Raw genomic sequence first — 72,089 nt, 5'->3', positions numbered from 1 at the left:
TCTCTATTCTGATTTCCATAGAGGTTGTACTAATTTACACTCCTACCAACAGTGTATAAGCGTTCCCTTTTCTCTGCATCTGTGCTAGCACCTATCATTTTACTATTTTAAGGTGGTATCTCATTGTGGATTTGCATTCCACTGATGATTAGTGGCGTTGAGCATTTTCTGTGAAAAGTGTTATCAATCTATTACAGTACAGCACTATATAGCCAACTGTGTTGGGTCCTTAGTCTAACTTTGTTGGACTTAATGAACAAATTGGACTTAAGAATGTGCTCTCGGAATGGAACTCCTTAGTATGTAAGGGATTTATTGCACCATGCTTTTTTTGGTTACTACAGCCTTGTAGTATAACTTGAAAACAGGTAATGTGATGCTTCCAGCTTTGTTCTTTTTGTTTAGGATTGCTTTTAGGGTTCCATATGAATTTTAGGATTTTTTTTCCTGATTCTGTGAAAAATAACATTGGCAGTTTGATAGGGATTGCGTTGAATCTGTAGATTGCTTTAGATAATATAGTCATTTTAACAATGCTGATTTTTCCAATCCATGACGAGCATGGGATGCTTCTCCATTTGTTTGTGACCTCTACAAGTTCTTTCATCAGTGTTTTTGTAATTCTTCTTGTAGAGATCTTTCACCTCTTTGGTTAAATATATTCCTATATTTTTGACTGCTGCCATGTATGAAATTGAGTTTTCAATTTGATTCTCAGCTTGATCACCATTGGTGTATACCACTGCTACTGATTTGTGTGTGTCTATTTTGTATTCTGAAACTTTACTGAATTCATTTATAAAGTCCAGGAGTCTTTTGGGAATCTTTAGAATTTTCTAAGTATAAGATCATATCATTGGCATACAGAGATAGTTTGATTTCTTCTTCTTTTCCAATTTGGATATGGTTTATTTCTTTTTCTTGCCTGGTTGCTCTAGTTATGACTTCCAGTATTATGTTGAATAGGAGTAGTGAAAGTGGCCATCCTTGCCTTGTTCCAGTTCTAAGGGGAAATGCATTCGACTTTTCTCTATTCAGGATGACATTGGCTGTGGGTTTGTCTTGTATGACTTTTATTATTTTAATTAATGTTTCTTCTATGCCTATTTTACTGAGAGTTTTTATCACAAAGGGTGCTTTTTCTACATCTATTGAAATAATCATATGATTTTTGTTTTTAATTCTATTTATGTAATGGATTATGTTTATTGACGTGCATATGTTGAGCCACCCTTGCACCTGGCTGTGTTTTTTTAAAATATATTTTTATGTGTTTTTTTAAGTATTTGTTTTATATGTCGCTGAATTCAGTTTGCTAATATTTTGTTGAGGATTTTCATGACTGTGTTCATAAAGGATATTGGTCTGTAGTTTTCTTTTTGTTGTGTCTTTTCCTGGCTTTGGTATCAGAGTGATACTTTGTAGAATGAGTTAGGGAGGATTCCCTGCTCATCCATCTTATACAATAGCTTCCTGTGTCTTTTTTTAAATTTCAATTTTATTCAGTTCTCTGATTTTCATTATTTTCTTCTGCTAGCTTTGGGTTTGGTTATTTTGTGTTTTTCTGTTTCCTTGAAATGTGATGTTAGGTTGTTAATATGTGATCTTTCAATATTTTTAATGTAGACCTTAAGTACTATTCATTTTCCTCTGAGCACAACTTTGACTATGAACCAGAGGTTTTGATAACTTGTTTCACCATTGTCACTCATTTTGAGGAATTATAAAATTTCCATCTTGATTTCACTGTTGACCCAAGGATCATTCAGGAGCAGACTGTTTAACTTCCATGTTTTTGTTTGGTTTCACGATTTTCTGGAGCTAATTTCTAGTTTTATTTCACTGTAGTCTGAGAAAGTGCTTGATATGATTTTGATTTCTTTGAATTTGTTGAGACTTGATTTGTGGTCTATCATATGGTCTGTCTTGGAGAATGTTCTATGTGCTGATGAGAAAAATGGGTACTTTTGGGGTGGAATGCTCTGTAGATGTCTGTTAGTTCCATTTGCTCTAGGATCTTGTTTAACTCCAATATTCCTTTGTTGACCTTCTGCCTTGGTGATCTGTCTATTGCTGTCAGTCCAGTGTTGAAGTCTCCTACATTATTGTATTGCTGTCCACCCCTGGCCATCCTCCCTCTCCTTTTTAAAAAAAGTCTAGTAGAATTTGTTTTTTAAAGCTGGGAGCTCTGTTGTTAAATTTAAAATTTTTATTTCTCCTTGTTGGATTAATCCCATTCATATTATATAACAATCATCTTTGTCTTTTTTTAACTGTTGTTAATTTAAAGTCAGTTTTATCTGATGTGAAAATGGCTATTCCTGCTCCTTTTTGGTTACCATTTGCATAGAATATTTTTTTCTCATCCATTTACCTTGAGTCTGTAAGAGTCTTTATGTGTTAAGTGGGTTTCTTGAAGGCAGCAGATATTTGGTTTGTGGTTTTTTTAATCCATTCAGCCAGTCTATATCTTTTTAGCAGGGCATTAAAACCATTTTCATTCAGAGTTAATGATATGTAAGGTATTATTTTATTCATCATATTGGTTGTTATCTGGTCACTTTATTATTTTTCTCTATTGTGTTGGTATTCCATAAACTGTGTGAACTTTATGATTTCCAGCATTTTTCTACTGGTGTATTTGACATTTTATTTCAGTATTTAGAACTCCTTTGAGTACTTCTTGTAGAGCCAGTTTAGTGGTGACAAATTCCTTCAGTGTTTGCCTGAGAAATACTTAATTTCTCCTTCATTTATGAAACTTAGTTTTGCAGGATACAAAATCCTTGGCTGACAGTTATTCTGTTTGAGAAGGTGAAGATGGAGCCCCAATTCCCTCTTGTTGGGATCCAGCCTTGGAGGTCTGCCTGATTGACAAAGTTCAGGTGCGCTGATGACCCCCAGCTGCAAAGCGAGTCCAGGCAGCTGAGGCCCTTCTGTCTTCTGTCTTTGCTGTTGGTATGGCTGAAGAATTCTGTACAGTCGAGCATGAAGAAAACAACATGTTTATGTGAAGTACTCACAGCTAACCTGGGAATGTCATGGTTCACTTTTTCCATTTCCCACTATGCCGTTTGGCCTTTTCTAACATATGCAAGGGTTAAACTCTGAAGCACATCAAGAATGCTTTCTTTCACTTGGTTATAAGTTACTAGATATTGCTTGAGTAAAAAATGATATAAGTATATTCACTCATTTGATTTTTAATTATGTAGTTTAGTGTTTAGACATAAGGTTTTTTTAGAAGCACAAGTTTATAGTAAGTTCATTATGAATTCATTATAAGTTCTAACACTTATCTAGGAGTTATGTAGGTAATTTATAACACTGTTTTCACAGATTTAGGATGAAGATTAATCGTTAAGGTTTTTACTTTATTCAATAGTTAAAATTTTAAGTTAACATTTATAGAGTGGGTTTTCACTGAATTCATAATATACTAATTAGATACTTTTATGATAAATTAACTAAATACAGAGAAAACCTTGGGGGCCTGGAAAACATCACTAAAAGCTTCTTTTTGAGTTTTCTTTAGAAATAAACACTGCAGGATAAGAGAAAAGTAACAAAGACACCTGGACAAGAAAAGTGATTACGAAGCCTTGAAGGTCATAGAAGCCCCAGAGAGAAAACTCCTGATACATGGAGAAATGTGCACTTGGAAACTTTCTTGAGACATTTCAAGGACTGTAATTCGGGACTTTGCACTAAAACTATCATTTTTGGCTTTAAGAATAAGACTCATTGACTGAAAGTAGATAGTGTTCTTGGCTTGTTTGTTGCTTCTAAGACCACTAGATGGTGGTAACTTTTAAAGGATATGTATGTGAAGGAATTTTCTTTGTCTTGCCCCTTTACGAATGGTATAAAAACTTTCTGTTAACTAATTAAGAATGACATCTGTCCTGCAAGCAAGTGTTTAAGTATATCATTTTGTGGTAAGTTCCTTCTTTCGCCTATTCTATCTCTCCTTCAGTAAACCTCACACCCAGCGGGAGCAGGACTCTGGCACCCTCTGACCTATAGAGTTTCTTCTGAGAAGTCTGCTGTTAGTCTGATAAGTTTACCTTGGCAAGTTATTTGATGCCTTTGTATCACTGCTCTTAAAATTCTTTCCTTCACATTAACTTTGCATAACTGGATGTTTATATGCCTTGGGGATGACCTTTTTGAGATGAATCTTCTGGGGGTTCTTTGGGCTTCTTGTGTCTGGCTGTTTAGATCTCTGGCAAGGTCAGGAAGTTTTTCTCCATTACTCTCTCAAATAGGTATTCCAAACATGTTGCTTTCTCTTCTTCCTCAGAAACACCTATTATTCTTAGGTTTGGATGTTTTACATTAACCCCACTTTTCTTGGAGATTTTGGTTCATTCTCTTGATTCATTTTTATTATTATCTAATTGGATTAACTCAAAAGCCTTGTCTTCAAGTTTTGGGATCCTTTCTTCTGCTTGTTCTAGTCTACTGTTAAAACTTTCCACTACATTTTGTCCTTCACTAAATTATTCTTTCATTTGTATAATTTCAGCTTTTTTTTTTTTAGGTGTCTCTTTGGATAATTTTTCATTCGTGTCCCCAATAGTTTTAAAAAATGTCTTTGAATTTCAACTTTCTCCTGAAGTTCATTGAGCAATTTTATACTGAACCTTTTGAATTCTATGTTTGGAATTTCAAAGATTTCATTTTGGTTAGGGTCCATTGCTGAAGAGTGTAGACTTTTAGAGGTGTTGGAGAACTTTGGATTCCCCCCACCCACATTGTCAGGATTATTTTTCTGTTTCCTTCTCAATTGAGGAGGCTATTTCTTCTTATTTGAGGTTGGCAGGATGCTGATGTAGGCACTGTAGGGTTCCATTGGCTATACATAGCCTTTTGATGTGGTGAGTTTCTCAACTGCCAGCTGTGGAAGTCCTGTGCTGGTTACTTGCACTGGCTGATGGCATCCTGAGTAGTTGGAGTATCTTGGAGCTGGGGTCTGGGATCAGGCCTTCCCCAAAGCTTAGGTATTATATCAGATGTGGTGAACTGTGCTATGGACCTCTGTCAGGAGGTGGCACTTCTAAAAGAGAGCCAGCTGTGGTGGTGGCTGTTGGCCTTCTGCCTGGCCTGTGTTGCTTCAAGAAAATGCCAAGCCAAACTAGGCAGAGGGAGAAACTCTGGAGATTACCCAAATTCTGTTTTGAGCCTTTGAGGGGGTCATGGGGAGAAAGGAGCGCAAGCACTCCACTGGGGTGCACTCTTGGATATCCCAGTTGGGATAAGGAGTTGAGTCCCAGGCCATGGGGGTAATGCTGCTGCACAGAGCAGGCACAGAAAAGCTGAGAGTGAGAGGTTGCTATAATGTGTCCCATCCAGCTCCCTGTCTTAGCTTCAGGCAGTTTGCCTTCCAAATGTCAAAATTCAGCCAGCCTTGGGGCCTCAGGTATTCTCACGGCAGCCTGTCCCAGGCAAAACTATCTGTTGCTGTGAAGTTTGTTTTAGGAGCCCATCCTCCGCAAGCCCAGCCAGAAAGCAGACACTTGCAAGGGTTGAATTCTTAGTACATGGTGGCTGGAGCTGTTCTGGGCTTTCTTTTTCTCTATACCACTCCACATCAGCTTTAGCAGAGCACAGTTGTGGGTAAAGTCATCTTCCATGAGGGACTGGAGTCTCACAAGGCTCAGGGTGCTCTCCAAGTCTGCGGCAGGAGCACAGAACTCCTCAATTCCCCCCACTCACCTTCCCCAGTGTGTCTGGAGGCTGCTGGTGGTCTGAGGTGATCCAGGTGAGAGTCTGGCTAGTTGTAGCTCAGGTTGATGAACTTTTCTCTTCTTTGCTCTCTGAGGTTATCATCACTTCTTTGATGAGTTATGGGGCATGCTGCTGGTTCTGCTCCTCTCTGGGTGCTGAGGAAACTATCTTGGTTTACTCCGAAGGAGAAACACACTCCAGTGCCTCACGTCAGCCATCTTAATCTTCTCTTCAAGATAAATATTCTGAAGTCTACTTTACAAATGAAGAAACTGAACCCCAACAAGATTAAGTCTGCTATCCATCTCAGATTTCTCTCTCATCCTCCAAACTCACAGATCCAACTATCTACTAGACATCTCTTGGACACAATTTGTCCAGAATTGACATAGCTCCTACCCCAAAGCTATTTCTTTGTGTAAGTCTTAACTTTTTGAACAGCATTGCAACCAGACACCAGAGCCAGAAACTTGAGTCAGTATTCACTGCTTTTTCTTCAACATTTCCCATATCTAATTAATCCTCAAGTTTTTGCAGTCCTTCTTCTATAAAACTCTCCCTTAAATCTGTGTCCTTTTTACCTTCACAGCCCCACTATAGTCCAGGCTCTCCCAGTTTCTCACCAGGTCTGCTGTAATGACCCTTGTGGAAGACATCACTTTGGCCTGCTGTCATCTAGGCTCTTCTGTTGCCAGCAATAAACTTGGGGGAAGAAGAGTCCAATATGCTGAAATATTCCCATGGTAGACCCTCGTGTTGTTCCTGAGATTCCAACAGGACTGACTCACCAACCTGCAACCTAGAATTTGGTATGTGACCCAAGTCTGGCCTATCTGTGTATACCAGACTGCTGACCACAGGAATATCCACATGAACCAAGTTGACCCAGAAACCCAATCAATGGACATTTTTGTATGAATTACTAGGAAAAGTAATTTTCTTTGCACTGATATTGTCAGGTATAAGACCAATAGGCTTGGAGATTCTGAGTGTCATGATGGGGACAGGGTCCTCCAGAGGATAAAGCCAGTTTAGAGGAAAGCAAAGCTGAGAGATGGAAGGAGGACAAGGCAGGGAGGGATGAGGCGATAGAGAATCAGAGGGACAGAAAGTGCTGATGACATTGGTCTGTGATGTGAGCAGAAAGAAACCTTTATTAGGTTAAACTACTGAGATTTTGGAATTGTTACAGCAGTTAGTACACACTGATGAACACACCCAAAAAAGTATATGGTAACTTAATTATATGTATCCCTTTCCCTAATCTATGTTTCCACATTAGAAAGTAGTTAAGGACACACTTTTTTTGCAGGAAATTTATTAAATTAAAAAAACTACAAACTAGTAATTATTGTAAAATATAATTTAATTCCAGTCTTTTCATTATCTGCCACAAAATTTTAAAAATACCAATATACAGGACAAGAGCAAGTGAACTGGAAAAGAGCTAAAAACTGTATAAAAGACAAATCTAAACTCAAGAATGTATAAGCAGTGATATACACCATACACTCTTAGATGAGTCCAAAAAGCATATTCCACGTTGGATAGGTTTTCACTGGCACCACATCTGGAAATCTCCCTAAGCCAAAGTTCTTATATGAGAAGAACTTTCCTAGACTTCCCTTGGAAAGTATTTCTCACAAAACAATGCACACCAGATAGGCCAACTTATTCTAGACACAAAAGTCATAGATGCCTCTCAAACTCCATGGAACTTGGAAAAGTTAATCTACTAATAAAAACAAAACACTATAAAAATGGAAAAGTGGCACCCAGGGGCTACTTTGGCAGTTTTTCTTTATGGCTTCTGGATAATTTTAGATGTCAGCCCTTCTTGGCCCATAACACTGTGCTGGGCAAATCAGAGTCTTCAATTCCAGATTGAACTCCAGAGCCCAAGGATGACTTACCTGAGGTGCTACATACTTCTTTACAGCAGAATCTGAAACTGGACACCACTAAACAAGGTCTGGTAACTAGATATTGGCTATTTCATATATCTGTGCTCCAGATTCTTCAGAGATTCCTCAAAGACTATGACAACCCTTTTCTGTTGTGTCACTGTAAATAAACACTTCCCTTTAATTCCATTTATTTACTAAAAATCTCTATTCTGTATTTCCCAATTTGTCTTTCTGTTTTTCAATAGATTTCCAAATTTAGTGATGACCATATAACTCAAGTTTCATTTGATTTCAGGCTGCCATTGTTTAAGAAAATATCTGATAACATTTTAAAGTTTATTGTTTGCAAAAAAAAGTTTTAAATTTGGTATGTGGATAGAGTTATTTGATCACACTGAATCAAATATCAATAAATAATTGTTCTTTAACCTTGGTATTTAGAAAAAAATATCATCTGTATGATATAAGCTTTGGTCTTTTTCAATACTATCCACTTAACAAAATGTCCTAGACCAGCACCGTCCAATAGAAATGTAATGTGAGCCTGGCTCGGTGGCTCAGCCTGTAATCCTGCGCCTTTGGGAGGCTGAGGTGAGTGGATTGCCTGAGCTTGCGGGTTTGAGACCCGCCTGGGCAGCGAGACCTCATCTCTACAATAAATCAAAAAATCAGCCGGGCGTGGTAGCACATGCCTGTAATTCCGGCTACTTGGAAGGCTGAGGCGGAAGGATCGCCGGAGCCCAGCAGGCGAGGCTGCGGTGGCCGGGAGCGGCCACTGCACTCCAGTCTGGGCGACCGAGTGAGACTCCAACTCAAAAAAAAAAAAAAAAAAAAAGAAAGAAATGTAATGTGAGCCACATGTGTAATTTAAAGTTTTCTTGTAGCCACATTCAAAAAGCAAAAAGATACAAGTAGAATTAATTTTAACGTTTTATTTAATTCACAATATCCAAAATATCATTTGAACATGTAATTAATATAAAATTGTTAATATATTTTACATTCTTTCTGTAATACTAAGTCTTCCAAATCTGGTATGTATTTTACATTTACAACATTTCTCACTTTCTACTGGTCACATTTCAAGTGCTCGTAGACACATGTGACTAGTGGCTTCAGTACTGGACAGCACAGTTCTAGGGTTCACCCTAATGCTCAAGTCCTGTGGATTAGAAACACAGAATCAGAGCCGAAAGTAAACTTAGAGATCAAACCTCTTTTAAAAAATGAGGAAACTGAGGCATGCAGAGCTTAAATGGCTTGTTTGAGGTCACAGCTAAATTTGGGCTGAACAGGGTCTTCTTATTTTAGGCACTCTTCCCATCCCACTAATTATTATAGTGGTAATTCTTAGGGTTAAAACAAAACTATTCTTTTTGTGATACTGCAATTTTAAAGATATATTTTCCACCAAAATTCAAGAAATTAATTTGTAGGAGAAAAAAGTGGTATGGTGTATGCCATAAAAATATCTGTCACTTCTAAAAGCAATCAAATTGAGTTAATGGAATGAAGGCGTTTTGAAGAAAACACTCAGCTTGGGAGTGCTATGGTATCATACAATGCATGGACAGGATTTTGAATCCAGGACAAGAAGATGTACAGAAAAATATTACAAGAATCTAATAAAGTATCAAACCATGCACAGAGCATTCAATTGGTTATCTGCCCACTGGTCTGTTGAATAACCCCTCATCTTGCAAAGAGAAACAACTGCCTCTGTGCAAGGTGGCCTTGGTCTGCCTCTGGAAACTCTGCCTCTCAAATCTTTGCGTTGTGAAGGTTTGCCCACCTGCCTTTGAGGCCATCCAGCCACAATGACCTATCCTGCTACCACCAGCTTAGGTAGACTCTTTGGATGCCAAGCCCAACTGCAATGGTTCAGTCCCATAAAAAAATTATATTGATGTAATCTTTCATACTTCTTTAGTCTGAACTATAAAGCTAAGGCTACTGCACACCAATCCCTCCACCCTGTAGGGTTTCTTTGGCATATTCTAAACCTGGATGTCGTGCAAGCCAAAATGTGTCAGACCAGTATGTTGCTGACCCTTCAACAATGCTGGAACACCGTATCAGCTCAATAGAACAATGTTCTGGTATATCCTTGTCCACACAGTGACTGCAAATTTCACTTTTGAAGGCAATATTTGCTTTTGGTTATTGCCTGTTGGTATGTTTGTCATGAACGTGTCTGACAGAAGTTCTAACCCATCACCTACAGCTAAAGAAACAGCATGCAGGGTCTAAACAATGCGTTGTTTAGTGAGGGGCTCTTAGGGAAATTTGCTGGAAAGGTCTGGCACCAGATAGAGACAGAAGACTGGACTGAATTCCACAATGGAGTCTGAGGGCTTCCCATTAATTCCTAGCCTCTATTACTCTCATTTGTGAGGCACGAAAGAGGATATATGGGAACACACTTGGTAAACTAGAAAGAGCTATTAAAACAAAGTATGATAAAAGTACAATCCCCAAGAAGGTAGACATACTAGAGGGGACCCCCTCCCCAAATAAATATACTTTGGAGGGCAGACCCCTTGTAGTACAGGTTTCCCTTCTAGGTAAGTGTTCTAGGAACCCATTGACATCAGTGTACCAGTTAGCATTGTTGTGACAGGCTTCATTTGGCTTCAAAGAATTTTTTTTTTAGATTCTTTCAGTGTGTTTGCCCATTTCATAATGGGTGATTTGCAAGCACACCTGTCCACACCATGCTGAGTGTTCAGCAATTTTAGACCAAAACAATACGAACCCCATGCCCCAACCTCCCTATCTACCCGAACAACTTCTTTTGTTCCCTCAGATGAAAAAAGTCCTCAAAGGGAAACATTTTGTCAATGTGAACAAGATGAAAAAAAAAATGGCAGAAGTACTAAAAGGCATTAAAATCGACGAATCAAAAAACTGTTTTGAGCAGTGGAAAAAGCATCTCAATAGGTGTAATGCATCAAAGAGTACTTTGAAGAGGACTGAAGTTTAAATAGTATACACAACTTCTTATAAATTCTAGTTTTTTGGGGTCCCCCCTTATTCAATATTTAAGATAATCTTAATTCTTACACTCAATTTGAGCCACTTCTGGATTGATAACGATTTAAAAAATGCTCTCCAAATTTTTAATTATAACTAAAAAATTGGCTTTTAAATTATTCCTCATTGACTCATGATTTTAAAAATGTATCTGCAATTTATTTCACTATCTTTGGTTACAGGTAATGATAACTGTAATTGCTTTATCTAGAAGGCTACAATAAGTTCCTGGGTCAGATAATTAATCATTTAAGCAGTGAGACCATTGCTTTACCAAATGTAGGTAAAGACACTAGTTTATATACATTAAACATTAAGAAATATATTTATTTAATGTGTGACTTTACTCAAGACATTTAATCTGTCTGGGCCTATTTTTTTTGCTCTAGAACTGATCTACCACTAAGCATGTTTTCAATATCAAAAACCTGTTCTATCTATAATGAACATCTTGAGTGATTATACCGAGCAAATCATACATGCAAAGGTTAATCACCAAGATCCTTCCTTTTCTGTAAGCAAAGTTGAACTCTTGAGACTTTGAGTTTTAAGTAAGAAATCATCTAACTTAAAATCCAACTTAAAGAATTCAACTGAGTATAAATATTCTGGTTCTGTGCTTGCCTAAGTCTCCCAAGATCAAATACAGTATTCATTGTGATTGTGATTATAAATTGCACTGTCCCTTCAAATGTTCAAGTACTCTGTTTTTTCTTTTTTTTTGAGGTGGAGTCTCACTCTGTTGCCCAGGCTGGAGTACAGTGGCAAGGTCACAGCCACCCCAGTGTCGACCTGCTGGGCTCTAGTGATCCTTCCACCTCAGCCTTCCAAGTAGCCAGAACTACAGGCACGTGCTACCATGCCCGGTTCATTTTTGATTTATTGTAGAGACAGGGTCTCGCCAAGTTGCCCAGGCTGGTCTCGAACCCGCAACCTCAGGCAATCCACCTGTCTCGGCCTCCCAAAGTGCTGAGCCACCGAGCCTGAGTCACCAAGCCTGGCCTCACTGTTTTCTTAAAGTGTATAGCCCTATCCTCAATTAAGGAAATATACAAGAAATTGAAATGTTCCCAGTTACACAAACCTACTATTACAAATCTATTATAAATGAATCTTAGACACAAAGGAAAATGTCAATATATTATATTACCCAAACTCAAACTGCATAAAAAATAAAAACCAAAATAATATGTATGTGATATTCTTGGTTAGAAACATTTTAGCAAAAATATGGCAACTAGTGGATTTTAAGCCAGTTCACTGAGTAAAGGGGTCTGTAATAACCTCTGGTTTTCTTGGGAGAAAAACATCACATTTCCTCACATACTTGTGAGAGTAAGGTGCAAACCTATAAAAACTGGTAGACCATTAATAAAAAATAAAAACAGTATCAATACAGTACTGAAGAATTGGACTTTTTTTTTTTGTAAATGAAATGCTTCTCATTTTTAGAGTTAAAAATCAAATGCTAGAGTGTCCACTGGATGTCGCTGAAGTCCCCAGGGTCTCCTAGGCCCCCCTCTGCTTCTAAGTAATTCATGAATGCGGCCATAGCTGTGTCATCATTGTCACACAAGGCATCGAAATCCAGCTGTGCCCCATCACCTGTGAATGAAAATATTGACTTGTGTGAGCAAAGGTGATCAATATTCATACATTTCATACATTTGGAGGTTAAAAAATGATTATCATTAAAAATGGCAAAGTGAGACTAGAATACAATGTATTTTTCAATACACTGTAAAATTACATTGAAAAATACAATATATTTTTGAAAGTATATGTTTTAAATTGGAGAAGCCTGATATATTTTTAATGGCTTATCCATTTTTACAACAATCTGTTGTCAGATAAATTGCACTTAATTCATATGATGCACTGAAGTGAGGCTAATCTATAAGTTTTCTAATAGAAAATGGCTCTGCTAAAGGACATGAACTCCCAGAGAGCTGGAAGCTAGGGGATGGGGTGCATGTGTGTGTGGAGAGCCTGGAAAGAAAAATTTAACTTTAATCTTCCTTGTGAAAAACCTGTATTTGTTTAATCCTGAAATGAGAAGGCTGAAACAAAAGCATTACCTTCCAAAAATATGAAATTTTCTTTTAAAAGGGGAGTAACCAGAATTTTTTTTTTTTTTTGAGTTGGAGTCTCACTCTGTCACCCAGACTGGAGTGCAGTGGTGCACGCTACCGTGCCCAGCAAATATTTGATTTATTGTAGAGATGAGGTCTCGCCAAGTTGCCCAGGCGGGTCTCCAACCCGCGGGCTCAAGCAATCCACTCACCTCAGCCTCCCAAAGCACAGGATTACAGGCTGAGCAACCAAGCCTGGCTAGAATTTTTTTTATTAAAAAAGGAAATAAGAGGAACCAGAAATGAGATTTAAGTCAGACATAGAAAGAGGTTCTAGAAATTAAGGGTTAAGTGCAGATAAAAATTAACAAAAGATTTCCATATATCTTTCAAACTACAGTAGAATTTGAGATGATTAACATGTGGCTCTATGTGTATGTGAAACTGATATTCAAGTTCCTTTATTCTTTTTAACATACACTTTCAGCACAGCAATGTTAGTTGTAGGGGATATGAAATCAGGTACAATGGTTTGATTGTTTCCACCAAAGTTCATGTGTTGGGAATTTAATCTTCAATGCAATAGTGGTGAGAGATGATTAGGTCATGAGGATAATGTCATCATCAGGAGAGTGAGTTATCTTGAGAGTAGATTCATTATAAAAGTGAGTTTGGCCAATTTTTGCTTTCTTGCTCCCACCTACTCTTGCCCTCTTGCCTTCCACTACAGGATGACAAAGCATGAAGGTCCTCACCAGATGTCTGCACCATGCTCTTGGACTTCCCATCCTCCAGAACCATGAGTCAAACAAATTTCTGTTTGGTAAAAATTACCCAGTCTGAAGTGTTCTGGTATAGCAGCATACAACACCATTTAATTTCATCTTACTTGATTTGGACTTTGCATAAACATTGTTAAAATGAATGAATGCATCTTAAACTTTTCATGACTTGTGTACTTCAAAAATTCTTGGTAATTCTTGTGACTGGACCTTTTTTTCTGGATAAAAATTCTTTAGTTTTATTTAAATTGTGTACATTTGGTAATATTCATAGCTAACTTAGTTTACAACTGAATTCTTAATGGCAGGTCCATTGAGTAACACACATTTTAAAATCAAGAGTATGACTATTGTATTTAGAATTTTGAATGAAAAAAATCTTAGTTTTAAAACTATTTGCTTCTCTAGAAATCTCTTGGGCCTGAAAACACAGTGATTAAGAGGGAGTTTTTGGTAAACTAAAATGGTCACCAGCTCCCCAAGAAAACTTACTGAGGAGTGGTTCATGATTGTGGACAGCAACAGTGCTCTGGTTTTGCCTGGAAGCCTCTAGCTCTCCCATTTCTGAAGGACTTAGTGGGAACAACTCCTTATTTGACATCTGGAAAGAGAATAATAAACAGTGAGGTGTTCCTACTTTAATGAAATAGAGACTCTTAGCACTTATCACGTTGGGCTGCCTCCAGCTCCACCACTATGATAATCAATATGGCAATTTGCATTTCCTGATTTACTACATGCCAAGATCTCCACATGCCTCATCTCATTTTATTTTTCAAATGTTGTGAGGAGGTGGAATTACATAATCAATCTGCAACCTAAAAAGACTAATATCTTGCCCAAGGTGCTGAACTCATGATTCTAAACCAAGTCTACCTGACTCCAAAGCCTATATTTATATACATATATATATATATATATATTTTTTTTTTTTTTTTTTTAGTTGGAATCTCACTCTGTCACCCAATGGCACACTCACGGCCACCCCAGCATTGACCTACTGGGCTCCAGCAATCCTTCTACTTCAGCCTTCCAAGTAGCTGGAACTACAGGTGTACACTACCACACCCAGCTAATTTTTGATTGACTGTAGAGACGAGGTCTCGCCAAGTTGCCTGGGCTGGTCTTGAACCTACAGGCTCAGGCAATCCACTTGCCGTGGCCTCCCAAAGTGCTGGGATTACAGGCTGAGCCACCAAGCCTGATCACATTCTTAATTCCATAACTGAAGATAACTACTATAATAAAAAGGTTTGGATTAAGAAGAAATCTTCTTTGCTTGGGATCAAAGTTATTTATTTTTCAAAAAATAATGGCAAAACTATATCTCACATGAAACACTATGGGAAATACTGCTTTGGAGAGGGAAACAGATTAAGCCACATGCTATCAAAAAGTTTTTATACTGTTCCATAGTGATAGGCCAAACAATCTAATAATCAATGTAGCTCACAAAATAAGAAAGCAATTACCTATATTGTCTTATTAAGTTGATATACTTTGTCTATAGAATGCCTACATAATATATATAAGACATTTTTGTTTATTACAACTTAAATTTCTTTAGCATATTGTCTTGCACACGAGGGGCACCCAATAAACATTTGCTACATGTATGAATGAATGAATAAATAATAGCCCAGAAGATTTCTGCTATTTGTATTTTCAAGTTTTTGTTCATTTCTGGTCAGATAAAATTTCTCTTTTCTCCTATATTCTAATACGCTTAGTTTATATACCCACTTTAAAGCTTTTTATTGTTTATTGTCCATCCTATATTAGAATCATATTGTATTTTAGTCTTCCAGATAGCACTAGGTTTGGTCATTTTTTTTTTTTTTTTTGAGTCAGGGTCTCACTCTGTAGCCCAGGCTAACGTTCACAACTCAATGCAGCCTTCAACTTCCTGACTCAGGCGATCTTCCCACTTCAGTCTCCTGAGTAGATAGGACTACAGGTGCATGCCACCACGCCTGGCTAATTTTTGTATTTTTTGTAGCATCAAGGTCTTACTATGTTGCCCAGGCTGGCCTCAAACTCCTGGGCTCAAGCAATCATTCTACCTTAGTCTCCCAAAGTGCTGGGATTACAGGCATAAGCCACCACACCTGGCCCTGGTAATCTTTTTTATATGCAGCAATGTATTTCAAATAACTAGTATTTGTTCAATTGAATTAAACGTAGTATACGGTATTTTTCTTGTGGCTTATATTAAGTAAATGTTTCTTTCAAACTACAAGGAGTATATTTAATCCATTGAACTGGAACATATTTAAGTAACAATACTAGCTACCATTTATTGAACACTTACTATGTGCCACGCACTATTGTAAGATTTCGTTTGTTTTTGTTTTAAATCACTTAATTCTCATACTACTCCAGGAGATCAACGATATTACTACCTCTGCTTTATAGATGAGGAAATCGGGGCATAGTTTAAGTAACAAACCTGAGGTTATTAAGGCACAAAAAGATTAAGAAACAAACCCAAGGTTATGTAGCAGTATGAGTCAGATCCTATGCTTCCAGCAACTTCATACATTTTTTTTTTTTTTTTTTTGGAGACAGGGTCTCACTCCATCACCCAGATGCATGCCACCACCTAGAAATACGGTGGCACAATTATAGCTTACTGCAGCATCAAATTCCTAGGCTCAAGTGATCCTCCTGCCTTAGTCTCCAGGTAGTGCTCCATGCCCAGTCAATGTTTCGTGTTTTTTTTTTTTTTTTAGAGACAGTGCTTGCTATATATGTCTAGGCTTACTCTTAACCATTATGTAATACCACTACTTAAAAACAACTGAGTGGCCAGAAATAATTCATTTATTTTTTTACAGAATGACTTCTTTTCTTAAATAAGATAATCAACAAAGAGCAAATTTTATTGCTTATTTATTTCATAAATATTATCATGTACAAGTGTACTTACATTCCTGCAGTTTACAGTGTGAGTATCTTTCATTAAATCTGTTGGACTTGAATCATCAAGGGATGAAGAAGTCTGTAACCTTTAAAAAGTGAATCATAAAACATCTGTTGTTTTTTTACATATTTTAGGAGGAAATTTTCTCCTCTAAATACATAATAATGTACTGATAAAAATACAGTGAGGAACTTGAAACTGAATATCATAATAGCTTTCACAGTTAGACTGGCTTGCTAGGGGCCAGACTTATTTTTGACTATACAGTGCTTTAAAAAAGCATTCTATAGTAAATAGAAAAATAAAGCTCTCAGGTAAAAGCTCTTTTTTTTTTTTGAGTTGCAGTCTCACTCTGTCGCCCAGACTGGAGTGCAGTGGCTGCTCCCGGCCACCGCAGCCTCGACCTGCTGGGCTCCAGTGATCCTTCCGCCTCAGCCTTCCGAGTAGTCGGAATTACAGGCGTGTGCTACACGCCCGGCTAATTTTTTGATTTTATTGTAGAGATGAGGTCTCGCCTGCCCAGGCGGGTCTTGAAGCCACGGGCTCAGGCAATCCACTCACCTCAGCCTCCCAAAGGTGTGGGATTACAGGCTGAGCCACCGAGCCCGGCAGGTAAAAGCTCTTGAATAAATCATATCGCCTGTCAATACAGCACATAGAAAAATAACAGAATAACACAACACCATTTAAAATACAGACATCAAAAATCAGTTCCTCATCAAGATACTAAACAGCAGAACTGAGAGTAAAGCAAAATTTACTAACATTCTAGAATATTTTTAATGTGAAAAAATATCCTATTTGTACTGTAATAGGTCATCCCCAGTTAAAAAAATAAATGAAACACACACATAGAAAACAGAATGGGCAAATATAGCTTTATGTCTTTATGTATTTCCAAGGAGGTGACTGAGAAGGAATTATAGAGGAAGAAACTGAAACAGAGGAATGAAATGGCTTAGGAAGAAAAACAGAGAAGATTGGTGACCTGTCTTGGAGATCTTCCAAAGAACAAACAATGTAAATAGCTTGGCTGGATTTTTATTCTGTGGTTCATGTCCCCAGCATTATGAAAGTATAATCAATAAATACAACTGTGTACATTTGAGGTGTAAAACATGATCTGATATATGTAAACACTGAAATTAATAAATTATGCTCATTCACATATTCATCTCACACAATTACCATTTTTTGTGGTGAAAATGTTCAAGATCTACTCTTACCAATTTTTAAGTATACAGTACATTATAAGGAACTATTGTTACCATGCTATACAACAGAACTCCCAACTCAAACAATTAAATCAAATTAAATGGACTTCTAGATCCACTGCCATTGCTTTTTTTCATTACCTAGATCACTGAGTTGTAAAGTCTTAAAATCGGAAGGGACCTTGGATCCTGTGGTGAAAGTCAGTCTAGAATTAGACACTAAAAGTGTGCTAATCACACATTTCAGTTTTTAATAATGTACATGTTGGAGTCCATTTTACATAGTAAGTCTTGTGAAAAGACTTGTAATCAAAGCTTATGATAGATCACACACACACGCCTTTGTGCATATGCTTTATAATACTTAAAGTACACATATATCACATAGTAAGTATCCAATAAATATTCAGTAAAATAAACTAGGCAGACAGAAGGCGTATATACATATAAACTTCTTTTTTTCCAATTTCTGTACTTTTTTTCTTTTTCTGTTTATTTTTTGTGTACCTTTTCATTTTTACCATATATTTTAAAGGTCTTTCCATATTAGCATAAATAGAACCACTTCATTTTTAATAGTTGTAGTGCTCTCCACTGTATAGATATACCATAACAAGTTGTAATTATAAATATTTAAATCACGACTGTACACAATGCAGCAATGAACAGTCTTGTCATAGATCTTTGTTTAACTATGTAAGAATACATGCTTCTAAGATAGAATTTCTGAGTCCAAGATTACATACACTTACATTTTTTACGGGTATTATCTAACTGTCCTCCAAATGACTGCACCAATTTATTACATATTTTCACAGTTTGAGTGCCTGTTTTATCACACTCTCACGAGTACTGATTACCAAACTTTCAAATCTTTGACAATCTTCAGTTAAAAAAGTATCTCATTATTGCTGAATTTTGTGTATACATATTTTTTAACTATGAGTGGAGTTGAGCAATTTAAAAATTCTTGGCCATTCATATTTTATTTTCTGTTCATGTTCACTGTCTACCTTTTCAAATTGTATTATTTTAAAAGATCACTTAATAACTACTTTTTACGCTATAGAACTTAATATACATAAAGATATACAAAGTTTAATATATATATAAAGCTTAATAACTATTCCTCATACTATAAAACTCTTCATATATTAAGATATTTACTCTGTTTCATCATATGAAATGTGCATAATTTCCACAGTTTATCTTTTAACGTTGTTATAATAGTATAGTCATACATAAGTTTTGAATTTTTATATAATTAAATTTATCAAATTTTAAAAATACATTCTAGGTTTTGTGTGATGTTCAGAAAGAATTTTTTAAATTGAGGTTATAAAAATCCATACATGTGTTCTTGAAAGACTTTTATGGTGTTATAATTTCACTTTGAACTTGTTGATTTATCAGAAATTTATTTTTTATTTATTTTTTATTTTTTGAGTTGGAGTCTCACTCTGTTGCCCAGACTGGAGTGCAGTGGCTGCTCCTGGCCACCCCGGCCTCGACCTGCTGGGCTCCGGCGATCCTTCCACCTCAGCCTTCCAAGTAGCTGAAACTACAGGTGCGTGCTATCACACCCGGCTAAGTTTTTGATTTATTGAAGAGATGAGGTCTCACCAAGTTGCCCAGGCAGGTCTCGAACCTGTGGGTTCAGGCAATTCACTCACCTCAGCCTCCCAAGGTGCGGGATTACAGGCTGAGCCACAGAGCCCGGCTCAGAAATTTATTTTAATGTAAAGAATAAAGTTGGGATCTAACTTCATTTTATTTTTCCAAGTGGTTATACAATGATAATGCCCTTTAATGTTTAATTCATTTCCACTTAATATTTAAAACACCTTATACATTTCTATATGCATTTGAATCTACTCTATAGAGGGTTAGGGCTTGGGTTAGGAAATCTTTTATAATCTAATCTTTTATATTGATCTATTTTTTTATTTGCACGAAAATGTTTTAGTGATAGTAGCTTTATAACACATTTTAATATCTGATAGGGCTAGTCTTACTTTATTACTTTTATTTTTCATGAGTTTTCTGGATATTTAATATGGTTGAATAATCTGTTGCATTCCAAAAAACAAATGCATGGTGGAATGTTGACTACACTCACAATGAATTTATAGGCTGGTTTAAAGAACACTGACAGTCACAATACAGAGACTTCACACTGGAAAACAGCTTAAATCAAGAAAGGTATTTGAGTTATCTTTTATGTACTTTCACAAATTTTAAGGGTTTTTTAAAAATGTAGGTAGGTCTGAATACTTCTTGTAAAATTTGTTTCTTAAAATTTTTTCTTTTCTGCTAATACTGTAAAGGTGATCATCTCCTCCATTATATTAAACTAGTGGCATTTTCTTTCACCCATGTCAGCTCTGGCATGGCTCTCTATTTTTCCTTCTTCTTTCTCTAATAAACTTTGTTTTAAAACTTTGAAAACAAAAAACACTGGCTATTGTTTGCATATAAGAAAACTACTAATTGTTGTAAATTGGTTTTATAAACATGGTAATAATTTTACTTGTAAAAATATTTTTTACAACAATAAAACATTACCTTTGTAAATCCAGAACTTCATTTGCAATATCTGTTCCAATACTGCCAGCACCAAGGACTGTTCCAGTAGACATTCCAGGCACACTAATACAAGACTGTCTAGAGGATTCTAAATAAGAGCAAAAGGAAAAATTCAGTTGAGGCCTCTAAAAAATATAAAACTTTAGTTATTTTTCTTTCAGTTTAAATAATCTCCTACTTCTCTCCTTTAGAGAAACAAACTAGCTGCATCCTAAAATGTTAAAAATCATTCATTCCTGCTTTACAAACACAGCTCATGATATTCTAAGATACTTATGAAGAGTGAGATGCCTCGAGTGTGTAGAGTCACTGAGGGCACAATCATGACCTGGGATCCTTGAGTACAGTCCTTTCCCACTTTAATCTCCACACTAAAGCCAGAGCAATACTACTTTATTTTTAACATTACCATTTTTTATGTAAATAAAATACATAAATATATTCCTGTGATGAAAAACTAACACAGATAAGCAAAAAAAAAAAAAAAAGCCTACTCCCTTAATACTTATTAATTTGTCCAACAGATATTTAGTGAGTGTCCCAACGGACAAGGAACAACGCTAGCTGCTAGGCGTGGATAATGGATAAAACCCATTCCTCTTCTTGAAGAACGCACGGTCCAGTGGAAAGCCAGATGAGTGAACAATTAATTGTAGTACAATTAAGATTATAACACAAATGTGAACAAACTGCAGTAGAAATTTTGAGAGGGGACATGGTGGTACCCCTGGAAGTTTGAAATGGGATTTTTGTTTCCCTTTGGACCTTGTCTCTTACTTCTAAACCAAAGGTGGGATCCCTGTAACTCAACCCATAGAACGCTTTTCAACTGCATCTTGAAATTCCTTCCCAAGACATAAGAAGATAGTAACAATCTTAATAATACACCTTAGTCACAAGGCTTCCATCATCTAGAACCAAACTTACCTTCTGATGATCGAGAGCTACAAGGAAAAAGTGATGCTTCTCCAGTCTCACTATGCCCCCTAGAATTAAAAAACATAGAAGGTGATTTGTTTTCTATGGTGAAGAAAATTGTTACAGCAACTACAGTAAGCTCTGTATATTGCTCAATTATTTGCCCACTCATGTTTTATATACACATATTGTAAATATCACCACCAGAGATCAAGATATTGATGTGCTAAGCATGAGGGCATTTCCCAGAACATGTAGTATAAATTACACATAACAAACTATCCATTCATGTACTATAATGATCAAAAGGCAAGGATTATCAAGTGGGTGACAAGAAATACTAGAGGTAGTAAACCTTTTTCTTTTTTCACTCACCATTATAGATAAGCAAACAGAATTGGGTTGATAAAATCTTATAGCTAGTTTAAAGTAAAGCTTATAGAGAAACAATAAAACTTAGAACAAGGCCAGACCAGCCTATTGTGCAAATCAGGAAAAGATGGCTCTTCTTTTGGGCTGGCACAGCTGTAGATCAGGGCTTGGTAAGCAACATGTGAGCAGGATTTCTGCTCACCTCTGTGCTGGGCATGCCCTGTATAGTCACATGTAGCACCCAGCCTTAGAAGATGTATGCATAAAAATGATGGGAAGGACAAAACAATGTTGTACAATGATATGTAGCTTAAAGCCGCACCCACATCCCTTATTAGATATTCCTAGAGGGCAGGAAGGAAATGCTTGAATAAATGCCTTTGCTATCATATATTATACCAAGAAAGATGGAATATGTTACAAAAGAACAAACTTTTAGCTTAATTCACAGAACTAATGCCAATGAACAGTAAGTGAAGTACACAAATTATATATCTCAAGTTATAATAAAAGGCCAGAGTTTTAATGGTTAAGCAAAATGAGAAGAAAAAAGCAAGGATACTCATGTGAAATTAAAATAAAAAATTACTTACAAAACTAATGTGTTGACAGACACAATATATTCCAGTTCTTTGGTCCAAGGATTTGTGAAACTAAACCACTGGCTTTTTAAAGTTACAAATGAGCCATCTTTTGCTCTGAATTTGTATGAATCAGTAAATATTTTCTCCTTACTCTGTAGAACTTAACAAGAAAAGATAAATATCAGCATAATAGTCTACCACTATAAAAATCAATGCCATGAGGATTAATTCAAGTTTTGTATTTCACAGGAATGGGAAATTAAGAGTTAAAGCTGTAATTCAAAATTACCAGGCCAGGTGCAGTGGCTCAAGCCTGTAATCCCAGCACCTTGGGAGGTCAAGGCAAGAGGACTGCCTGAGCCCAGGGGTTTGAGACCAGCCCAGGCAACTTGGCATGACCTCATCTCTACAATAAATAAATAAATAAAATTTGTGGGATGTGGTAGTGTGCACCTGTAGTTCCAGCTACTTGGAAAGTTGAGGCAGAAGGAACACCTGAGCCCAGCAGGTCAACCCTGGGGTGGCCATGAGTGTGCCACTGCATTCCAGCATGGGCAACAGAGTGAGACTCTGACTCAAAGAAACCCCCCAAAAAACAAAAAGCAAAATTACCAAAAAAGCACCCCATTCAAAGCATACCCACCTGCTTTGTGCTTGTCAGTCAAATTACTATGGTCATCTTGATGAAAATATTCATAACAAGACGTTCCCAAAAGTTCCTGAGGCAGATATCCTAAAATTGCTGTTGTCCTGGTTTTCAAATGGAAAATAAACTTCAGAACTGGTAGTAAATGGAGCCCCTCCCAGAATACTGAAGGTCCATGTATGGTCAGGACAGCAGTGAAGTGGCCTGCGGGACGATTAACCCATGTGCATGACTGGACCCCCTTAGGGTGCCCTAGACACAGACCAAAGCAGTAAAACAGATCAGATACCCAGGCATGAGGTCCCCATCCAATCCAGGGTGTGCTCTAACTACTGTCTGCAGGACAACTGTGATCAGACATGCTCAGTTTCTGTACCACTGGCTAAGAAATATTATCCCAAGTTTACATTTCGGCCTGAACCAGTTTACTGACCTATCCATAACCTTATTTCATTTAAACTTTGTTTCCTATTCTGAAGCCTTAACATAAAAATCCGACAGCACTACTAAGCCACTTCTTTAACAGCTTCAAATATCCCATTGAACTCCAAGCATTATGGCACGTAAATGTTTACCTTTGATCCACGTAGACAAATTTTCCATTTATTGTAAACCGGGTTATAAATTCAGTTGGTTTCACTTTAATCTCTCCACTGTTCTGTGGAACAATATATGGGTGTAATCTTCCAACAGCAACAAGGCAGGTAAAATTGCTGCTGTCTTTCTTATTGTCCCTTTCTTCTTCCATCCCAACAGTATTTGGAGGCCAGCTTCTCAAGTAACCAGTGCAGTGGACAGTACAGAATTTCCTATGCTCTAATTCAAAAATTTTAAAAAAGGTAATTTGGATCACTGTTAATTAATTCTTAAATTTCTTACACTGACATTTATAACAGTTATAATTGTGCTACAAAATGTTCTTTAAATATACTAAAATATAACAGGGAAATAATACTATATCGAAAATAAATCATCAATCTTGTTGATTTAATGACTATTCTTAGTGGATTATTCTTCTCATGAACTAAATTATACATCAAAAATCTAAAAGATTGCTTTTAACTTAGGATTAACTGGATCTATGGCTTAATATATTTCTAAGTCAGTTTTTTAAATTACGAAGAGGTACCTCCAAAACAACCAGAATTGTCTTTTAGAGAGCAGGCCCCTTGTTGTACAATCAGAATTTGTTCTTCTGGATCAAACAATCAACTTAAGTTTTTATCTGGAAGTTTTGAGAAGGTTGCATCACAATTTGCAGAATAAATATCCTGTGTAGTGACAAACAGGTGACTGGTTCTTTCACCATACAACGCACCTGCCCACACTACACTGAGTGTTCAGCAGTTTTTGACTAAAATCAGCATGGGGACCCCCCCATGCACCACCCTCCCTATTCACCCAATCTCGCTAAGTGACTTTTTTTTCTCTGAATGAAAAAAGTCCTCAAAGGGAAATGTTTTGCCAATGTGGAAGAGGTGAAACAAAAAACAACAGAAGCACTAAAAGGCATCAAAATTGATGAGTTCAAAAACTGTTTTGAGCAGGAGATAAAGTGACTCGATAGGTGTATTGCATCAAACGGAGAGTACTTTGAAGGTGACTGAAGTTTAAACATGTAAGAATACACAATTTGTATAAATAAATTCTGGATTTTTTGGGGGGGGTCCTCCCTCATATAGTAACTTCTATCTGTTAGAAAAGTAAAACTTCATGCCCATTTGCAATACTGTTTGTTATTTTATTAAACTTTTGGTATGTTATAATTTATATTCAAAAGTTTTAAAAGATACTTAAATCATTATGCATAGATTCTTAAATTTTTAATGTCAGTGCTTATAATGGTTGATATGTATAATTATTATATTTATTTATTTATACTAGATTACAGAAGCATTTTAGAGAACATTTGAAGAATTTATTTATTTATTTATTTGAGGCAGAGTCTCACTCTGTAGTGGAATGACCACAGACACTGCAGCCTCAATCTGCTGGCTCAGGTGATCCTTCCCCCTCTGCCTTCCAAGTAGCTGGAACCACAAGTGCATGCCACCACTCCTGGCTAATTTTAAAAAATTTACTGTAGAGACAAGGTCTTGCTAAGTTGCCCAGGCTGATCTTGAACCCCTGGGCTCAGGCAATCCTCTCAGCTCTGCCTCCCCAAATTCTGGGATTACAGGCATGAGTCACTGCAACTGGCCTGAAAAAATTTATAACAAAAGATTTTATAAAAACAAAATCTGACTCAAAAATTTCACTTTTTAAAAAATCCCCAGCAATTAACTCACAGGAAAAAGCTTGTCAAGCAGGTCCAACTGGAATCATAAAAAATTGGAAATAATCTATATGCTCAAATATCAGAAAATGTTTAAGACAATAAAATACAAGCATAAAAGATAAGCAGTATACAGATTATGGCATTCCACACAAAAATGTAATTTAAAGGTTAGAAAACAGAGGGGGGAAGTCTGATAGAAATGATCTGAAGCATTTGTTTGTGATAAGATTCAGAAAAGACCAGAATAATATAGTTTAAAATTAGCCCTACTTGGTAAGACAGTTATCACAATAAATCTTTTAAAAAATGTTTTAAAATAGAAGATGATATGAACTATTTTATAAGCTAGTAGCTAATAATAATGGCAAAGATTTATGTGTCACGATTCGTTTTAAGTGCTTTAAAACATATATAGCTCATTTGGTCTTAATAGTCCTATGATATGTTCTAATGTTATCTCCATTGTCTTAAGAAACTGAGGGTTAATGTCAAGGTCACAGCAGGTACAGGGAGGAGCAGGTGTTAAAACCCAGACTGGTTGGCTCTGGACCCCCCTTTCTGAACCACGTGGCACGGTGGCATGAAACAGTAGAAAGAATATAGACCTCCTTCTTCTAAAAATCTTTAAATCTTGTAAGTAAAAAAAAATACCCTTTAAGAAACCACATGGAAGGATTAAAATTTAAACCTGTGACTAGACACATGTGTTTTGTTTAAAAAATTCGGTATTTATAAGACCACTTCAAAATACTACAGCAGGACTATGCAGTTCTCTAGAGGACATGCCACTGTCCGTTTTGTATCTTTGCAAAGGACTTAAAGAACAGTCATAGAAACTATTATACCTCCAAGATTATCATCAGGAACTTGGGCTTCCATATCTAAGAAAATTCCTCCACAAATATATAAATATATATATATTTTTTTCTCCGCAATCATGTGTTGTCCTGGAATTTCACAAAAAGATGAAAAAAATCTAAGGCAACAGAAAGAGGAGCCTAGACAGGTAAGAGTCCTGCCACTAATGTGTCATATAGTTCTACATTGCAAGCCAAATATTAAAATGTCAATGGAATAAACATACACTTATTTCAGCAAGGCCCCGATTCCTCTGGTTCTAACTTCAGAGCCTTTTCAGACTCACTTCTCATGAGAATTATGGTACAGAAAATGGTCCAAGTTGTTTGCTGTCTTAGCTAGGGCTGCCATAACAAAACAGCACAGAGCGGGGGGCTTGAACAACAGAAACCTATCTTCTCACAGCTCTGCAGGCTAGAAGTCCAAGCAGGGTGTCAGCAGGGCTGGGTTCTGGTATGGGCTCTCTTCCTGGCTTGCAGATAGCCACTGTTTTGTGTGTGCTCACAAGGCCTTTCCCTGTTCTATGTGTGCACACAGAGGGATAAGCTTCCTGGTGTCTTTTAAGGGCACTAATCCTTAGTAAGGATTATGAAGCCCCTACCCTTCATGACCTCATCCAAACCTAATTCTCTCTCAAAGGCCTGATCTCCAAATGCCATCATGTTTGGGGTTAAGGCTCCATCACATGAATTTTAAAGACACAATTCAGTCCATAGCATTTGCTTGGGATACAATCTTTAAAATTACTGAAATTGCTTCCCTGAATGAAACAAAAACACAATGATGTATATTCATTCACTGGACTCTTAATTGTTCTTGTAGATCTGAGAGTGGTTATGTGGTCAGTCAACCAACCCAGAACCAAAGGTGACAGGATGATCACTTATACCTTCAGTAAATGTTTGAGTGTCTACTGTGCCAGAGACCACAGAGAGAAATGAAGCACTCATTCTAGAGAAGGAGGCGAGTATATAAAAAAATAATTTCAAAACAGTGTGGAAAGGGCAACAAACATAAGAAAAGCTCAGGATTACTGATGGATTACCAAAGGTGGATACTTGGAACTCAAGTGAGAGGAAGGTATCAGGGAAAGAGGTGGGACTGTGCATTAGTGGTCCAGGGTCTACTGATTTGCATTCTCTACGGTTTCCAACTGACGGTCTGTGTGATTGTTATGTACACATGAGTCTAGTGAATTTTCGGAGCTATCTGGGTAGGTGCCCAAGTCACAGGCTTGTCGGGTTCAATCATGGCTTCCATACTGGGCACTTAACAATCCAGAATTAAACTTTCATTGCGGTAGAGAAGCACGTCATCAAGCTGCCTGCTTAACTCTTTCATGTCTCCATGGATCATCCTGAAGGGTCGGTCATATTGAGGAATAGAGCTTTTGAAATGTTTCTTGAGGTTTTCCCAGCTTGTCTACATGTCCTGACCCTCCTGCAGTATTAATATGAAGTCCTAAAGGGGGGTACACCCAGGGTGTTTGCTTTGGCATTTCATAATCAACTGCAGGGATGGCAATGGTCACTTCGCTCCCAGGGGCCTATACAACACGAAAACATTCTTCCATACTACCAGTCTAGAGGTCTACTAAAAGTTCAGGGATGTTCTCAGGGGCAACCCAGGCTCATCTGTTTTTTTCTCCATTCTCCAAAGGAATAATCTTCAAATATTATTTTCTTTGTATGCTATAAAAATGTATAAGCTACATACATACATCTACTACTGTACTGTTTACTGTAAAACCAAAAACTGAAATTAAAAATATAAAAACAAAAGATGAAAAACAATTTTTAAAGGATTTTTATTGTATTTATTAATAGTAAAATGCCTGAGCCCAGGGATTCAAGACCAGCCTGGGAAACATGGAAAGACCTCATCTCTACAATTAAAAAAAAATTAGCCAGGCGTGGTGGCACAGGTCTGTAGTTCCAGCTACTTGGAAAGCTGAGGCAGAAGGATCGCCTGAGCACAGCAGATTGGGCTGCAGTAGCCATGACCATGCCACTGTACTCCAGTCTAGGCGACAGAGACTTTGACTAAAAAATAAAAATAAAAAAGTAAAATGTTTTTGTTCTTTATAAATTATTATACATATTATTTAGTGAGGGCAATATTATTAACTACAAGGTGGGACCTCCCCCCCAAAAAAACAGAATTATTTTTTGGAGGGTCGGTCCCTTGTAGTACAGGCTTCCCCCTGGTACATAATTGTTCTAGAAAACCCATCAGCATCAGTGTACCAGCGCGCATTATTGTGAGAGGCTGCACTGAGGAAAAAACATCCTGAACTGTGGCAAACAGGCAACTGGTTCTTCCACCATGACAACACACCTGACCATACTGCACTGACAAAAAACAGTATGGTCCCAATGACTCACCCTCCCTATTCACCCCGAGTGACTTTTTTGTTTCCCCAGATGAAAAAATCCTCTAAGGGAAATGTTTTGCCCACGTGGAAGAGGTGAAACAAAAAAACAGCAGAACCATTAAAAGGTATCAAAGTTCACAAATTCAAAAACCATTTTAAGCAGTCCGAAAAGCATCTTGATAGGTGTATTGTATTAAACAGAGAGTACTTTGAAGTTTAAATTAGAAAGCATACACCATTTTTTATAAATTCCAGGATTTTGGGGTCCCCCTCATATGCTTATTTTAAAAATCTTGTTTAAACACTTTTGAAATAGTGATTTGAAGTTCTTTTTTTTTTGAGTTGGAGTCTCACTCAGACTAGAGTGCAGCGGCACACTCCCAGCCACTGCAGCCTCGACCTGCTGGGCTCTGGTGATCCTTCCACCTCCTCAGCATTCCAAGCATATAGAACAGTGTTTGGCACAGAGTGTGTATTTAATAAACATTTATTGAAAAAATATTCTTTCTTTTTGAACACAATACCATGAATGGTGAGTTATCTTGCATCCCTTCCCTACCCCGTGCTCAATGACCTCACGTGGGTAGCTTGTAATTAGCCACAGAAGGACTATTTACACCAAGAGTCAGTAAAGCTACAAATCAGGGTTTGACTTATTATTTGTTTTTTTAAAAAATTGTCTAGACTTAAGAAAGTGATGGACAAAATATTAATAATGCATATTAAACTTAAGTGTGTTATCTGTAGTTGTTACAAAGTGGATAGCACAAAAAACTGAGTAAATAATTTCCCAATATCCCAAAACTATGATCCTTTCAGCAAAGAAGTCACCCACATCATCCTTTCCACAAGCTAAAGTATTTACTGGAGTACGTGTTTATCAGCTGTCTCTATCATATAAGGGCTCTCTATGTAAGGTACACTAGAGCAATGACTCGCCTGCCTGTTCACCAGTGCATCCTTCACATTTCGTAGAGTGCCTGGCACACAGAGGCACTCAATAAATAATTTTTGATCAGCTAACATCTCTGCTTTAATTAGAGCCTATGATGTTAGATGATGATCTCAAGTTTATCTCTATTACTTTTACTTGAGCAGAGTCAATGTGCAGGACCCTTTTAGAAATACAACTGTGGGCCAGGGTTGGTGGCTCAGTCTGTAATCCCAGCACTCTGGGAGGCAGAGGCAAGCAGATTGCCTGAGCCCACAGGTTCAAGACCAGCCCGGGCAACTTGGTGAGACCTTGTCTCTACAATAATTCAAAAATTAGACAGGCCTGGTAGTGTGCACCTGTAGTTCCAGCTACTTGGAAGGCTGAGGCGAAAGGATCACTGGAGCCCAACAGGTCGACACTGGGATGGCCATGAGTGTGCCACTGCACTCCAGCCTGGGCGATGGAGTGAGACTCCAAAAAAAAGAAAAAAAGAAAAACAACTGTAATAGAAGTTGTGAGAAAATGCAAGTGGGGAAGGAATTTCCACCAACACAACTTCAGCCCCAGGCTTGAGCACTGCTGCTCATCCCTTCTTTCTCCACCCTCCTCTCTCTCCTCCTCTTGCATTCTGCAAGTAACAGAGGATCTGATACTTTAAAAGAGTTTCACTCTGCCACCCAGGCTGGAATGCAGTGGTGCCATCACGGTTGCAGGCCTTAACCCCTGGGCGCAAGTGATCCTCCAGCCTCAGCTTCCTGAGTAGCCAAAACTACAGGCATGCCCCACCACATACAGCTAATTTTTAAACTTTTTTTGTAGAGACAGGGTCTTACTATGTTACCCAGGTCTCGAACTCCTGGGATCAAGCAATCCTCCCACCTCAGCCTCCCAAGATGATGGGATTACAGGCATGAGCCACCCTGGCTATCAAGAATCCGACATTTAAAAGTCTAAAGCAGCAGTTCTCAAAGTGGATTTTCTGGATTGGCAGCATCAGCAACACTTGGAAACTTGTTACATATGCACATTCTGAGACCCCACACCTGACCTATTCAATCAGTGTTTTAAAAATCCTCTCAGGTGATTCCAAAGCAGGCTAGAGTTTGAGAACCACTGGTCTAAAAGGATAACTTAAAAATGTATTTCCCCAGTACATTCAAATTCTCCTGGATATTTGGGAAGAGTTCAAATGGTGACAGGTGGGTTTGGGTAGAGAAAAATGAGGTTTTACCAAGCAGTTTCTGAGAGAAGTTCAGCCTATGTAAGCAGCTTCAAGTTCAATAGAAATTAGTTCAAATGTATATATGTGTTCGGATGGAGAAGGCTGGATAAATTAAATTTATTCATGTTGGACGGGAGAATTAAGATAGGGTGGGGGGAAAAGAATAAGGAGGCTGAAAGTCAAGTCTGCAGGGTTGCAAGACTTAGCAGTAAAGAGTTAGATGATGGGGCAGAGGGAAAAATCAGGTTTTACAGAAGTAAAGGGTTACAATGGTCACTAGCCACGCACCAAGACAAATAGGACTAAAACACTCAGTAAGTCCACATGGAAAATTTCCTCCCAAGAGGAAAGACAAATCAATGTGGTAATCTTTAAAGCACTTAAAAAGCTTGACTATTCTTGCTTGTACTCAATTTATAACTTGCATCCAACACAACAGAAGTTTCAGCCACATTAGGGTAGCAGCACTGGCTTTCTGATACTAAACGGTCGAAAGCAGTGGTTCTCGCTGGCTGCCACGTTTTTCCCTCATATGGACTTTTGTGTAGATTTGGTTGGATCTGCTCAACACATTGTGGGTTCACCTCTAGTAAATCCTAGCAGTGAAAGGTACTATTTCTAGGGTCTATCTGGAGTATGACTCCTTGGATGATCCCCACGGATGTAATATTCCTGTCCTTGGAGACTGTCTCCACACTATATGGCCATGTCCCAGCTAGTTGCTAAGACTAAGATGACTGAGTGGGAAGGAGGGCACAGAGAGCAGGCACTCTGAAGCGGGGCAACAATGGCACTTACCACGTGCTCTGCACTGTCCTAGGAGTTCAGGTGCATTATTTCCAATAATATCCATGAGAGCTGCTAACATTATCGAGCGTCACTATGCCAGGAACCATGCTCAGCACGTGACATGTACTAACTCACATCATCCTAATAACCACCCGATGAGGGAGGTTCTATTATTCCCAGTTTATAGCTGAGGAGAATGAGGCCCAGAAGGATTTAGCAGTGTATCTTAAGCCACATAGTTAACACTGGTGGAGTTAGGATTCACACCTAACGTTTACGCACTCCACTAAACCACAGAGCCCCGTGAACATCCCTGTTTTACAGATATGGACACTGAAGCTCAGAGGAACTAAGAAACTCGCTTACAGTCACATAGCTAGCAGGGGGTAGAGCTAAAACTGGATCCCCATCAGCTGGGTTCCGCAGTCTCTTCACCTCCAGCTCAGCTGTGACGTCAATCCCCAGAAAGCCTCAGAGATGACTACACAGCTCTCTACCACTCAGAGCCAAGGGCCAGAGGAGAGCAACTGAGGGTTTACAAACAGATCCACACTTGGGACCGCTGATTCATTTCTGCTTTTGTTTCTTTACAGGAAGACACAGAGTAGGAGGTTCAAGTTTGAGTGTGAGTTTTGCCTATTTGACTTTCTGCAAGTCACTGAACCTCTCCAAGACTCCTCTCCTTGATTCTAAAACAGAAATAAGAAGAGTGTCTTCATAAGGATTAAAACACTTAGCACAGGATCTGGCACAGAGTATTAGCAATGATCATTTTAGGTAGTTGTCAAAAAAGAATCTGACCAAAACTTGTAAATAAACTGAATTTTGCAGCTCCACATAAGTATCCTTTTAAAGGACAGGAAAGCAAATCTCATGTTGAAATTTGCATAAGGAATCCTACACCTAGTAGATTAAAATGCTCTTAGGCAAAAAAAAGTCATGAGACATTTTGTAGTCCATGAAATCTCTCAATTAAGTCAAATAGATGAGTGTTTGGTCCATTCACAAAGTAAATATCTGCAAGACAAATCTAGGAGAGAATCACAAGAAAACCGAAATGAAATATTTAACACAGAATCACAATGTCATAAAAAATGAAAACCATGTGGACCATCTTAAGAAACTTTCACTAAAATTAATCAAGCCAGACTCCTGTACTATTGAATGTTTTTTAAAATCTAACTTTTATATTTTAAAAAGCATTTATGTGCCGGAGCCCAACAGGCGAGGCTGCGGTGGCTGGGAGCGGCCACTGCACTCCAGTCTGGGTGACAGAGTGAGACTCCAACTCAAAAAAAAAAGCAATTATGGAGTTTCATAGCACAAGTTTTATTTCCATCTCTAGTCATTTTTTCCCATTTGATAATTCCTAAACTGCAATTTCAAACAGCACCATTAAAATCTTGGGCAACAAAAAACCACATAATTATCTTATACATTTGAAAGATACGATGGCTCAATCTGAATAATTTGGGTTAAAAACAATCTCAATTTCTCAGGTGCTTTTGTTCTCTATTATCTGCCTTGACCATACATTTTTTCTGTACAGAAAAAATTTTAGGACATTAATTTTATATCCATGCTATAAACCACTTGACATTTCAAAATGATAGATACCTTTTTTCTTTGAATTGGGTAAACATTCATGCTCTTCTTTGACAGCAATTTTACAACTCCTTATCCGACAGAAAAAAGATCGTCTTGAGCCAGAATACACACGTGTCCTTCCAGTGTGGAAATGACTGTGAACTTGCAAACCAGCTTTTATAGCAGAATGGGCCAAGAGAATAGATAGAAAAGAATACTGTCAAATAATTTTGAAATTTATCTCCTAACATTTTCTGATCACTGATTATTGAAAAAAAGAAACAGTCATTTAAAGCAATGATATAACTGTATAGTAAGCTCTGAAGTGAAACATCCCAAAAAACGTATTTGTTGAGCAATCACATTTTAACAACTTATAAATACTTGCATTTATCTTTGTCTCCCCCCATAGGGTAGATAATAAAGTTAATTTAAATGAAATGAAATAAAAACTAAAAGAAAAACTGAGAAAACAGTCAATGGTGACAACAGTCAACAACATAGATCACTATTTTTATATTAAAAATAATTATTGGGCACTAACCATTTTAGAGGAAATAAGTATTTTCAAGGAAGATAAAGAATACTTATACTTCCCAAGCACAGTTATACAAAGTCTTTCATACTGGGAAGACCTAACCCACATAAGAAAAAGAGTAATTATCTCCCAGCATATAGCTAGGTAATGAAAACTTTTGCAATTTTTTAAATCCAAAATGATACTTTCTTTTAAAGATTTTATTTGCATGTGAAAAACAGCAAATATGAGGCAATCATATTTTCCCCAGATAAATTATCTTCATAGGAATATATTTGTTTTTACATGTCTGTATAAATATAGAATTTCTCTATATAACTTTTCTTTTTTAAACTCTGAGGCTGACGACTGTAAAGTTTACTAAATGATTCTCCTCTTGATAAAACTTTCATTAGCTAGCTGTTTTAAAAACATGTTTACTGTACTTGTAATAATTATATTTACATAAAATGATAAGCATGCTGAATTGAGCACTTACTTTTGGCATCTATGAGCTTTTCTCTTGGTGAAATATCTGAAGAAGACAGCTGTTCCTTTACTTTGGCAACATCTTTTGGATGTAAGAAGTCAAATAAGCTTTGTCCAGTCAAACTAGCCTATTCACAAGGCAGACATTCACTTCAAATCAATACCATAATTTTCTACATTTCCTGATACAGACATATGATAAATATCCTTTTTTTGTTGTTGTTAAAGGTTGATTTTTCTCAAGCTCAAAGATACATCCATTATACTGCATGATATTAACTTAGTGTTAGAAGCAGGGTGATACATATATTCAGAATCATTCCTGGATATACACAAACTATACATAAACACAAATTGCTAATATTCTGTTAAATCATGTTATTCTTGTTAACATCCCCAAAATTCACATATAAATTGTTCTGATTTACTTTCTTATACTTGGTAAATGGAAAGAGATTACATTATGGTATAATATGGAAGTCACAGAATATCTGTGATTTTATGGTATGACTCAAAGACACTGACTATATTGTTAAAAAAAAATTACCATACTATCAACAAACAAAATCCAACCCAGAATACCTCTTACTTCCCATCTCAACTCTACCAATATGCAGAGCATGACTGGGTCTATGCCTTTGCTAACATGGTTTCCTCAAATTCATCACCCCTTTTTTACAAACTCCAATCCCTGGCCACTCCTGCCATCTGCCTTTTACTCCCTAGACTCCTCTCCCAACCCGGCATGTCTTCCTCCCCTTCTCTGCTCATTTTAAAGACCCCTCCTGATGAACCTAGCAGAGACATTCTACTTCACGTACAATGTGTTCCTTAACCCATAACGATCAGCCCTCTGCATTACCCGAGGACACATTCCTATAGGTAACAGAAGAGATGGGCCAGCTGATACAAGTAGCCTGGATCGTTTAGCAGTGAGGTATCTCATACTAAAAGACAAACAAACTAGTAATCTGATTTATGTACCAAATATTGTGTGTTATGGTTAATATAAGTCTGTATCCAGAACTCTCTACTTTAGAGCAGTTCAGATTTCTGAATCTGAGAAGCTGAGGACCAGACACTGCATCATGAGAATTCCAACATTCTCCTGAGGGGCCAGTGAGCCTCTTAAATAGCCTCTGAAATGCCAAGTCACTGCCCAATGGGACTGGATCCTATGCCACTAGTTTGAAACTTACGTGCTACCCTGAATTGTCAGTTACCTTTGTGTGTGTATTCAGCAGTGGAGGGTGTTCTTCATCTTCAATTAGAAGATGAAATCATCAGGTCTTGTGTCCCCAGGTATAGCCAGCTGCATGATTCACTAATTCTCAATCCTTCTGTATACAGGTGCAAAATACCTCTTTTCTGTTACTTAGCTCATTATTTATGAATACCTTATTCCCCTAAACTTGAAAAGAGGCTGGAACTAATGGGAGTTATTCAAGATCAAAGCTGTGGTCTATCTGATTTCTACTGCTGGTTTATTCACTCTATTGGATTCGTTTCAATGCTGGTTTAAATTAAATGGTATTCAGTAATAAGGAAGTAAAGTAATTACCAAGCAAGTTAAATAAAAGATGTATTTCAGAATACGTTGCCAAAGACTAGATCAAAAACTGTTATGCAATGCATATAACTTAATAATAAACAATAATGCTACCCGGTGTGGTGGCTCATGCCTGTAATTCTAGCACTTTGGGAAGCAGAGGCAGGAGGACTGTCTGAGCCCAGGGGTTCGAGACCAGTCTGAGCAACATGGCAAGACCTTGTCTCTATAATAAATCAAAAAAGTAGCCAGACATGGTGGCACACGCCTGTTGTTCCAGCTATTTGGAAGGCTGAGACAGAAGAATCGCTTGAGCCCAGCAAGTTGAGGTTGCAGTGACTACGAATGGGCCACTGCACTCCAGCCTGGGCAACGGAGTGAGACTCTGACTCAGAAAAAAAGAAAAAATGAAGTAAAAAACAAACAAAAACAATAATCCTGTCTCTTGGAATGAACAGAGAAGGGACTAACATTTTCCAGACGTTCTCAAATATGACACCTTAATTAATATTTACACATTGAGAGTCAAGTACAATCACTATTTCTACTTTTTACATAGGAGCTAAGGCTCAGTAACATTAAGTAACTTGCTGAAGGTTAGGAAGTGAACACTAATATCAGTAATAAAAATCCGTCCTCTTTCTATACATCTTTCCATTGCCCTCAGAGTCCTAACTTAGCAGAACCTAATCCCACATCCCAATGAGAAGAAAGGGTTTGGAAAAAGAGCTTCAAAATATGTTTATTCGAAAAATTAAACACTGTGTAGAAAACATCCTCAGTTTTGGATACCTGATCATAATTAAGTATTTTGGAGACTGACTTAGAAACGAAGAGAATTTTTCCTCTTTCACATCCAACCACAAATAGGAAGCCTTCTGCAGTCTAGGATTTAAAAAAAATAAAAGTGAATATTTTAAAATATCTTCTCTCTCACACACACACATGTTCAGATTTTGAGGAAACTGTTGTGGCAGTAAAAGTAACAGAGTGGTCATAGAGCCAGTAAAATTAGTTTTCAGAAATCTGCTTAAGAAGTGAAAAGATGTATAAGGAACATCATATTGAATCCCAGTCTAAACTAATTAATGTTTTTGACATGGAATGTTCAGCCATGAAATATTTAGTTAAGATATTGCCTGATACTGAAATTAAAATTACCAAATTCTACTATACTGCATTTGGAAACTCTGTCAAGATATCAAAACACATCAATAATGATGATTGCCTGTAAGTGTGGTGAGTGGAAGGACTGCACAGGCTGAGGACAAGGAAGCACTGAAGACATCCTGCTGTACACCTTTACACGCTTTTTCAAAAATGAATAGGTATCACTCTCATTCTAAATAGAGTTTTAAAAATTCTAATATATCAGCTACTCCATAAGGCCTGCCCAACAAGTCCCCTGAGAAGCAACCTACATGGAAATAGGTATGTATGGACACACAGAAGGAGTCTGGCAGGCCCACTTACATTTCCTTAAACTAGCTTTTATTAGTTGGAAACAAACATAAGATGAGTCAGGCAGACATGTGCAGTAGGGGCAGGACCAGGGTTATATGAAGTTATGATGATGAAGAAAACACTTAAAAATGGGCGCGAAAGCTTCGGAAGTATACCTTACATTTTTGCAATCTTTAAAAATCTTTTTTATCTGCAGGAATTCTTTTATATTCCTTCTAGAAATACTACATTTAAATTCAGCGGTTCAAATATAAGAGTGCTTTTCGATATACAGTTAAAAGAGGCCAGGCATGGTAACTCAAGCCTGTAATCCCAGAGCTAGGAGGTCAAGGTGGGAGAACTGCTCGAGGCCAGAAGTTAGAGAACAGCCTAGACAACATAGTGAGACCCTGTCTCTACACAATTTTCTAAAAAAATTAGCCAGCTGCAATGGCGCACACCTATGATCCCAGCTGCTCAGGAGGCTCAGGTAGGAGGAGTACTTGAGCCTAGGAGTTCAAGGCTGCAGTGAGCTATGATCATGCCACTGCACTCCAGCATGGGCGACAGAGCAAGACCTATTTTATTGGTTTCTACAAATAAAATAATAAAAAGAAAAATAATAAAAAGAAAAATGGACAAATGCATAGACAGAGAATCTATTTAATCAGACGATAGCTTATAGACAAGTAGTCACACAGCACACAACCCAGACATTTATCACCTCAGGGGCTGAATAAGCCAATTACGTGACCGTTTCCATCTCAAATAAACTGCTAGACCGGCAGATCTAAAAAGCCATGCATATGACATGATGAGGACAGAAATGTCAAAGAACTGACTAACAACTCATTAAGTAAGCAGAGACTGGCTTCTACAGAGAACAGGTTCCTGGTAGGAACCCAGGTGGAAGTCTCTGATGGAGGTATTGGTGATGGGGAACAGAAACCATGCAGGGAGAGCTGCATGAGGGAGGATAAAGAACTTGGCACTGAAGACAAGCTTTGCTCCATATTTGGGAAAGTGCATGTCCTGTCTCTACTTTCATTAGTCTACACCAACCAGACATGACTACTTCTATATTTTAAATTTCTATGTTAAAGGAAATATGCTGCAAAATAAGAGTCCTGTATATTTATACCAGGAAGCAAATTAAAGAAAATCTGCCTCCCATTCAAATATATGTAACTTAGACAAATATATTTTTACTTACCTTAAGGATTAAGTGTCTGAGCTCATTTTCCTGAATGAATGAAGGTCTATAATTATCTCCTACATAAGAATTTGTCATGCCTAAAAAGAAACAAGTCAAAAGTTAACAAAAATAGAGAGGGCAATGGAAGTGCTCAATGAACGTCAGCCACGCAGTTGCAGGTATTGTTGACAATGGTGATGACGGTGTTGGTATTTTAGCACATTCTAACACATCTGTAATCATTTTCTTTCTTCATTATTACTAGATTAAAATGTGCTTTTAAATTGTGAACTCTTGTAACTACTTACTCCTTTATACACCAAGGTACAGAGTAAGAGCTATATATAAAAAGAAAGCAGCCAGGTGTGGTGGCTCACGCCTGTAATCCTATCACTTTGAGAGACAGAGAAAAGAGAATTGCCTGAGTCCAGGGGTTCAAGACCAGTGTGGACAACTTAGTGAAACCTCTTCTCTATAATAAATCAAAATATTAACCAGACATGGTGGTACATGCCTGTAGTTCCAGCTAGTTGGAAGGATAATGCAGAAAGATTGCCTGAGCCCAGCAGGTTGTGGCTACAGTAGCTGTGATCATGTCACTGTACTCCAGCCTGGGTGACAGAGTCCAACTCAAAAAAAAAAGGAAAGAAAAAATATAACAAAATGAAAGCATTATAATAAATGTACATGCAACTATACTCAAGAATCAATATGCAGTAGTCCCCTGGGATCAATCACGGTCTGACTATAGGTGAGTATGGTATAATGAGACATTTTGAGAGAGACAGAGAGACACAATGTTCACATAACTTTTATGCCAGTATGTTATGATTATTCTATTTTATTATTAGTTATTGTTGGTAATCTCTTACTGTGCCTAATTCATATGTTAAACTTATCACAGGTATGCATGTATAGGAAGAAAACAGTATACATAAGGTTCAGTGCCATTCAAGCTTTCAGGTATCCACTGGGGGGGGGTCTTGGAATGTATTCCCCATGGATAAGGGGAGACTTGTTATTTTGATAATTTCTTAATTATCAAAATAAAATTAAAACTGATCACATGAATTATCTGACTGGGTATATTCTGTAATTCTAAATAAATTTTATGGAGTCATGGGATTTTCCAGTAAGAAAACCCCTTTAATGAAAATACAGAGACATCTGTTCTGCTGATATATAAAACACATAGACCCTTAGCATAGAGGTATTATATGAAAGTCTCTAAAGCCACTAAAGAGATGGTAAAATGATGAGGAATTATCAAGCCAAAACCAAGGTAAAGATTTGACCTGAGAGGGCTACTTAAAGATCGAAAACGACATTTCTCCTGAAAGCATCCACCAACCTAGACATGCAAGGCCCTCATGGCCACAAGGGGGCGTAGAGGACTGTCCACAAAGCCAAGGTTGATATAGCCCCAGGGCAAGGGTGATCCAGAAGTAAATCAATTTTCCCTCTTATATTTCTTATCCTCCCTAACCCTATCCCCTCTCCCTGGGGACTGCAAGAGAAAGTCAGGGTAACCCTGAGACATTTTAACAACTTGACCCTTGGGTGGATTGGCAGCCCCAACATAACCAATTAACTAAGTGGTACTGGCAAGGTGAGGTGGGAGAGGGGAGACCAGAAAACCAAAACCACTTCACGCTATGATTTGATAAAGTTTTCTCAACTTGTAGCATGCCAAAAGAAAATGTCCTCTGTTAGAATTTATCTTCATTCTAGGCCTCAAATAACTCTCCCAAATGATTTCTGGATAGTATTACTACTACCCAGCAGCCTGGAAAGACTATAGTAGGAGGGAGTTGAGGAAGGGAGGAAAGGTGCAGACTGAGTGCTAGGCCAGGGTGCAGCAATAAATCGATTTTGAGCAAGGTAAGGACATTTCCAGGTCTGGCCTGCAGCAGGTTGGTGGAGCACACACAGTAGAAGGAAGCTGGGGAATCCCCGTTGGTGGAAGTCAACCAGCATGGGCGAGCTCTAACTGGGTAGGTGAATGAGGATGTGCTAAAGACAAGACGAGGGTAGCAAGAACAGCGCCAATGCCCAAGGCCAGGAGAGTTGGCCTGTGAGTGCATGCTTTGGTATTCTGTGACCCTGCTGTGTGGGGTACCACCTTTGGCTCTCTGCCTTCAATGGCAAAAACAAACAAGGTAACACAAATCACTTACCTTTCTCACAATATTCTTGGGTTAAAAAAAATGACAGTAACAACAACTACTACTACTGTCTTACCCCCATCATTAGTGAACACTGTGCTAGCACTTTCTATGAATTATCCTCTACTCTTAACAACAACTCCAAGAGGCAAATGCATTATCCCTGTCTTACAGATGTGGAAGTCGAGGATTAACATGTTAATAACTTGAGTAGGCCGGGCTCAAGCTCAGTGGCTCAGCCTGTAATCTCAGCACTTTGGGAGGCCGAGGCGAGTGAATTGCCTGAGCCCACGGGTTTTGAGACCAACCTGAGCAACTTGGCAAGACCTCGTCTCTCCAATAAAATTAAAAATTTGCTGGGCGTGATAGCACACACCTCTAGTTCCAGTTACCCAGAGGGCTGAGGCGGAAGGATTGCTGGAGCTCAGCATGTCGACGCTGGGGTGGCTGTGAGTATGCCACTGCACTCCAGCCATGCAACAGAGTGAGACTACAACTCAAAAAAAAAAAAAGATAAACTTGAGTAAGCCACACAGCTATGAAGGCAGGGAGCCAGGATTTGAACCACGAGCTTTGTCTCTAGGACCCACACACATGAGCCACTGCACCCATGGCCCCTGGTATTCAGACCACAGACACAGAATGCCTGCAAGTTCTCCAGAAACTCCCACAGCTGCTCCAAATACAGCCGGCAGACCAAATGTTGTCAGCAGACTGGCGGGATGAGTGTATAGCACTTACCAAGAAGCACTGAGAGGCTTTTATAGCAAATGTAACACTGTTGAGATAGTCAAGCCTGTGATCATTTTTCCAGTAATTAATTGTATTTTACAATGATTGGTGGGGGTGGAGAGGGAAGCACATGTCCTTCACTCAAACAGTCTGAAAACCACTGCTGTAGGGTGTATGAAAAAAATCACTCCACTATCCTTCTGCCTTTAATCTTATTGTACTACGGACCAAGATAACATGGTTCACATGTAGCTCTCTGATGATCTAGCTTCTAAGCTTTTGGGTACACTGTGACACGTGCCCTGGAATACAGATCCAACTGCATTATGCACTGACTGAAGGATCTGGCCTGGCTATGTGGATGCGCACTTGACTGATGGTGGGATCAATATCCTGTTCCACGCAATCCCCTCAGAATAAGACAGTGCCTGTGTCCTGCTGGGCTCCCACATTCTCTCAGCTCACTCACACCTCTACTGCAGCATTTGCCACACTTGGCCCCAGTGAGCTCTTCACAGGCCTGTCTCCCTAGTCAGACCGTGAACCTCCAGAGGAGGCCAGAGACCTCACCTCACTCATGTTTACATCCCCAGTCCAGGACAGGAATGCGGTTGGTGCTCAGTTCATGTCTGCTAAACCAGTTGACTGATTCATGGCTTTTCCCTTAGCTCCTGCTCCCTCGGGACATTGCTGATGTGAAAACACTTGGGTAATTTTAGGCTTGCAATCGAATGACTTCAGCTGAGCCTGCAAAATTCATTGCTGAAGGATTGAAGGAACATATTGCGTGCAATTTATGCAAGCCGCTGTTGTGGGTAAAAGAGAAGCTGACTTCACAATAACTGTCATGAGTAGAAGACCTCCCACCTCCCCCCATGCTCTCAGAGGATGCACAGGAATCCCGGTGAGTGCTGCTCTCCTCCAGGCTGCCTTCCCCTGACTCGACAAAGTCCCTCCATCGCGCTTTACAATTTCCTTTCCGCTGAGAGATGTTCCTGTTTCAGGCAGTGTCCAGAGATCTAAACAAAGACCCTGGTCACCCTTTGCTCTTTCCCTTTTTATGCCTTTTGAGCCAAATTTCTCTATAACCTTTTAGATCCTTACAAATCTGAACTTCTGGAGTTTCCTCTGGAGTCCTTGGCATGTTATGCTGCCAGGCCTTGTCTTCTCAATATAAACCTAAATCATAAAATTAGGAAATCAATCCACTTCCATCACCCTGCCCCCCAAGGTGGACTGCAGCTATTCCCAGGCCAGATGTGATTTCAACTATACATATACACATTTATTACACTTTAATTTAAAATTCAAGCTCAAGTTCTACTAAAGTCAGAAATGATCACACACACATGCCAGGAGGCAATGGCTGAGACTTCCTTCACCCAGTGTCACGCAGATGTGAAAATACCTTAGAAGAGTGAGGCAGCATGCATTTTAAGGTACTACTAATAAATCTGAATGAAGTGTTAAGAGAAATCGCAGAATTTAAGGAGATTTTCTTTTTGAAGGATAGAAATCTCCCAATAACTTAAAATGATAATAATCAATACTCACTTTAGGACTTCTAAAATATTGAGACGTATGAAGGGCAGGTAATATTCTCTTCATATTATACATGAAATAAAAATGTAAAGACTTTTCAAGATCACATAGGAAGCTTGAGATAAAGCTTGTATTAGAGCCAAGTTTTCTGACATCCAATTCAGTATTGTCTTCACATACAGCCTATGGACAAGCATCAATTAATGCCTATAAAGTTGAAAGACACATTTGGATAGAAACTCAACAGCCAATAACAAAACCAATCAGTGACCTCGATGACAGAGAATCCTACACAAACCTAAGTGTGGATGCCATCTTCAAACTCACCTTTTAAAGATTTCAAGTGCTGAACAGCCATTCTTAAAACTGTAAGTTTGTCCAGTTTACGTGCCATGGGATTGCACTGAGGGATCATTGCAGACAGTTCTTCAATCAGGTTATTCATTTTATCTCTCCTTCGCTTTTCAGTTTGGCTATGAGCTTCTCTAAGAGGAAAAAAGAACCTCCTTTATATTGAACATCCAGCAGACCCCCAGTCACCCTGAATACACACATGGGAGCAGGTGCTGAGCCTAGCAAGCACACACTGTTCTTCCTCCCAGTTAGGCCCTGCAGTTGCCACCGAGGGAAGAGGAAAGAGCTGCTGGGACCAGGAATCACATTCACAAAAGCCACTACCCTTGGTCAGTCCCTCTCTACCTTATTTCCAGAAATCTTCAAGAACCAAGACATCTGTCTGAAAGGCAGGGTGGTTATCCCAACTCCCTCCAGTCTTAGAGGAAAAGATGGGTACCCTTCTGTTCACAGCTAACTCCTCTCCAGTATCTGCATAGACAGCTGTCAGCATCTTAATCTCATTCTTCTCACACTACTTATCATGAGTCTATAAATGTTACTCAAGTTTCTTCCCTCTCAAGTAAAACCTACCATCTTCCCTTCTCAGCAAGCTCCCTGTAAGCGTGCAGTCTCCACTCAGTCTTTCATTTCCTAGGCACCTCTCCATCTTCAAACCAACCTTCCACCACCGCGGTCCACTAAAACTCTCCTAGCAACTATCATCCTTCTCTCAGGCAATCCCTTGCTGGCCCCTGCCTTGAACTTGACAGTGCTGCCATCCCTTATCCTCTCTTGTCTCCATGACCTATCCTGCTCCTCCTCTGGTCTCCCTGCTTGGATCAAGTCTCCTCAGTTCCTTGACCAGCTCTTCCTTGATCCTTAAACAATGGTGTACACCAACATTCCCTCAGTTGCCCTAAGATATACCTCATTCTCTCATAAGGCTTTACAGCAACTTATAAGCTACTTACTATTATAACCCTATCTCATTCATACTTTACCCAAGTTCCTGACCTTTTGGAACTAGAATTACACACTTAAATGATTCTCAAGGAATCTAAAACTCAAGAAATTCCAAACTGAAGGCATTCTCTGCAATTTGCTCTATTTTCAATTCTTCCCCCACTGCTCCTGATTTACTCTTTCTTCCATATGGTTTGTCTTGATTGGTGACATGACTAGGTTCGACCTAGACCCTTTCTTTTTTTCACCCTGAAGAGCTAAATAATCATGAACTCCTCTACATTCTAGTTCTTAAATGTCTCCTCCTCCTTCTCCATCCAGTCACTGCCTTAATTTAGACTCACTGCATTCCCCTCAAAGCTTTTTAAACCGATGTTCCTTATAGTGTCTTCCTCTTCTACTCTATCCTATGACTTCTAGAATTATCTGGTTAAACAAGTCATCTAATCCCATTGCATAAAACTGCTCACTGCACTTCCACAGCCTAAGAGCAATGGCTAAATTCCCTAATAATGTGCCAAGGTTCTCCATGACCTGACTCATGCCTTCATCCTGTTTCATCTCTCCATGCCATTTCCCACCAGTTCCCAATGTTATACTGGCCCAAGTTGCTGGTCCTCACATAAGCCATGTGGTCTCACATCTCCCCTTGCCCTGCCCTGCTCTTTAATAGGCTTGGAAAGAACTTTTCTACTAAATTCCTGGAATTATCATTTTTTCAAAACTCAGCTCAGTTACCCTGCTTGGAAGCTTTCTCTGACTACCTCATGAACCACTCCCCTCTCTAAGCTACCGCAGTACTTTTTATACCACTGCCACATTTCATCAAATCTAAGACACTGTCAATTTTAAGATGCACTACTATTCAATGCATCACAAGGGAAAGAACGCTGCCAAATGATGGGAAGATGCCTTTGGTGATAAGACGTTTCCACAGAAAACAAAATGTAGAGGAAAAAGTCTATCAGATTTCAAGAATTTTGTCGTTTTTACTTCTCTCACTTTGCTGTAAACATTGTCTCCATCTCCCACAACACTCAGATCATGGTGAGTCCAGAATTTCTCTATAAGAAGAGTTTAGGAAGGAAATCTGAGGAGAAAGTAGTTAAGTGGGATACTGTACGTGATCTGTTTTTACAAAGACATTAAGTTGAATGAAAGAAGATGTAATTTTTCCAGATAAAAAAGGGGTGGGGGCAGTGTGGGGAAGGGCACTGATGAAGACTGAGGGAGCTAACACAGCCCCCTCCCAGCCATTCGTCCTGGGCGGTGCCACTCCTGGAACAAAATATGTACTTTTATAGCTGGGCGTGGTAGTACGCGCCTGAAGTTTTAGCTACTTGGAAGGCTGAGGTGGAAGGATTGCAGGGAGTGGCCACTGCACTCCAGTCTGGGTGACAGAGTGAGACTCCAACTCAAAAAAAAAATGTACTTTTGGGTGACTTGGATGGAATTCAAATTATGTGCACACTTACATAAAATTAAGTATCTACTCACACTTTGGCCTATTCATGAGCAATTGGATTAACATTAAAATATGATGGCAAGAAGAATGTTGTTGTTGCACTATTGCTAGAATGATCACCTCTTCTTTCTATCAGTATCACCCATCAGCACAGACAGCAGCAATGGACAGGGATGCCTGCCTCCAGGAACGACCAGCAGGAGAAAGGGTACTTTCTCAGAGCCAGAACTTGGAAGGAGCTGAGAGTAGGGCAGAAGAAAGACCACAGTGGAGAAAAATGAGCAATGATGGTGGGAGCCGGGAAACCCAGAGGAAGGGGAAAGAACCAGTGATGGAATAAGGTACTTTACTTGAAGAAGCTGCACCTGAAAAGGTTTCTGGAGTCTTTTTAATTCAAGAAGGGCATATTTATCCAGAGGCTAGTTCTCTGTTTAATAATTTATCAGGGCTCTGGCTCCTAATTCTGTGTACAGGTACTGTTACTTTGAAACATGGCAGTTTTTATGTGGAACCATATCAGAAAACAATAAATGAAGAGAAAGCAAATTCAGATCTGGCCATGTGGCCAGCTGTAGAAGCATTTTTTTATTGTTGCTGAAAGAATATGTTGAAATAATTGACAAAGATGGATTTCTGATAATCAGATGCTCCTAAGTAATTCTGATTTGTTTATATCATGAATCAGCAAGTGCTTAAAGGAAAGAATAGTTGTCTTAAATAAACAGCCATTATAAAAAATCTAAGTGCCTTAAAGCCAAAACGTTATTCAAATAGATACAAAAGTAAGGTACCAGGTGCCTGATAACACTGCTTTTCAGAGCATAACAAGAGAGCGGAGTCTAACCCTCACAGGTCCATTCTAACTCTTACAACCTCTTTCACCATGAGCCATCTCAACAGCAATGTACCTGAAGGACTTCATTTTTACTTGTTGTTCACCATCTTCCACTCTACAAAAAAGCAGGATAAAATATCAAACTACATGAAATTGCTTCTCTGTGATTCTTGAGAAATAAATATGAGATTAAGTCCAATCATTCTAATTCCTATTAAATTTTTAGCTATAAATGCTACTACCTTGAGCATCCAATGACCTGAAATGATTAATACTGTCTACATGAACAGTTTTCCTACAGACAGGTAATACTGTTCCCACTACCATAGGTACAGAACCTATGGTAACTGACAGCGAACAATAACTGTTGCTCTATTTAGAAATGATCTCATGCTAATCTTAAGAAAGAATAACATTTTCATAGCATTAAACATTAAATAAAACAATGATTTTAAAAGCATTGATGGCTTAACCAAAAACTTTATAATAACAGTATTAAAACAGTCTGAAAATGGATTAAGATTCTCATATCTTTAGTTAAAAAATGTATTTTGCCTAAAAATCCATCTGGATGGATTTTCATGTTAGTATATTCCCTGGCATCAGACATGTACTCATTAGACCACTACTGAAATGAAATACACTGCTGAGGACAGAAGGCTTTCAACATTAAAAAAATTATGCAGGTTGAATAGTTCTAATTAATATGTACTTTTTTAGAAATAAATTTCCAAATGTGTCATTTTGGGGGGCATTAAAAAAATTCAGAGAAAAGGACCCATAATCTTATCTGGAAATAAACATGGCTAATATTTTAATGTGTCTCCTTCCCATCTCTTTCCTCCACATGTAGATATATGCAATGACTAACTTAACTATGGGGTGTGTGTGTGCATGCCTGTGTGTGTGTAGTGTAATCAAGTGGATACTTCTCTGTGTTCTACATATATTATAAACAAAATCGAGATCACAGTACAAAACTTTTGATGCCTTGTCTTATTCACTTAACACTGTAACATAAGTATTTTCCCACAGCTTCAAATATTCTCAGAGAACATGATTTAAAATGACTAAATAGTAGCCCACTGATTAGCTATCCCATAATTTATTTGATCATTTGCTAATGTTGGAAATTTTAATATCATAATAGTTTCAATATTATAAATAATATGGCTAATAACATTGTGGCATATGCATCTTTGATTATACTCTAGGATAAATTTCTAGTTTATGGATAACTATTTTAAGGCTTCTGATTCACCTTACCAAATTTCCTTCTTGAAAGATTTAACAGTGAACGTTTTCCAGGCTTTGAAAAACGTTTGTCCTACTTTTGAACTATTTTATTCATGTTTTTAATAAAGTTTTTCTACTTAGAAAAGATAAAGCTATTTATAGAAAGCTTAGTCAAATTTATGAAGAGATGTTTATAAATATTCCAAATAAAAAGAACAACTAAGATAAAACTTAAGCAGTGCTTTTTCCTCCCCACTGTCTAAAGAAAGAATAGCTTCACATTTAAAGTACTTTATCAAAATATGTTATTTATTCTCACAATATAGTGATGCAATTGTTACTATCCCCATTTTACAGATGAAGGAATTGAGGCCAAGGTTAATGACTGTTCAAGGTCATATAACTAATAGGAAGCCAAGTGAAGCTTATTCTACACAGGCTGCTGTACCTTCTACTACACCTTGCTATTTCTCTCATCATTGTCAGTCTACTGTGTATTTAATTTTAAATGTAAAATTAAACAGCTTTTCTGAAGCAAAAGAGAATATCAGATCAAGTCAGCTTCTTTTCTCTTTGAATAAGATGGAAAATAATTATACAGATGAATGATTTTCTTCCTAATGATCCAGAATTACTTTCAGTTGTCCTTTTGTATCTACTGGGGATTGGTTCCAGAACCTCCCATGGATACCAAAATCCATGGATATTCAAAGTCTCTTATATAAAATGGTATAGTATTTGCATACAACCTACACACATGTTCCTGTATACTTTAAATCATCTCTAGATTACTTAAAATACCTAATACAAGGTAAATGCTATGTAAATCTTTGTTATACTTTATTGTCTAAAAAATAATGTCCAAAAAAAAGTTTGGACGTGTTTAGTACAGATCCCACTTTTTATTCTGAATATTTTTAATCCTGTGGTTGGTTTGAATCCACAGATGCAAAACCCACAGATAAGGAGGGCTGATTGTACATGTACATGTTACTTCAATTTTAAAGGTAAACTTTGACTTTTTAAAATCATGCTTATGCTTTGATTATTTTTTTTAATTTAAATTAAATTTTATTTTATTTTAGAGTTGGAGTCTCACTCTGTCACCCAGGCTGGAGAGTAGTGGTACACTCATAGTCATCCCAGAATCAATCTGCTGGCCTCAGGCAATCCTTCTGCCTCAGCCTTCCAAGTACCCAGAACGACAGGCGCACGCTACCACGCCCAGCTAACTTTTTGATTTACTATAGATACGAGGTCTCACTAAGTTGCCCAGGCTGGTCCCAAGCTCCTGGGTTCAGGAAATCCTCTCGCCTCAGCCTCCCAAAGTGCTGGGATTATAGCCTTGAGCCACCGTGCCCAGCCAAGTATTGGTATTTTAGCAAATGAACTCACAGAGCGAACTTGCCTCTTTAGTGAAATCCAAATATACTGTACTTAAGAAATCCAAATACCCTTTATTTAATGGTCCCTATTATAATAGAATAAAGGCATGATCTTGTTATTTGAACAATTCATTTTTCTGTTTGTAGCATAAACCTAGATAATTAATAAATTTGTTATTTGTATATTTTCTCCATGCTGGCATTTGATCTATAGTCCTAACATTTTTACAAATGGATTTTAATAAGCATTCTGATATGAATAATGTCCACATTATTTGGGTGCATTTTAACTACAGTAACATAATTTCAAAACTCAGTGCAAGGTCTCCTTGAAAACGACTACATTTTGAATGAAATGCAGGCACTCTTCCTAAACCAACCAAAGACAAATGAAGGTAGGAGCAGATGCAGTCTCAAAATATTCTCCAAGTTCGCCACTTTTCATGTGTTCCTCTTTTTGAAACTGGCTTCCCTTGGTTTCTGAGACAGCACCCCATTTCACACATTCTGGGCAGGCTTCCTCTGCTCTTGACTCTCCTTAGGTCACTGTACCCCCCCAGTAGAACTCAGTCCCCAGTCTTCCCACTACTTATAATTCTCCCAGTGACATCACCCATGCCCATCAGTTCAGGTACTTCCTGTGCATGGATGATGTCTGAATCTCTAACTCCAGGGCAGGCCTCAACTCAGTTCCGGATCCTCATGTTCAACTTCCTGCTGGAAGGGTCCATAAATATCGCATTCTTGTTGTGTCCAGAACTGAACTCATCTTCCTCTCAATAGCAGCTAGTAAGAATGCCACCCTCTATCAAGAAGCCCAAGTGCAAAAACTTGGGAACCTTTTCTATCCTCTCTCTCCTCAGTGAACAATCACGAAGTCTTAGAGATCCTATCTTCTAAGTGTGTCCTATGTCCCTGCATCTCCCTGCCTTTCCTGTCCAGGGCCACTCTTTTCAACCAGTGCTCAAAAAACCTAATTCCCAGCAAATGTCTCTCAGCTGTTATCTCTGCCTGCTGGGATTTCCTCCTCCAGTCCATCCTCTATGCTGTTTCCTGGGTGAGTTTTGGAAAATATAGATCTTTACCACTCACACCTACTAGAATGGCTACAATTTAAAAATTGAAAATAATAAGTATCAGCAAAGACAAGGAGAAACTGGAATCCCTGTATAATGTGAAATGGTGCAGCCACTAAAACAATTTGGTGGTTCCTCAAAAACTAAACAGAATTACAAAAAACAAATAGAATGATCATATAACCCAGCAATTTCACACCTGGTAGTTTGTATACCAATGTTCATAGTAGCATTATTCACAATAGCCAAGAAGTGGAAATAACCTGTGTCTATCAACAAAGGATGGATAAACAAAATATGGTATCTACACACAGTGGAATATTATTCAGCCACCAAAAGCAATATGTTTCTGATAAATACTACAATATAGATGAAACTTGAAGACATTTTACTAAGTGAAATAAACCAGATACACAAGAATAAGTATTGTATTATTCCATTTATGGGAAACATATAGACTAAGAAAATTCATAGAGCCAGAAAATAGACGAGAGGTTAGCAAGGGACTGGGATGAGAGGAAAATGGGGAGCTACTGTTTAATGGGTGAAGAGTCTCTGGAGTGATGAAAAAGTTTTAGAAAAAGACACTGGTGATGGTCCACACGCTGTGAATATAATTGATGCCAATGAGTTGTACACTTAAAATGGTTCAACTAGCAAGTATCACGTTATACATATATTTACCATCATAAAAACATGAAAATCATGCAGAGGCAAGAAATTCTTTAAAAAATATAAATCTGACCAAGTTCCTCTCAAGCTTAGAATACCTCAGTTTTTCTACCACATCCAAAATCACTTTCAGAATCTTTAGTTCAGCAGACCTTCACAATCAAGTTCATGTTAAAAAATCTCATAGCTCACCCACGTCTAAGTGCACCCTCTGCTCTACTGTGACAACCACTCATCGGATGGCAGTATACAACCGCATGCCTGTACTTCTGCACAGTTGTTCCTTCTGTCTGGAATACCTTCTCCATCCCTGCTCTGTAGACTCATTTTTATTCATCTAAAGCTTTGCTTGAGTCAGCTTCTCTAGGAAGCTTCACTTTTGATTCCAATCTTATCTGAAAGCCCAACTTTCTTTGTTGCCATAGTACCCAGGGTCTTTATTATAGGAATCATCATGATGTAGAGGAATTATTTGTATCTTTCCCACTTGTACAAGTTTCTTGTGTCTTATCTGTCTCTCTCCTTCCAATACGCTGAGGCTACATGAGAGAAATCAGCCTCTTGTGTGTAGACTGGCTTTCATGCCCTGAGTCTCTGGGAAGGATAGTATGCAATCGGCACTTTGTAAAACCCCTAAAATGCTTTGATATTCATAATTTCATTAAAGGGAATAGAAATGGGTGGGATAAAAGAAGAACTGAGGCAGACTGGAGAAACTGTGGAAGCTATGGTACGGATTAGTGGGACGTATGTAAACCTTCTTACCACTGCCACTCAATTCTCTCTTCACACAGGGGAGGGGATATGTCAAAGATGATCCAGAACTTACCTGCTCCCACTGGATGCTGATATTTCTATCCTTGTTGAAAGAAGATAGGTAAAGGGATTCTGAGAAAGCTTTTCCACCACTTTTTCTGTCATGACTCCTGACCTGGAAGGAAGGAGGCCTTGGGTCACCCCCTGCCCAGATGGTCTGAGAAATGGACAGCATGGTTGCCCTCAAGCACAGCAAAGTACCTCCCCTGTGCAGCTTCAGAGAGACAGGAAGCTGAGCGCAGTGAAGAAAATACCACACTAAGAATCAGGCATTCTAGAGAGTTGCGTGATGCTGAGCAAGCCGCTTGACATTTCTAAGTCCTAGCTTCATCATTTTCTAAAATGTGGGCAGTTACCTAAGTAATCTTTAGCATGCTTATAGCCAAAAAATCATAATCTGTCAGTACCTTGCATGCTCCCTTAGCACTGACTCCATTTTCCCATTTGACCCCCAAACCGCTGCAAAGTCTCACCTATGTCCTGTACATGGCATAAAAATGTGCCAACTCTATATTCACTGTTCGCACTTCCATCGCCACAATCTCATTTAGGCACTAAGAGAGAAGAGTGGTGCTTATGATTCTGAAGACTGAGGAAGAAAATAAAATAGACTAACAGTCACGTCTAGCTCAAGGTAAGTGGAGATTAATTTAGAATGGAAATCACCAAGCAGCTCTAGATAGACTATCACTCGATCGACTGCAGTTTTCATGAGCATCCATGTTAATGCAAGAGACTAAGAGAATACAGACGACCCAAAACAGTAGAAAATCTTCCAATCATTTACACAGGACTTGGGAAGGGCTTCGGTGTTTACATTTGAGCAACACAGGATTCTGCTGTCTTGGGAATTGAAGCTAAATTATAAAATGTATTGGGAAGAACGGAGTTAGAAAGAGCTAGAATACTTCATTTCGACCCCCTACTTCGAACTTCTCCCTTCATTCAGGATCGAGAACTATCGTCAGCTTCCACATTTACACTGCTGTTGGAAATGAGTTGTTCTACACTGCTGTTGTTATCTTGCCCTAATGTCTTCACCACATAAACCCTAGCTTTGGGGAAGGCATTAAGAATACCTGGGGTTACAAGTAGAAGGCAACAAAAATAAACAGGGAGATAGTAAGTATTCTTAACATTGACCTTAGCATCTACTTGGCTTAATAACTATGGAAAACAAGAATTGTACATGATTAAACTGACCTCAGATAACCAAGGGTTGATTACGATACACATGGTGAGTAAGGGGAAAATTAAAGTAAATTATTATTTTAAGCCAGACATGGAAGATGTTCTCCTCATGCTTAAATATTTTGAGAAGGAAATATTTCGATCCTGCCGTGCCCATAAACATGAAGCAAACTAACCTAATGTTCCTACATCTCTTTCAGATCCTGGTTGGCCCTCCTGGATACCTAATAATCTTTAGAGTTGAAAGGCACCATTCCAGGTTAGTCAATGGCAGAGGTAGCAGCTGGGTGGATAAATAATCGCCCCTCCCCAAATGTTACCACATACTTAGAAATAATAATTTTTAAAGTAATCTTTTTCTCTTCTTTCTAGAATCAAGGATCTCATGGGGTCAGTGGAACAAATTCACTTACTGGGATGGGTCTGAATCACTTCCTTTGCGTTTTCGTGGAAACCCTGTCACGTGTGAGCTGAAGGAGCCAACAGTGGCTGGTTTTGACCCTGGTTTCCTATGACTGGGAAGCACAGGAACCATGCACTGAGCCTCCTCTATCAACACTTGACCTGTGAGAGACAAAACACAAGAAGATGTTTACTTTAAACGTTGACTTTTACTTTACACATGTCCGTATCACTCATTGTAAGTGACCTTTCCATCTTGATATTTTCAAAATATCAACCAAAAATGACATAACAGAATTAAAGACTAATTACACACTTTCAAATATTAGTTAGAAATGTATTTCTTAGTCTGTCTATTTAAGCTCATTTTCCCCATCTAACTGTAAAAGAAATTTGAATATTGTAGAAAATATGGAAAATACAAAAAAGTAGACAGGGAGGGGAAAAACAAATTCCACCAACCAGTGTTACTACTTTGAGATACTTCCTTTTGGAATTTTTCTATAGTCATCATTAAAGTAATTGAAATCATAGGGTATACAGTAGTCTCCTCTCACTCCCAGTTTTGCTTTCTGTGGTTTGTTACTCGTGGTCAGTTTCAGTACAAAAATATTTAAAATTTCCAAAATAAAGAATGCACAAGTTATAAACTACACACCATTCTGAGTTAACATGATGAGACTGTCCTACTCTATCCGACTGGGGACATGATCACCCCCTTGTCTGGTGTATCCACGTTGAGTATGTCACCTGTCTGTGAGTCACCTAGTAGCCAGCTAAATTATCAGATGGACTGTTGTGGTATTGTGCTTGTCTTCAAGGAACCCTTATTTTGCTTAATAATGGTACCAAAGCACAAGAGTAGTGATGCTGGCATATTGTTGTTATTGTTCCACTTTATTATTAGTTATTACTAATCTCTTACAGTTAATCTCTTCCTGTGCTTAATTTATAAATTAAACTTTATCATAGGAATGTATGGATAACAAGGAACACAGTATACATAAGCTCTGTTGTTATCCACAGGTTTAGGCAGCTGCTGGGGTTGGAATGTACCCCCTTAGGTAAGGGGATCCAACTGCAGTCTGCTTTATTTGTGTATCATTGTGACATGGTAACTTTGCAGTATTATTACAAATTCCTTATAAATTATTCCAGTGGCTGCATAATATACCATCCTGTAAATATGTCACAGTTATATAACCACTCTCCTATTGTTAGAATTCATGTTTGCTTTTATCTTTTCACCATCACAAATATGTATTTTGGCACATAAAGCTTTTTATCTACTTCTGAATACTATTTTGAATAGTTTCCCAGAAAGGGATTAACAAGGTTAAGAAGCACAAATATTTTAAAATCTAAATTGCTAAATATGATAGCAATAACCTTTTTGTATCAAGTGTGGCTTATTAAATGTTTTACAAAATATAAAAATCAGGATTACTGAACCAAAATAACCTATAGTGCAAATTTGGGCCTCCTTAAGTGACTATATTTCTCATACCAAAATGGATATAAAAGCTTAAACTCATGTGTACCTAATAACACAGATTGAAAATATATAAGCAACATTTACAAAAAGAATGTAATAAATTACAATAATAGTGAGAGATTTTTAACACATCTCTAACAGCACCCGACAGATCAAGTATTAAAAAATGATACAGGTTGAACGCAGTGGCTCACGCCTATAATCCCAGCACTTTGGGAGGCTAAGGCAAGCAGACTGCTTGAGCCCAGGAGTTTGAGACCAGCCTAGGCAACATAGTGAGACCTCGCCTCTATCAAAAATAAAAAAAATTAACTGGGTATGGTGTGTGTGCCTATGGTCCCAGGAAGGAGGCTGAGGCAGGAGGACTGCCTGATCCCAGGAGTTCAAGGCTGTGGTGAGCCATGATCCTGCCACTACATTCCAGCCTGGGTGACAGAGTAAGACCCTGACTCTAATGATAACAACAACAACAACAACAACAACAATAATAATAAAGATTTGATCCACACAAGAGACCAAGTTGATATAATAGACATATATAGACTATGCCTAGCAGCTTCAAAATTCAGTGTGGTTAATTTTGGAACACCCGGGGAACATTCATAAAAAGTGACAATATGCAGGGCCAGAAAGCAAGTCTCAATGATTTTGACAAATTGATATCAAACATAAAGCATTTGCTGAGTACAATGTAATTATGCTAGAAACCAGAAACAAAAAGATAACCAGAGAATTCCTATGTTTTGGAAATTAAGAAATCTACAAATACCTCACAGGACAAGGAACAACTCAAATGTAAATTTACAAAATATTTAGAACTAAATAACAACAAAAAAATCATATATCAAAATGTGTGGAGATGTAAAAGCATTACTTAGAGGGAAATTTTAACAATGTTTAAAAAAGAAAGATTAACATTTAATGAGTAAATAATTTAAGAAATTAGAGAAAGATCGTAAAATAAATTCAAATAGTTAGAAGAAAATTATAAAAATAAGAACAGAGCTAATAAAATAAAATAAACATACAAGAGTGTAGATCAAAAAAAGTAAACATAGGTTCTTCCAAGAGTCTGGCAACTCCAATAACTTTGTGGCAATATTTTTTTCCAAGAAAAAGAAGGACACAAATTATTTATGAATAAACATAGGGTCATAACTTTAGATGCTCTAGAGAGTTAAAGGATAATAAAAGTTCATAAACAGCATTATGCAAATATATGAAAATTTAGATGAAATGAAAAAAATTCTAGAAAATTTTAACTTATAAAAATTGAAACAAAAAGAAATATAAACCTAAATGTGTCTATACTCTTTCTTATATAAACTATCCCAATATACAGAAAAAGAGAAACTACTTGGCCCCCACTTTTTCTTAATGAGGTTGACATAATTTTGATATTAAAATATGACTATGACAACACAGAACGGAAAGTATAGACCATTTTCATTTATGAACAAAAATACAAACATTTTAACAATACATTAATAAAAAACATTCAGAAATGTATAGAATAATTCATCATGACCAAGATAGTGTGGTCTCAGGAATGCAAGAGTAGTTTAGTATCAGTAAATTAATGAATATAAGTTACCACAATAACAGATAGATAGAAAAATATGTGATCATCTCAACAGACCATCTCAACAGATGTAGAAATATTTTATTGATTGACTGACTGACTGAGTTGGAGTCTCACTCTGTCACCCTGACTGGAGTGTAGTGGCACGCTCCCGGCCACCGCAGCCTCGCCCTGCTGGGCTGAGGCACCGAGCCCGGCTGTTTCTGGTTTCAGCATTTCTTCATTAATATTTCTACATCTGGGGCCGGGCTCGGTGGCTCAGCCTGTAATCCCAGCACTTTGGGAGGCCGAGGCGAGTGAACTGCCTGAGCCTGTGGGTTTGAGACCTGTCCGGGCAACTTGGTGAGACCTCATCTCTACAATAAATCAAAATGAGCTGGGCATGGTAGCGCGTGCCTGTAGTTCCAGCTACTTGGAAGGCTGAGGCGAAAGGATCGCCGGAGCCCAGCAGGGCGAGGCTGTGGTGGCCGGGAGCGGCCACTGCACTCCAGTCTGGGGGACCAAGTGAGACTCCAACTCAAAAAAAAAAAAAAAAAAAAAGAAAAGAGAAGCAAGAACAGCCCTTTTCAACATTGTATCAGAAAACCTGTCAGTGGAGTAAGGCACACACACAAAAATATGAAATACACAAATAGGAAAGGAAGAAAGTATTTTTCTTGCTATCATTAGAAAATAATAAGATTGACTATATAGAAAATCACAAATAATCAACATATAAATTATTAGAAGTGGAGGATAAAGCAAGTTTGCTGTATGTAAAATCAATATATAAGAATCAATTGCCTTTCTATCCAAAGCAACAAATAGTAAGAAAATAACATTAAAAAGATACAATTTATAATAACCTAAAAAATATGGAGTATCTACAGAGTAAGTCTAAAGAGTGTATAAAATATATATGGAGAAAATTATAAAATTTATTTAAAACTTTTTTTTTTGAGTTGGAGTCTCACTCCATTGCCCAGACTGGAGTGCAGTGGCATGCTCACAGTCACCCCAGCGTCGACCTGCTGGGCTCTGGCAATCTTTCCACCTCAGCCTTCCAAGTAGCTAGAACTATAGGTATGCGCTACCATGCCCCACTAATTTTTTTATTTATTGTAGAGATGAGGTCTCGCCAAGTTGCCCAGGCTGGTCTCGAACCCGCAGGCTCAGGCAATCCTCTCGCCATGGCCTCCCAAAGCGCTGGGATTACAGGTTGAGCCACCGAGCCTGGCCTATTTAAAACAGTTTAAAAGATCCAAATAAATGGAAAGACATGCCAGGTTTGAACTGGAGGCCTCAATGTAATAAAAAGTAAATTCTCCTAAAATAGATATGCAACTCCTCTCAAAACACTTATTTTTTTGGTGGAACGTCACAAACTGAATATAAAATGTATACATAAGTGCAATGGATCATGAATAGCCATGGAAAAGGTGGGAGTATTGGCCAGATGCTATTAGATATCAAGACTTACCATAAACCTATAGTCATTAAGACAGTGTGGTACTGGTAATAAATAAAGGAACAGAGAATAAACAAAGGAACAGAGAGCCCATACATGTATATATGGACATCTGCTAAATATCAGAGTTGGTATTTCAGTTCAATGTGGGAAAAACAAATTTTTAATAAATGGTCCTGAGCCAATCTGTTTTCTCTTAATGAAAAAGAATATAACTGGACCTGCTGTGTTACACCAAATATAAAAACCGATCCTGTTGGATTCAAGACCTAAATGAAAAAGACAAAAATACATAGAGAAGCCTTCTGCTATTATTTGAATGTTTGTGTCCCTCCAAAATTCATGTTGAAACTTAATTTTCAATTCAACAGTATTTAGAGGTGGGGCCTTTAGGAGGTGATTAGGCCATGTGGGCTACACCCTCATGGATGGGATTAGTGCCACGATAAGCGGGTTGAGAGAGCAAGTTTCTCCCTTTCACCTCCTTCTGCCAAATGAGGATGCAGCATAATTTATAACTTTATAAATATATGAAATTATTATAAATTTTATAACTTTCTCCATAAATATTTTACACACTTTTTAGATTTATTCTGTAGAAACTCCATATTTTTAGGTTATTATAAATTGTACCTTTTTATTATCATTTTCTTACTATTTGTTGCTTTGGATAGAAAGGCAATTGATTTTTATATATTAATTTTACATACAGCCAACTTGCTTAATCCTCCAATTTCAATGATTTAAATGCTGATTATTTGAGGTTTTTTTTTTTTTTGAGTTGGAGTCTCACTCTGTCACCCAGACTGGAGTGCAGTGGCCGCTCCCGGCCACAGCAGCCTCGACCTACTGGGCTCCGGCGATCCTTCTGCCTCAGCCTTCCAAGTAGCTGGAACTACAGGCACACACTACCACACCCGGCTAATTTTTGACTTATTGTAGAGATGAGGTCTTGCCAAGTTGCCCAGGTGGGTCTCGAACCTGTAGGCTCAGGCAATTCACTCACCTCGGCCTCCCAAAGCGCTGGGATTACAGGCTGAGCCACCAAGCCCAGCATTTTGAGTTTTCTATATAAAGTTCTAAGGCATTTGGTTATAACGGCGCCAATGGATTAAGACAACTCTTTGTTATTGCTATAGAAAGAAATCCACGAGACATAAACAGTAAAAACAATAAAGGAAAAGATTGTTAAGTTTGATCATCTTTAAGTTAATATTGATCAAAAGACACTATGAAAAGAATGAAACCACAAGCCACAAACTGGGAAAATATATTTGTTACACATATAAACAGCAAAGTGTTAATATTGAGATTATATAAAGAATGCCCTTGAGTCAATAAGAAAAAGACCAACGACCCAATAGAAAACTGGATAAAATATCTGAATGGGCACTTCATAAAAGTAATTCCAATTGTCAGTACACAAATGAAAAGCTATTCATTCTCATTAGTAATCAGGAAAATCCAAGGAAACTATAGTGATACTCTAATACGTGATGGCTACAGTTGAAAAGTCTGATGACATCAAGTGCTGACAAGGATGGAGAGCAATGGCAATGCTCGTGCTCTGCTGGAATGTAGATTGCTACAACCTCTTTTGAAACCATTTCTATATTACCTAATGAAGCTGAGCACATGCATAACATATGATTCGGCATTCCACCCCTAGGTATATGGGAAAACTCTTCCTGTGAATTAGGAGATACACCAGAAACACATTAACGATACTGCTTATACTTGAACAACAACAAGAAGCCCCGAGAAAACTGCAAACTATTTAAATTTCTATCAGCAGAATGGATAAACTGTTTGTTCACTGAATGGAATACTAACAGCAGCAAAAATAAGTAAGTCCAGCAATACTCATTGACATGGATGAACTTCAAAAAACAAAATGCAGAGGGAAAAAAAGTCACAGCCAAAACCCCATAGCAAGCTTTTTAAAAATCTATATACAGTTCAAAAACAAGTAAAACTGAGCTTTAAAAAAAAGGTTAAACAAATCAAAATATGTTTCAGAGATACCTACATAGGTTGCCACCTTACACAAAAAAAGCAAGGGAGCAGTTAACACAAGTCAGAACAGCAGTTCTCTTTGGAAGAAGAAAAGGGGATGTAATCAGTGAAGGACGCATGGGGTTTAAGAAATTTATGTCCTACTTCTTTCATAGATTTTGTTTTGTTTTTTTCTTTAAACATACATAATTTTTACCATCCTGTAGGTATAGCAGATCTCACAATAAAGAAGTGGGGAGAGTATTTTATCAATGATCATGGGCCACTTGGGAATTAAGTTTCAAGTCTATGATATCCCAAGACTTCTAGGTCTGGATTCTGAAGGGAACTGATTCAGGAGATTAAAGATGGTTCCAGTTCCTAGACTTCATTCTGATGGATTCTGAATAGCAGAACAGCATCTGTGACTCCACAGGAAACAATGCTGGGAATTTCTCACATCAAATAGCAAAACAAAAGGAAAAATTCACTAACATTGAACGATAGCACATCCTGGAATATATAATACCAGATCCCCGGCCATTACCCCTGCCCTTCCAACACACACTCAGTAAGCACATTCTTTCCCTCACATAAGATCAGAGACAAATAAAATGAAGATGTTTTTGCCTCCCATTCTGGGAAGCACAATCTTTAAGTGTTTCTATCCTATGTCCTTATCAACCTTTAAATAAGAAATGAGTTATCTTTAGGCAGACAGAATAATATTCTTTCCATGAAATCTGAAGCTTTAAAGGTCTTTATTATTATGTTCCTTCAAGTGTGGGGAGTACTCCCCTACAACTAGCTATGTTCTTAAGTCTGGCTATGTCAATAGAAGTACATTCGAAACAGAGGGCTTTCTGTAAACAAAAGAAAAATTTGGGTTAGTGGGGCTGATTAGTTTTAGATGAAAGGATCTGTTCTTTGGAAATTGTTCAACCTGAAGTGGATTTTCATTTGAAGTGACTCATAATTTAAAGAGTAAAGATTTCATTTTTAACCTTCCACTTTACCTGACTTCCAGCCTCCACATATACTTCTTTAGAAGATGAGGCCATGTGTTAGGAACTGACATTCTGCACTGCTTTTATATAACTCATTTTGGAGGTGTGTGAATTATTATTTTGATATTGTCTTGCTGCACTGAGTCACTTCTCAATGGTGAATTTAATGTGTTATTCAACACTCAAAAAATAATTCAGAATTTAGGTTGAACACAGATACTGTGACTGTCTTTTACAAAGGAACTTTATAATTTTACTTAAAATGACATTAGCATTAAATCTCACTCCACCCCATGTGCATCTCCCTGGTGATGGAAATCAATCTTTCAATATTTTAAAGGTCCACCATTTAGAGTCACCTCCTCAGAGATGGAAATAAATTGTGGGAAATGTGCAGCTGTATGAGAGTTATAAGCAGGGGAGGCTAAGTAGCCACCTACAAAGGGGTTCAACTTTAAAATCAGCCATCATACTTGAAAGAGAATACACACACATATATACACATACACCCACATGTGCACACATTCACAAAAGTCATGGCAGGATGGAAAAAATCAATTTTTCATATAACTTTAAAGCTTTTGCTCCGTTACCAACTTTCATTGTCAGTAGTGTGCTATATTTTAAATTTTATATAAGATTTTCACTATCTTGTGAATAACTTTTTGCTAAAAATAATTTGTTCAGTATAAATATTCAAATGACTTCCTTAAAAAATGAAAGTAGCCTTTACTACTTAACTTCTGAGAGTCCATACCCAGAAAATCTTCTTAGTCTCATCTACCCACTACTTTTTTTAGTACTTTTTCGAGGGTATGGGGAGACAAATCACTTAACATATCTGAGCCTATTTCTTTAAGATGGAGGTAGTTTCCTGAAAACCACATTTGTCTGTTTTGAAATCAAGTAAGAGGCTGGACTCGGTGGCTCAGCCCGTAATCCCAGCACTTTGGGAGGCCAAGGTGAGTGGATTGCCTGAGCCCGCAGGTTCAAGACCGCCTGGGCAACTTGGCGAGACCTCATCTCTACAATAAATCAAAAAATTAGCTGGGCATGGTAGCGTGCGCCTGTAGTTCCAGCTACTTGGAAGGCTGAGGCAGAAGGATCGCCGGAGCCCAGCAGGTCGAGGTTGCGGTGGCCGGGAGTGGCCACTGCACTCCAGTCTGGGTGACAGAGTAAGACTCCAACTCACAAAAAAAAAAAAAAATCAAATAAGAAATCAAGTAAGATCTGTTTGAAAATGCTCAGTAACACCCAGCAAAAAAAGAGTAGATACTGTTGGTAAGCCATTATAGAAGTCTAAAGTGCTAGTCAGAAAAAGGCATTGGGTTAAATGCCTTTATTTTAATAAAAAAAAAGTTAACATGATCATTCTGAAATAATTTCATGCTAGCACAAATAGTGCAAAGAATTCCCATATACCCTTCAATCAGATTCCCCAGGTAATGTCTTACTCAGCCCTAGTATCATTATCAAGACAAAAAAAGTAATATTGATGTGATATTACTACCAAATTTATAGTCCTTATTCAAATTTTGCCAACTGTCCTCCTAATATCTTTTTGCTGGTCCAGGATCCAATCCAGAATCACCATGGCAGATCCAGCACCTGTCATATAGCCTCCATTTCCTTCCATCTATAATAGTTCTCAGTCTTCTTTTGTCTTTTCTGGGATTTTTGAAGGGTATTGGGAAGTTATTTTGTAGAATGCCCTCCAGTTTAAGTTTGCCTGGTATTCCCTCATGACTAAATTTAGATTGTGCACTTTTGTAAAAAAAAAAAAAAAAAAAAAGGATTGTGCACTTTTGTCAAGAATACCACAGACATGGTGCTGTGCCCTTTTCAGTGCTAAATGCCTTCTCTTTTCAGTGCTACTGCTTCCAGTATTTTTTGTTGCTTCATTAAGATCTGGCTCTGCAGGATTCCAAATCGTGTTTGGTTCATGCAAACAACAGAGTGGCAGAGAAAAGAATTAGGAGAGCCTCGATAAAGCTGTAAATTCCAGTACTGGAGAACCTTTGAGGACCATGTCACCACTTTATCCCAAATCTCTGCACAGTGCCTGACACATACTTAAGTGTTGAGGGTTTGTTGAAAGGATAAATTACACTCACTTCTTATTGTAGACATCTAAAAGAGAATATGAAAGATGTGAAATCAGAACTTCTGGATTCACCTTCCTGGGCTGCTGAGGTCACCCTGCATTCTATCATTCCCACTATAAAAAATATTGAAGTCCCTATTGTCCCTGCTTCACAAACAAGTAGGCCTACTTCCTACCATGACTTCATTTTTACCATTCTTCCATAGAAGAAAAAAAGACACTTGATTTTCTGCTCTGGAAAAAAAAGGCACTGTGTGGCATGGGATTTGGCAGCCTAAAACGCCTTCTAGAATGACAAGCAGTAACTATTTTATAGGTTTGCATTAATGTGTTACAGTGGAAACCAAATACTGTTTCTTACCACTGATACATTACTTTAAGATGCTTAGTCACATGATGGACAGAATTAATAGGCACTATTTAAGAACAATGCCATGTAAAGATTGTATAATATACAGATTATGAAAAAACTTTTGCTCAGGTATTTTAAAATATCATTTGATAATATTTATTTATTACATTAAGAGCCTAATTGAGGTAGAAGATATTTGAAAAAGGTTAAGATGCAGTACCGATCCTCAAAAAGTTCATAATCCTGTATGTGTTTGTGCCTGTACAGGTGCACAGATATAAACGAAATATAGAATGAAATGAGACCCAGATGGAGGCACAAGTTTGTGCCACAAGAATGCAGAGGGAAGGGCACTTAATTCTGTGTGGGGGAGGGAGAAACATTTGAAAGCATTTTCTGGACGAGCGTTTTAGGCTTAGAGAACACCATGAACAGGAAGCAGGAAATGCACTGGGTACAATCCCGTGCCATCATTAAAAATGGTGTTTGAGTTTTAAAAATGTAGAAAATACTTATGAAATGTCTAGAATAAAAAATAAGATGAAAGACTATGAAAAAACAAGACACAAAGACAATGCATTTGCAGGGCTAGAAACACACACACACACACACACACACACACACACACTGAAACGTTTTCAGGTGTTTCACCTGAGTGGTCAATCAAGGGATTTTTTTCCCTTCTATTTTTCTATATCGTTCCAAAATTTTTTAAGTATCATGTCTTACTTTTGTAAGACATACACACAACTTAGAAAGAATAAAGAATACATTTTTTTTTTTTTGAGTTGGAGTCTCACTCTGTCGCCCAGACTGGAGTGCGGTGGCACGCTCCTGGCCACCGCAGCCTCGACCTGCTGGGCTCCAGCGATCTTTCCACCTCAACTTCCAAGTAGCTGGAACTACAGGCGCGTGCTACCATACCCGGCTAATGTTTTATTTTTTATTGTAGAGATGAGGTCTCGCCAAGTTGCCCAGGGGGTCTCAAACCCATGGGCTCAGGCAATCCACTCACCTCAGCCTCCCAAAGGCACGGGATTACAGGCTGAGCCACCAAGCCCAGCTAAGAATACATACTAACTACTAAGAATAGCAAGACGATCAGTATGGCTGGACACAGTGTAAAACTGATACTGTGAAATTAAGCTGGACAGGTAGATTGCACTAGGGCTCTGACGTCACAACGAGGAGTCTGAGCTTTATTTCCAGAAAGTTGGGAGTGAAGGTTGTTACCCAGGACTGCCTTTCAGCCTCATTTATTTCTGAGGTCAACCTCACCAAGATAGGGGAACTTTCACAATGTTCTCCCTCCTAGCAGATCAATTAGTCATCCTAGCAAAAGCTATAGCTTTCATCCTAATGCATTCCACCTTTGCCCAACCAGAATGACTGGCCTCTCATCTGGACTTCTGTTTGTCATGAAGACGGTACTCTTAGCTGTAAACTGAATCCTTTCCATCTCAATTGGGGAAATAGGGCTTTGCTACTAAGCCTGGAAAGGAAAAATCATTTCAAGCAAGGGTTAGGGCCCCACAGTGCATCTCAAATATGGTACTAAAATATCACAGAAGGATTTACCTTTCCTACTTAGACTATAGGGAAGAGATTTGATTCTGCTTCCCTTAACCTTAGTAAGAGGTTTAAAAGGGCAGTCCCAAGGATAGTTTTTAAGATTAAATCATTTTAGGAGAGGAACACAGATATGGAACACAGGTGGAAGTCCCTAAGACAAGGGGTAACTATCTTAGACTTCATAAACTAAAATGTATTTAGGCCTCTCTGTCAATTTTTATTTTTGGACTCTCCATTAATGTCTGTGAGTTCCAAATAATATAGGGGATACCACACACTCCTAGATTCCAGGGGGACACAGCTTTGCTGACATGTGAGCTTATCTATGATCACACAACACCTGGAGAACCAGAGCAGAGAAAACAGATGTTTTGGGTTGCCTGAAGCCAGTCGCTTGATAAGGAAGTATGTAGAGGCTCAAAAGGACAAATGAATGAGTGGTGCCTGCAACATCATAGTAAAATAGTGCATCACAGAGTCCAGGCTGGGCAGGAAAGCAAGAGGCACCCAGAAGGAGCTGAAAGAAGAACAGGAAGGTGGATGGAGTGCTTGGAAATAAAACTTAAGGTGAAAAATAGCTACTGTGTAAGTCATAAAAAATATGAAACTGGCCAGGCTCGGTGGCTCAGCGTGTAATCCTGCACCTTGGGAGGCTGAGGTGGGTGGATTGCCTGAGCCTGCAGGTTTGAGACCCGCCTGGGCAACTTGGCGAGACCGCATCTCTACAATAAAGCAAAAAATTAGCCGGGCGTGGTAGCACGGCTGTAGTTCCAGCTACTTAGAAGGCTGAGGCGGAAGGATTGCCGGAGCCCAGCAGGTCGAGGCTGCGGTGGCAGGGAGTGGCCACTGCACTCCAGTCTAGGCGACAGAGTGAGACTCCAACTCAAAAAAAAAATATGAAACTGTAGTCCACAGGGAGAACTTCAAACCTGGGGATTCAGAGGTGAAGCATTTCTAGCTGGTTCAAGGGTTTATGGAGGAGATGCCCAAGGGAGTGTCTGCAGTGAAGTCAAAACAGAGTGTGTTGGAAAAGAGAAGACCCATGTCGACCAGGATGACATCAGGGGATGGGGAGGAGAGGAAGACATCTCTAAGAATATGAGACAGCAGCACTACGGAGGTCAGCAGATGATGAAAACAAGGATAAGGAGAGGGTGCAACAAACAGAACACTGAAATAAAGGCAATTTCATGAATAATGTCTAGAAATGTTAGGCAATGAGTCTTGAATAAGTGCCAACCTCATGCCCCAGTTCTGAAGCACGTGAGAGAGTGATAGGCTTCTACAACACTCCTTCAGTTAGTTCCTTAAAATATGGGCTGACCACATTACAAACAACCTGAGAATTACTGAATCATAAAAACAGAGATTCCTTTTTTGTCCTATCAAATAGATTAATATTGATAATTTGTTGGGCTAACAAAGGTGTTTTGGGAGAAGGGGAGGGAGTGAGAAGAGAAAGCATTCTCATAATTTTACACAGTTTTGGTATGGCCTTTGTGGGCGGGGGGTAATTGTACTGATTTCAGAAAGTGGTAGCCACATGGCTTTGGTCGCATCTGCATGCCATGATGGAAAACTGGTTGGACTCCTGAGTTAGGTGCCATGTTTAATGCTTTGGATATAACTGTAGCCTCAGAGAGTCCGTAAGGGGCTATTGCTGGTGGCAAGGAACAGCAGACAGTCTGCCAAAGGCATCTGCTTCTTCACGGGGAGTGACTAGGTAGACCCTGACAGCCTATACTGATTTCTGAGTACTTTTCTAAAGGAAGAACTTCTTGACTGTGTGAACTTCATGAAATATTCACCAGTCAGCAATCCCAGCTCAAGTTCAAGCCCGTACTGCAATGAAAACACCATTGCACACACAACAGGAATTGCTCACTACCTCCGCTGACCATGAACTGAATGGCAACAGGGCCGCACCGGGCAACTGTTCCCTTAACTTACTGCTCTGGGTAAATTATTTACCCTCTCAGTGGTCATTTCCTCATCTGAAAAATAGAGTTTATAATAAAGACCAGAGTTACCATGTAGAGCTTTCATAAGAAAACAATGAGATAAATGTGTTTTAGAATCTATGAAGTTAGGCAGATATTCAGTAGTACATTAATTACTTATCAGAGTTGAAGATAGTGGGCTTATGGCCAGGTATAAGATCCACACAGGCCAGGCATAGTGGCTTATGCCTGTAATTTTAGCACTTTGGGAGGCCAAGGCAGGAGGACTGCTTGAGCCCAGGAGTTCAAGACCAGCCTAGGCCACATAGCAAGACTTCATCTTCACAAAAATTTTAAAAATTAGCCAGGCATGGTGGTGTGCGCTTTGTAGTCCTAGCTACTCAGAAAGCTGAGGCAGAAGGATCATCTGAGCCCAGGAGGTCAAGGCTGTGGAGAGCCATGATCGTGCCACTGCACTCCAGACTGGGCTACACAGTGAGACCCCGGCTCAAAGAAAAAAAAAGATAGAAACAGATACACTGTACATTTCTACCCTCATATAGATGGTCAGATGGTCAGAATGAAGAATGGTGTAACTGTTAATGCGATAATGGTCCAAATCAAATTAAGGGGCAGGTCAGCAGTGGAGCTAGATTAAATCAGAAACCTAGTGCCAGTAACTCATATTTCCACATAAAACACCTCAAATAATGAATGAAATATAAATTTCCCTCCCCCCTTCTGAAGGCGATTCAAGACATTAATCAATAATCAGACAAACATAATTCAAAACTCTGATTACCGTTGCGAATTGAAAGTAGTGTGTTATGAGAATAACAATAAGCAAACCACCAACAGTGTAATTATTGTACAACCACTTGGGTCATTTCATTCCATGGCTCCCCACTGAGTTCAGACGACGTGAAACATGAGGTTTTGCACAGCACAGCACGGCCTGTCCATTAGCCTCACCCCAAGCTACTCTCCTACTCTTAACCCAGGCAGTGGCCTTGGTGCACTACATGATGCTGCTCAGTCATGGGATGATGCTTCCCGTGCTCTGCTTCTCCTCACCTGGAATTCCCTGTTCACAAACCAGGCTAACATAAACTTGCCTGTCACGTCAAAGTCAAATGTCTTCTCATACAAGAGGCCTTCCCTGACCACTGTTCCCAAAAGCCAAAACCTGGCTGTCCCATTGGGCCCTTCTCCATATTATGGTATTGCTTTGTAGTTGGAGCCATCATTGAGGTCATCCACTTCAAGGTAATCTCCCTCTACTCATCAGCCGCCCTCAGCAAGCACAGCTCCTTGAGGGCAGGGAGCATATTTTTATTCCCAGTTTAACAACCCCTAACACGTGGCCCACACTTAATAATTGAGGAAATAATGAATTATTAAATAACTGGTATTAGGCCAATTCAATTCCTTAACCTTTCCGACAAGGCTAGATCTTTATATTCCCATACTGACCAAAATAAATTTGTGATGAATACATGAGTGAAGTGTAAGGAAATAAAACCACAAATATATAAATATATATATAAGTGAATATTTATAAAATCTTAAAGTGAAGAGAGTCTTTTGATGTCTGATGCCAAAGGTAAAAAACATTAAAAAAAAAAAGATTACATAAAAAAGTTAAAGGACCTTGAATAATTTTAATACTATAAGAAAGGGATTGGCAGTAGTGGGAAACTATCAGGGGAAGGAGGTGGGATTGGCAGTTGAGGGAAACAGCTAGGGGAGGGAGGGGCATACCTCATCAACAAGGGTACCTGCATAATCGACGTTTGTAAACCTAACCCTGAATTGTACCCCACATCTTTATAATAAATAAATAAATAAATAAAAAGTTAAATTTTCTATTTAGCAAAAGCAACACATATTTTAAAAACCTGGGGAAAAGCTTCCCCAAATATTTCCTCATCTCTCTTCGCAATCCATCTCTTCCTTCACCCCAACCCCACTGGACTGACTTGATCTTTGTCACTTAAGTTTTTGTTTCCACTTTGTAGATTTTATATAAATAGGATCATATGACACATGCCCTTTTTTCCAGTCTTTTTTTTACCCTTCACATGATGATTTTGAGATTCATCCATGTTGTTGTATGTACTGATAGTTTGTCCTCTTTATTACTGAATCACATTGCATTGAATAGGTACATAATATTTTATTTAACCATTTAATTCATTTGTTGATGGCCATTTGGATCATTTCCCATTTTTTGGCTATTGTAAATATGGCTACTACAAAATTCATGTACAAGTCTTTGTGTAGGCAAATGTTTTCATTTATCTTGAGTGGATATTTAGGAGTAAAATGACTCTTGTAAGGTCGGTGTATCTTTAACTCTGAAAAACTGCCAAACAATATCCATAAATGGTTGTGCCATTCCCACCAGCAGTGTATGAGAGTTCCAGTTGCTCCACATCTTCAACAACACTTGGCATTGCCAGCTTTTTAAGCTATATCCTTTCTTTTTTTAACTTTTAACTTTTTTTTTTATTTTAAAGATGTGGGGTACAATTCAGGGTTAGGAATACAAATCTTCATTATGCAGGTACCCTTGTTGATGAGGTGTTCCCCACTTCCCGAGGCAGACTCCCACTACTGCCAATTCTGCTTCCCCAAGCTGTATCCTTTCTAATGAATGTGTTATGTTATCTCATTGAATCCATGAAATTTAAAAACATTTCAGTTACTTCAAAAGTTTGCTTCCTGGAAGGCCAAAAATGTCTCTCTATAATTTCCATCCATCAATCCTATGTCTGGTAAGTCTAATAAGTTTTGAATTCAGTTGCAAGTATTTTCATACCTATTATTGTGCAAGGCACTGTATTATAAGCTAGGGAAGATGCAAAGATAAGCACAACATCACATTTGCTGTCAAAGAACTCAACTGGATAAGTCCAAAAATAACGCAACTACAAGGTAGAATGGAGAGTGTCTTTAGAGAAGACTGGATCACAACACTCCATAAAGGCTTCAGGAAGGAGGTGGCACTGGAGATCCTCTACATAGTATAGAATTCCTCAGATTTTTGTTGACAAGCAGAACATTACACACCACGTGTTTGTCCCAAATTCTTCTTTCCTCAACCTAACCATGTGGTTCTTTCACATTATTCACAGGACAACTTATCACCAATCTGATTGCTCTCTTCTGGATATATTTTGGTTGAAAACCCTTTGGTATGCGTACAATTAGAATACAACAACCAGGAGTTGTCTAGCCCACTGACAGGAGAGTATCTAACTCCTCCCCAAGATTCCCTAAAATACGCCATGTGCAAAAGTGACCAGCAGGACATTAACATCTTCAAACCAAACAACTGGCTATCAAGCTGAACAAAAAATCCAACAAGAGAACAGCAGAGAATGTGGTTGCTATGGCCAAAATTCAGCACAGGCAAAGTGAAAGTCCAAGGCGGAGTTATAGAGGAAATTAAAAGGCTGACACTAGGGAAGAGATATGAATGGCTAGATTGAGCTCAAACACTCGGCAGGTGGGAGAACTGAAACAGTCTGGATTGGAGAAAGCAGTCTAGGATAAGACTGTGAACAATGCCAGGGTGTCAGAGAGCCCCAGGGATAATGCCGTGCTAGTTCCATGGATTATATCAGGCCTCACGACTTAAAATGAGCCAGAGGGGATCTAGCTACCTGGTTATGACACATCCCTCCTACCAGTAAGGAAGGGCCAGTGATTTCCCAGGCTTGTTCAGTGCAAAGGCATGTATATTCCAGAACATATTTGAGGTAAGATGTGAATTTGCTAATATTGCTGTCACTGGACGGTGTACTAAAATTGGCCTTAAAATCAGCAGGCCCTCTGATCTCTTGCACAATATAAACTAAGGTTCTTCCTATCTGATCGTGAGGGTACGGCATTCAGGGTGAAACACAAACCAATTGCATGGTGTGAGTGGGAAAAGCTAGAGGCAGAAAAACGATGTTTACAACTTTTTTTTTTTTGAGTTGGAGTCTCACTCTGTCGCCCAGACTGGAGTGCAGTGGCCACTTTATGACTTCTAAACCTTAGAATAAACCAAAAACGAGTTCTACAATTTGCAACCTTTTACCTTCCTCTGTGCCTCAGGTTTTCACTTTGCCTATGCTGAATTTGGCCATATTGAGTAACCCGGTGGAAAGAATATGGTAGAAAAAGAGCCTATTCCCCTATCTGGATGGTCACATGGTGAGTGGTACTTGTCAGCTATGGTCCTATAATGACCTACGATCATCCAATCAGTAAACACTCATCAAATACCTACTATGAACAGATGCTGTGCTAAGGGCTGGGAATGCAATGGTGACAAATCAAAGAGATTATTCCTTTGTGGAACTTAACATCTGATAGATCCTCCTGTGTATCCGGGAGTTCTACCAGGAATTAGCCCAAGGCTTGAGTGCCACTGCTGGTGTGAGAAAATGAAGGAGAAAGGCAAAATTATTGAGAAATGGTATTATTTATGCCTATCAGTGGAGAAAATCTAGTGCATACTCTTGAAGTCTTGAGGTGCATGGTCATCACCTATGTGACATTCAAGGCCAAAGATGTTATTTGAAGGTTTATCTCTTGCTTGACTACTGTCTTTGTCTGTTTTGTGTTGCAATAGCAAAATAACAGACTGGACAACTTACAAAGAAAAGATGTTTATTTGGCTCATGATTCTGATGACTGGGAAGTTCAAGACCTCAGGATGTTCCCACTCATGGTGGAAGGCAGAAGGGCAGTTGGCTTGTGTAGAGACCACATGGCAAGAGTGGAAGCAAGACAGAGGGGGAGGTGTCAGGATCTTTCAACAACTAGCTCTCCAGGGAACTAATAGAACTCACTCACTCCTCAGGAAGAACACTAATCTATTCATGAAAGATCTACCCCTAAGGCCCAAATACCTCCCATTAGGCCTGTCCTCCTACACTGGGGATCAAATGTCAACATGTAATTTTTAGGGGATTGACATCCAAACCACAGCAACTATCCCTGTGGTTTTGAATTTGAAGAGGATTAAAATGGATCTTCAAAAATCAGGACACCAACTGGGAGCCCTAGTCTAACAATAGATTATTGGAACAGAATACATTCTCTAGCATTGGTGAACACCACCCACAAAACCTAAGAAAAAGTCAGAACCAGGGCAAAGGACAAAACTTTGAAAACAAAGGTTTAATTGTCACATTCAAAAGACAAGATAAAGTGAGATTGAGTGGGAGAGTAAATCAAAGTTTACATACGAGAAAGATCAGAAACATGCCAAGGAGTTTAGTATAAGTTGGATTTAGAAAGCAGTCTAGAATAAGGACAAAAACAGTCACCAAGTCCAATAGACTATAATAGTTCCCAAGTTCATTCTTTTGTTCATAGTTTCTCATCTGATGGAGTAGGAAAGTAGACAGTTTTCTTGACTGATTTTTTATAATTTGATTAAACTATAATTAAGTACTGCCTTTTAAATATTTGGCTTGACCTAGAAAAAATAAATTAGTTTTGTTATTTTTTTTTTTTTTTTTGAGTCAGAGTCTTACTTCTTTGCCCAGGCTGTAGTGCAGTGGCATGTTCATGGCCACCCCAGCATCGACCTGTTGGGCTCTGGCAATCCTTCCACCTCATCCTTCCAAGTAGCTGGAATTACAGGTGTGTGCTAACATGCCCAGCTAATTTTTTGATTTATTGTAGAAATGAGGTCTCACCAAGTTGCCCAGACTGGTCTTGAACCCATGGGCTCAGGCAATCCACTCACCTTGGCCTCCCAAAGTGCTGGGATTACA

General features: G+C 38.4%; 1 protein-coding gene across 1 annotated transcript; it reads right to left on the bottom strand.

Moving 5' to 3' along the window:
- Nucleotides 1–11,798: 11,798 nt before the first annotated feature.
- On the bottom strand, nucleotides 11,799–53,329 carry ARNTL2 (aryl hydrocarbon receptor nuclear translocator like 2). The gene is made up of 17 exons (XM_021713864.1): nucleotides 53,281–53,329; nucleotides 52,830–52,980; nucleotides 51,239–51,340; nucleotides 46,114–46,155; nucleotides 42,769–42,926; nucleotides 38,021–38,100; nucleotides 36,157–36,249; nucleotides 33,826–33,943; nucleotides 32,840–32,983; nucleotides 23,343–23,583; nucleotides 22,765–22,871; nucleotides 22,131–22,281; nucleotides 21,175–21,233; nucleotides 20,227–20,335; nucleotides 16,454–16,532; nucleotides 14,017–14,125; nucleotides 11,799–12,275 (listed from the first exon to the last, which is right to left on the bottom strand). The coding sequence occupies exons 1-17, from the start codon at nucleotides 53,327–53,329 to the stop codon at nucleotides 12,139–12,141; spliced, it is 1,929 nt and encodes a 642-aa protein (XP_021569539.1). The 3' UTR covers nucleotides 11,799–12,138.
- Between the last annotated feature and the right edge of the window lie 18,760 nt (nucleotides 53,330–72,089).

This window comes from Carlito syrichta, unplaced genomic scaffold (genome assembly GCF_000164805.1).
Source record: "Carlito syrichta isolate Samal-C Ts95f unplaced genomic scaffold, Tarsius_syrichta-2.0.1 Scaffold93672, whole genome shotgun sequence".
Lineage (NCBI taxonomy): Eukaryota > Metazoa > Chordata > Mammalia > Primates > Tarsiidae > Carlito > Carlito syrichta.
This window is presented reverse-complemented; position numbering and strand designations above follow the sequence as displayed.

What these genes read in the sequence shown, in the direction of transcription:
- ARNTL2 (XM_021713864.1), bottom strand. Translation starts at nt 53,329, where the DNA reads ATGACTATAGAAAAATTCCAAAAGGAAGTATCTCAAAGTAGTAACACT. An exon ending in ATCTCAAAGTAGTAACACTG is followed by an intron (nt 52,981 to 53,280) that starts GTTGGTGGAATT and finishes TGTCTCTCACAG; the next exon opens with GTCAAGTGTTGATAGAGGAG. An exon ending in AAAGCTCATAGATGCCAAAA is followed by an intron (nt 32,984 to 33,825) that starts GTAAGTGCTCAA and finishes CTGCTATAAAAG; the next exon opens with CTGGTTTGCAAGTTCACAGT.